Here is a 72,089-nt window from a genome sequence, read left to right as displayed (position 1 = left end):
GTGTGGATGCCTTATTAGAGTCTAGTGTTGATGAGGATCATGCTTATGATGGTCTTGAGAGTTGTACCTTGGACACGTGGTCAAATTATACATGTGGTGATGGTTATGCACATGATGATTTGACATGCATTAATCACAATGTTGTGCATTACAGTGATGCCTTATACACACCTATTGGGAGATTCTTCTTGTTTCCGTGATGTGTATGGTGACTCTCCTTGTACATGGGACATTGATAGGTGCTACGCTCATTTCATAGATGATGATATAGAGAGAGTCATACCTATGGACGGTTTGTCATATTATCATTGTACTACCACCTATCATGAGGATGGGAATGACTATGATGATGCATTGTTCCACGAGAACACTCACGGGAACACGGATTATGGAAGGAGGCCGGAAGAAGCAATTAATGTGAGAGAGCGGGATTGTAGCCATGGGAACATAAAGACGCACATAATTTTTCCATATTTTTGTGCCGAAGTGCAATGTAAATCGTTTTAGGCCAATGTGGGTTCTAAATGAGAGTTCTAAGTGTATTAAGCAAGGCTCACTTATGGGGTTGTTCGCCCATGTGTGAAAGAGGCCTAGGGTTAGGGTTAGTGACATCTCTATAAAAGAGATGTTAGCTAAAGAAAGAGGATGTTTTTGGCCATTCTCATAAGCTATTGAGTGAAGCTCTTGAGCTCTCAAGCTATGGCAACTCTCTAACTCTCTCTCTATTATACTCTAATGAGCATTAAGCTCCAATGAGTATAGCTCCACTTCTTTCTCTTAATCTGTTTAGCATCATTGAAGTAGATTAATCTATGATTAGTTGAATGCTTCTTTCTTTCTCTTGTGTATGCATGCTTGTAGTGTGTGTGCGTGTAGTCTCCATTGATGCAAGCTCTTGCCCACTTCATTGTTGGCAATGAGTTATTCATGGATAGACTCTCTCTATGAGCTGGTGGGTTTGTGAATGTTACATTCTATGCTTGCTTAAGCTTGTGGGTTAGTAGATGCATGCTTATGGGTTTGCTGGCATTAGGGAAAGCTAAGATTTAATCAATGTTTGAATGGGATTAAGAGATTGCCATGCATTGCTTGTTCTCTTGATTAGTGTACTGGATTTAAGGGATTGAGAGATTGATTGAGGTGTTGAATGGTTGAATCGTCAAGTGGTGGTTCGTGTATGTGAGCTCTCCCTCAAGGGATAAGCCTTCAAGCACTAATCGGGTCGAGTCCTCGGATTGACATTGTGTTTTTTAACACATTTGTTGATCGGTAGTACTCTATGAGCACTATATTGCACGGTAGAGAGAACCGCTCTACATGCATGCTCTATGCTGATGGTGGAGTATGTGATGATAGTTTTGATGATGGAAATAGCCACTATGATGATGTTTGCTCTATGCGTGATGGTTGAGATTTTTGTATGTACATTAAGCATGCATTTCTGGATGATCACACCTATGCCCATATGGATGTTAGCTATAAGGTGCGTATCTTTGGACCTTGTGGATGCCGACATGAGGTGATGGTTTATGTAGTCGGGGCATTCACTTTTGGATGTACTTTGTGCCATTTGAAATGTAATTTTGATGGAGAGCACATGACTATCTTTTTCATAGACAATGGTCCTCTACATTTTTCGCCTTATGTATCAAGGTAACTTTATTATAACATAAGACTAGTATCACATACCAACATCTTCTCAAGAATTCTGAGGTTAGCATGCTTAGCCTCACCACCGATGGTGATTTTTGACATTGGCAATTTGACCCAGGGGGTTACATGGTAGTTTCTATCTCTTGCGTACATTTGGTGGATCAAATGAGGATGCATGACAATGAATTTGCTTGCTTAAAATTTTTTATAATTCACTATTTAGAGGCCAATATGATGCTCAAATGGGATGTTATTGACATATACACTTCATGGGGAATGTATACTATATGGTGCTATGTTTTGGCGGTTGTTCAGGGAGCATCACATGAGATTTTGAAGCTCCTAAGCATGGCTATGCTCTCTTGGACAGTTTTGGGGCAGTTTTGTTACATGGTACATTTACATGTATATTGTGGCTTGATTGTCTTTGTTGGGCATCCTCATACCAATGAAGTGAAAGCATGTTTCAAGGGTGGGGATGGTTTGTAATGTAGTGGAGGCCATGGGCTCATGGTGGACATGTTCATATGTTGGGCTTTGGGGCCTAGGCTTATGGGCATGGACATAATAAGTGGGTGTGAAATGGGCCAAAGTATATAAGATAATGGCTCATAGTTGTAAAGGGATCTTTTGACAATCTTTGATAACTTGACTCTTATGTCAAATACAACTACCTTGATGCCTATGGTGCACGCTTCCATGGTGAGTTTCTCCCTTCATGAGATTCAAGGATGCTGACCAACACCCATGTTATCTACTCTATGTAATGAGTGGGCCTTCTTCTTGCACTATATTACATGTATAAAAATTCATGGTACAAAAAGTACTATACTATATTTAAAAATATAAATTAAATAAGATATAATGATTTATATTAAATTCTAGTGCTCACTATTTTTATCATACAATAACAAATATCATTACCTATTAAAAATAATAGAATACCTTTATATTCCAAGTATTTTAATACATTTAAATACATATTACAAAAATAGATCCATAAAACATGTCATTTAAAATTTGTAATATATTTAGCATCTTAATATACAAATATGATATTTTTATAATACACTAAGATTAGAAAATGATATCAAAATAATATAATAAATAATATTTTCTATATGTTATTTATCATTTCATTGATATACACCCCCCTTCTCATTTAGAGAATTAAAGGCCTATAGTGAATATTCCATCACTAATTCTCTAGTCTAACACCATTATCCCATAACCCAATTAACTAATTGCAAAATACAAGTTTCAAAATGCCATTGGTAAACATTCTCATGCTTTGTTTTATAAGGAAAGGTTTGGCCCAACCGAATTATTGCTGCATACATGTATGTATGTATGTATATATGTGTGTGTGTGTGTGTGTGTGTGTGTGTTGGTGTGTGTTTGTGTGTGTGTGTGTGTGTGTGTGTGTGTTGGTGTTGGTGTGTGTGTGTGTGTGTGTTTGTGTTGGTGTACATGTACGTACATACATACATACATATATATATAATATCTATTTAGCTATATATATAATATTCTATATATATATATATATATAGCTAAATAGATTTTATATATATATATATAATATCTATAACACCATATTAGTGAATTTGAGAATTTCCCAATTTTCATTTTTGAATACTTAAAAAAGGAGGACACGGATAACATGTTTGTAAGTTTCTCAAAACCCTATTATATGACCTATCGTTGGAAAGCGCTTGAAAAATGGAATCTAAAGAGCTATAAAGCGCTCATTTTGGATTAGTGGTGTTCAAGTTATGGTTAATCCAAACTTTTGACCACATGTCCCAAACTTGTGGGAAATTTCCATATTCCCCAATATGGTGTTCTATTTACTTTCTCATGCTTTCTTATAAAGAAAGGTTTGGCAGCCTAATTATTGTTGCATACATACATACATACATATACATACACATACATTTAAATAGATGTATATTAAATAAATAGATATATGTTAGGTATATATATATATTTATCTGTATGTATATATACAGATAAATAAATAGATATATGTTAGGTATATATATATATTTATCTGTATGTATATATACAGATAAATATATATACATATATAACGCAAATAGATATTATATGTATATGTATATGTATATGTATATATACATACAAACATACATACATATATATGTATACATATAGACATGCATACACATGCATATACATATAGACATACATACATATATATGTATGCATACAAACATATGTATATACATAAATAGATACATACATATGTATGTATGTATGTATACCGCTTAACATATATAAGTGGGATACACACACACTGCATTTTGTCCCAAAATTTATCCGGAGCAAGCTATCTCTACACTGTAGAGTGCCCGGGCTGTAAGTAAATGAGAGAGCCAGTGTGCAATGTGCATTCAAGGATATCTGCCGCAACATGCAGTCGAGGGTTGACCCGTCATGTCATTGTCTTGGCATTAGCAACCGGCTCAGCATGAATTAGCGGCTGGCGATGGTGCGAAGCTCTAGGAAAAGATAACGTCAAAGCCGGCAGCACAAGACGTGGAGCCTGTGAGGGCACTTCCATCATGCACGTTGTTAGAGATACCTTATCTTACTCTTCTTTATTTTCCCCGTTCAAGAGCCAAGCAAATAATAATAATAATTTACCTTTCTAACGCATGAGACTCGAGAGAGTGACAAGAAATTCGTGCATGGTGTGGTGTCAATAAGAAGAATAATAATAAGGCTAAGAAATTCGTGCATGGTGTGGTGTCAATAAGAAGAATGATAATAAGGCTAAGAAAGAGACTTCGTGTGTTGAGTCAAGCCACTAAAGAGGTGTATTAAGAAATAAGGCTGATTGCAATTATCACCCTCACCCGCATAGGTAGGGGTTGGCTTTAGCCAGGAGTTCCCCTACCTCTCAAATTAGTGGAGGCAGTAATTTGAGAGGTAGGCGCTTCCTCCAGCCTAGGAGCGCCCCTACCTCTCAAATCAGTGAGGTAGAGGCTGCCTCCAGCATCCAATGCAACCCTGCCTCGTAGGCATTGCCTGTTAGAAAATAAAGATCCAAGAGAGAGAGTGTGTGTATTGAGTGTATGTGTGCATTCCATGAGAGTGCAATAGTATATGTGAGTTTGAATGGTTGGGGTTAGTATGAGAGTGCAATAGTATATGTGAGTTTGAATGGTTTGAGTTAGAATGAGGTGTAAAAGTTTGAGTGGTTTACTGACTAGGTTGATTGGATTGAGTATGACTAGGTTGATTGGATTGAGTATGAAAGGATAGATACGATTGGGTGATAACATGGTTTAGTGAGTGTGACTAGAATAGATAGGATTGGGTGATGTTATGGATTAAAGAGAATGTGGAGTAGAGAGAGAGCTTAAGTTTCTTGCATGCAAACACACACATACACATACAATAGAGAGATAGATAGCTGGATTTTCTTCTATCTTCTTCTTTTCTATACAACCATTAACATAAAGAGATAAGAGTACATACTATAAGGGAACATACTCTCTTACTATAACATACAATGGTCGGTCCATAGTGTGAACCTGACTATATGTGCTAGCACTGTAACTATGCCATACTCTAGTAAATATGACTATCACACCTGTCATTGATTATTGGCTACATATCAACCATAATCTCACCAATCATGCTAGTGGCATAAGTTCGAAAGCTATCACCCAGGCGGGTCATCAATGTCTACAATAGTAGTTAAGATCGATATCTCAACATTGTCCCCTCGAGCTCAACTCCACACACTTCACTCCAAGTAAGCTCCTAAACCCATGGAGCTTCTCTCTGCCAAGTGCCTTCACAGGAAGATGTCAGCTATCTATTCCTTTGTGCTGACATATAACAAATCTACATCACCTACTAGAACCTTCTTCCTCACAAAGTGAAAATGTACCTCAATGCGCTTCATCCTAGCATAGTATACTGGGTTACTAGCCCCAGTTGTATACTACTCATGTTGTCATGATAAATGACAATAGCCCTATCCACGGGCTCATCCATATCACCAAGTAGCTTCTATAAAACCAATCTACCTCACAATCTACCATAGCATTGCCCTTGTACTATGCCTCTATAGTCGATAAGACAACTGTCACTTGTTTCTTGCTAGTCCAACTCACAGCAACTCCCAAAAGAAAACATAAAGTCGCATGTAGATCTCCTATCACACTACCAAGTTAACCCAATCAACACTTGTGTCATGTAGTTTTATCTCTGTGCTAGCCTCATAGAAAAGTCCATAATGAACTATGGACTTTATATACTCCAAAATCCATCTAACCATATCTAAGTGTGGCTTCCTAGGGGCCTGCATAAACTCAAACATCATAGCTTAATTCTGGCTTAGTAATGGTCATATAGGTCAAGCTGCCCACTGTACGCCTAAACATAGTGAGTCCTCGAAAACCTCACATGAATCTACAGAAAGCTTTGTGTTATACCGTTAGAAATCCTAATATGGGATTAGTCATAGTGATAGACACAAGATTAAGGTGGATTAAACCACACAAGAAACTCCATGACTAGAGAGAGAGAGAGAGAGAGAGAGAGATTGCACACTCAACAATAGCTCTATTGCTTCACCATGAACCATATAATGATATAGGCGGCCTTCTAGCCTTATCCCACTTTACACATCATCATGCCATGTGGCAACTCCTTTTCCACATTCTTTTATATGGCTCTCAACACTATTATCTTGCACCTTTAAGGTGCTTTCCCACATACTCAACCAAATAACCCATTCATTTTACATTGCACATTTCAACATCCCTTCTCAGTATAAACTTGGGTGTGTGCATACAATCTCACCAACTCACCTCTCACCCCCAACAATTCGGCATTGCCAATCTCAACACTCCCCCTCAATGAAAATTAGAGTGTTCTCTCCAATCAATGCTGTTAGGATTGCTGTTAGGATTCTCTTGTTCTTCCACTTTCGGATTAACACTAGCTTTCTTTCTGTCTGGTCCAAACTTCTCAAGCTTCACTACGGTTCTGTGCTGGTGTATGATAGTGAAGCCAGCTTTGGCGGCTTGGTCTCTGTCGATTTTGAGTCCAAGACTCTTACTGATGAAGTCTCCCACACTCACTCTTTCTCTGTTAAACAAGTTATTGCTACCTTTCTTTGGTTGCTAGGGACTACCATTTGAAGGCTCTTTTCTATGTAGCTATTAAATCTTTTGCCATCTCTCCTTGTCTTTCATGGTGGGTAACATAGTTACTTTTCTTGTGTTTCTCAACTTGCTGTTGTGCACTGAAGTGCTATGAATGATGATTGTAGACTAGCCTATGCCATTCTTGTTGATTTTGCACAAGTGAGGTTGTTGTTACGTTGCTTCTTTCTCTCATCAATAGCTCTCCACCATAGTTGTTGTCCCTTTATTTACTGGCTTCTACCAAATGTTTTTCAAATAGGAAAAAAGCTCTTCCATGAGCTTCTAAGGTCTTTTGAGACCTTTACAAACCAACCAGTTTCCTTCTTAGGACTTAGCTCAATGAGCTCCCAAGGCTTCTCAAAGCCTTTCATTTTGCTGCAAACTTCTTGATCTTCTCATTAGTTGAGAGTCAAGCTCCAATAGCCTTTGTGTCAAGGCTCTTAAGGTCACTGGCCTTCATATATAACCGATTAGAGAGAGTCCACACTATTTTCATAAGTTTGCTATCCAAGCTTCCAACATGCACCCATTTTGTGCACTCCTTTATGCTTCCTTCCATGAAGCATTCACCATATGCTCACCCCTTTCTAAGCATTAAAAAATAGCAACCAACATTTTGCAGCAACATAGTGCTTCCCATTGAAGCACTCTCCATGTGCCCAACTAAGATGAGCACCAAAGTAGCATTTTCAACAATGAAAATTTTGAAATGAAACTTGCAACCATACCGAAACAATGTATTTGAAACAATTCCTTTGTTGACACCGAAGACTCCATAGCCTTTATACTTGCTGAAAATCCTTATTTCCACTTCTTGATGAGCAGGCTCTCCATGTTGCAAAACTCCCATTTGCAACTCTCTTAGGTGTCTTCTTTGATGTTGATGAAGACTTCATAGTCTTCATATTGCTGAAATGTTCATTTTCAGCTTCCATGGTAGCACCATAATCTCTAAATCTCCATGAGCCACTTCCAAGGCAATCCATAATGATGAGTGTGCATAATTTTCTCATAATAGAAATGCTAAAATAGAAAATATGCTTAATCAAATGAACACAACCAAAAAAACTATACATAAATATTCACGACCAAGAGCCCACCCTAGCTCTAATACCATGTTAACAATCCTAATATAGGATTGATCATGGTGAGAGAGACAAAATTAGGCATAAGATTAAGGTGAGTTAAACCACACAAGAAACTCCATGACTAGAGAGAGTGAGAGAGATTGCACACTCAATAATAGCTCTATTTCTTCATACGATGATATAGGCCTTCTAGGCTTATCCCACTTTACACATCATCATGCCATGTGGCAACTCCTTTTCCGCATTCTTTTATGTAGCTCTCAACATTCACACCACACAATATTATCTTGCACCTCTAAGGTGATTTCTCACATACTTAACCAAATACCCCATTCATTTTACATTTTACATTTCAACATATACTCCAATGGTACTGAAATAGGCTTACATCCTGCCATACCATACTTGGATAATATGTCTAAGCTATACCACCTCTCTAATGATAAGATGCCATGAGGTGATCTCAGCACCTCTCTAATGATAAGATGCCATGAGGTGATCTCACCACCTCTATGCCTAAGAAATACTATAGCTTATTTAATCCGTTATCTCAAACTTTTGCTTTAAAATCCTCCTAATATTATGTATGTCAGAATCACTATCAAGCCATATAAGGCTTTACGCAACCTGCATTTAAAATCTGGGTATGTATCAGTCTCATATCCCGATGGCTACATTATGTATACTTTTTCTTGCAAATAACCATGCAAGAAATAATTCTTTACATCCATCTGAGGTTTTATGCAACTTGCATTCAGAATCTGGATGTGTATCAGTCTCATAACCTAATGGCTACATTATGTATTATACTTTTTCTTGCAAATCACCATGCAAGAAAGAATTCTTTACATAGACTAACCCTTTGCTGCAATCATAGCACAATGCAACCAAGTGCTGTTATTTGGAATGGGGAGCAAAAAAAGAGAGTCAAAACTCTAGGGAATGGGAACCTTCAGGATCACCAAAATTACTCCACAAGGGTCAATCAGAATCTATTAAGGAAACCATGAGGTCTACACAGAAAAAATCTTGATCATGGTAACCTCTCCAACTGTTTCTTAGAACTGTCACCCTTTAAGCCAATTAACTAGAAAGAAATGGGTTCTCTTGAGAAGCTCTTGAATAAAAAAGGATAATATAAAGAGAATGAACAGGTTTGGATATACCTAAGTAGAAAATAAAGAGATCCCTAGCTCAGAATCAAAACAGTCAACACAGTGGGAAACTGAACGCACAAAAAAGAACCAAAATTACTGGGTAACAAAGGCTATTGTAATAGCACAAGGGTATTACAAGGGAGCCACAAAGATCTAGATATCCAAGAGGGCCTGAGACCCAGACAAAGTGAAGGTAAAAAATACAAGAACACTAGAGGTCAAGAAGCAAAAAAAACAAAGAAATAAAGACTAGCAAAGAAAAGGTGACCTCAAAAAGGACACAGATGGGTGAAAGTACATATAGGTGGCCCTGCAATTAGTGTCAAGGACATTGATTTTTTGGTGCTTAAAAGTGACTACCAATACAATTAAAAGAAAAGGAAATTTAAATTTTAAGTATATCATTATCATTTTAAATTGCCAACAACAACTGACAAACGCTGGTAAGCGTTAATGACCTTTTTCCTCTTGCCCTCCCAATCCCCCCTTCTTTCCTCTCTTTGTGCATTTAGGATTCACTTTTCTCAGATATGCACCTGTGCATGCCTCTCTATGCACACAAGTAAGCACCTTTGTGAAGCTGGTTGTTGTTGCTATCGTCTCACGCATTAGCTTCCCATAAGTTGGTAATTTTTTTGAGTTGTAAGGGCTTTCTTTTGAGTTGTAAGGGCTTTCTTTTGATATTGGGTAAGGTGTTGATTTGTACGTTTTTTATTTGTGCCATTACTGCAATAGAATGGAGTTTATATTATAGATTCCCTATTATCAATAGCTCTACTTTCAGACACCTATTCCTACCTAGGCATGCTTTAGTGGTTCCGATGGGTGAACTCAAACTCTGATCAACTAATTATATTGTGTTACAACGAGGAGTAAGTGTCAATTAATAAATACCATATGAGTAATGTAATGTTTTGGGCTTAGTGATGGCTCTTAGAGATTCACTCAAACTTATAGGAACCAGTAGAGTCTCATGATTGTGGACATGATGTAGAGGAAAGAGGAAATCCAACTCAACACTGAAGAGTGCCATGGAACAATACAAAAGTAAGTGTCTATTTAATTTAGTTCATATTTAGTATGAACTTTGTAGGTATGTTGACCTTACCTTAATTGCATTGTATATTTAGGTGCCTAGATAAATTGGCCAAGGGACTTGAGGTGCTTACACATGATGTATTTGTGGATTACAAAATCAAGTAGATTCAAGTGCCCCTACAACCTGATAGCCACACATGTGGATGGAGGGTTTTATTGAATGCTAAGATACTGGTTCGTAGGCTAGTGGGGCTACCAGGACATGTATGTGTTCTACAAAGTTGCAATATTCCTACATCATTAAGATACTTTTTATGCAGACTTAACTTATGCCTTGTTGATTCTGTGTAGATTCCAAACCTAGAGGACTATGAACCAATGGACGTAGCATAGTCCTTGGTTCAAACAATCGAGAGCCCAATCAACAATGTGGCACAATCCCCAACCCCAGCCCCTAGCCCCAACTCTATCACCTCCACCTTCACCCATTGATCTCGATGATCTGTAGAGTTTGTACTATGGACATGTGACTAGGTTTTGATGTAAATTTGTTTTTGGAATTATATATATATATATAACTATTGTTCCCCAAAAAAATTTCTGTTGTTGGTTGAAATGATTGAAATACAATGTAATGTGTCTTTTGTTTTGTGTATCTATGTGCTTACATTGAACTAAAATTTATAATTTTAACAAGTAACTAGGAGATTAATCCCGGACTCATCATGATGTGTGTGTGACTCACTACAAGGCAAGGAGGCATGCCAGCACCAAGGGGACGCATGCTCCTCGCATTGTTGTGAGTCAAGGGTGTGCTTGCATCAACATTGGGTGTGGTTTGTTTATGTGAACCCAAGTGTCTCATCACATTCAGTGGGTGCTATACTCTTGCAAAAGGGAGAGCAAGGGCGTATGCAACTAGTGTATTATGCAAGCCGACAACTCACTGATGTCGAGGAGAGGTATGGTGAAATGGAGAAAGGTGGTTTGTCTCTTGTTTTGGCAGTAAAGAAGTTCAGGTGTCATACTTGTTACCTCGCCTTCTTTTCTTCCTCACATCTCAACCTTCTTTACAATTCTTGGTCCGCAAACCCAATCCTGCAGGAGGGAAGTTTGCATAGTGGATTTGTGAGCTTCAAGAATTCTCTTTCACTTTTATTACAGAAAACACCACTAGGGCCTCTCTTGCAGATTTGCTTACAAAAGGAAGGAAGAGGAAGAAGGAACAGGAACAAAGGAAGAAGTATATGAAGATTTGGAGACACCACCGCTTGCTTTCACTATGCATTTTGATGGAGCCTTTAGCCCTTCTAGGCAATGTGGGGTTGGGGGGATAGTTTTATTTGATCTAGAAGGAAAAGAGGTATGGGCCAAGGGTAGGGAATTTCCAAAGGTTATATCAAATAATGTGGCTGAGTACAATGCATTAATTTGGGGATTAGAAGATCGCATAAAAGATGGAATTAAAGAGGTAGAGGTTAAAGGGGATTCGCAATTGGTCATCCGACAAATGAAAGGAGAATATAAGGCAAGGAGTCCTAATCTCCAAGAATTGTATAAAAGGGAAATGGAGTTAAAAGAAGCTTTTGAGTTTTGTAAATTTGTGCATGTTAACAGGAAGGATAATCAAAAGGCTAATGAATTGGTGTAAGGTCCCTCCCAAGCCATGTATGTATGTGTCTCTTTTAATATAGATTTCAATAAGGAAAGAGAGTGTAATTAGAGAAAAGTGAGACAACAAAGTTAGAAACATTAGGAAAGTGTTAGAATAAAAATATTAGCTCCAAAAATCCTAAAAGAAATAAGAAGATAAGAATAGTTCTATTAAGAGATAAGTATCTCCAAAAATAGAAATTCGAATTTAGGTGATAGGAGATCATATTTAGAGTAATTTTACACATTTAGAGTCCATGCATACTAAAAATGTGAAAAAACAATGCGTTTCTAAAGACGGCGCGTTTGTGGCTATATATAGACGTTTTTGCCTATTCTACCCACGCTGGCTTGTAGACCAGATGCCTTCCCGATCTTTTGACTGGTTATCGACCATATTCTGAGTTTTTATCAGAGAGTTATGGCCGAAACAATTTGCTGTTTCTGTCAGGGTCTCTACACAGAGAAAACTGTGAGAAGACAGCAAGTAGCCTCAAGGTAATCCTAGAGTTTGAGATGTATATATCCCTTCATTCTTATCTAATATCTTAGAAAAGAAGCTTAGATTGCTATGATCTTTTGGAGGAAGAGACCAAAACTCCATAGCTTTTCTTTTAGAGAAAGAATAGTATGCCGCCATAGTCCTCTAAGAGAAGGCTATTTTGCCATAGATCTTAGAAAGAGAGAAGAGTCACAGTACGAGTAAGAGGAGATAAAGCTTGGGGATGATTGGATGATTTCAATCGTAAGACAAGGTATTAGAAGACTCTATTCTCATATATCAAGTTCTAAAGCTCTTGTTAACGAGCAAAGGCAACGATAAACGATAAATTTCTATAAGGTATATACATATTTTGTTTTTCAATTATATATCATTCTTAGGAGTTGAGGTATGGCCAGCATATGCCTTAATAAAGAATGTCTTATCACAATCTCAAGTTGAAATGCTAAAATCTGTGTGAGAAAAGGATTGTTTTCTTAAGAAGGTAACATGGATTCTAGTCCTATGGTTTAGTTGAGTAAATGGATTGTTATCTTGGTTAAATTAAGGTACAGGTACAACTCTCCCTGCCTTGATGCTGCCCCGTTCTTGTGCTTGTATAGCCAGACGACGGAGACATTAGTAAGGCCCGGAGTTTGGCCCATGGTATCCCTCATACCATTGGGAGAATGAGGTTTGCCGATTGAGGCGAGTGATTGTGATGCTGCCTAGTTTTGAGGGCCCAGGCTAGTGCGGTGAATTAGCCCACCCTAGTGCGCAAACATCCCTCTGAGGGGCGGGAGGATCAAGCGATGGAGCCTGAGAGGGCGACAGGCCGGCTTGAGTCCTCGCCCAGCGGCCCCGACGATGGGGTGTATGGATCCGTAGCGTTTAGCCCAGCATGTGGAGGCTGGAAGGCCGAATTCTAGATCATTGGCGGTATAAAGGAAAAGAATAAGAGAACCAGTTTAGCTTGTATGAAATTGATTCATGTATAAACTTTTTTTTATAAATCTTGTCTTGGCATTATTGTATTGTGTAAAAAGGCTGTTTTAACAAACCTTGTGAAAAGGGCCTTAATTAAGGAACATGTTTTTTTTATGTCAAACACTGTGGTAGGATTAATTAAAAAACAAATTGACGCGTGAGTAGGGTGGAAAGTGGGAGGATGGAATGCCCCGACGGCACCATCCTACGGACGGGTGGACCCGATTAGTCGGGTAGCTTTCCAACATATTAAGTGAAAGCCCTACATTAGATAAATAGGTTCTCGAGCAATCCTATTCTAGAAGACTAGGCCAGCGGCCGTGCCTTGCCTGGATGAGGAAAACAATGTTGTCTCTAGGAATCAAGACTAGTAGTGCCCAAATTATGAACAATTACCTTATGGGTGATTTGATTTTTTTGAAGACCACGCTCCCCGTGCGGGATAGAACTAGGTCGTACCTTTGAATCGTATCCTTGAATCTTTGTATGGTCAAGGTGTCGATGAGTAGGAAATTTTCTCTAAGATAAGACTTAGTGGACTATCTTAAGTGTTTCTCCTATTTTTGGAAGGGGGGACCTTACAAGTGGTATCAGAGCCGATCTTAGTTCCTAGGATTTGTTTTTCAAAGGTTAACTATCAAGGGATTAAAACAAGTGATTGTTTATCATATGAGGACAAATCAATCATCTCTACTGGCCATAGAAGTGATTTGAATATCCTCACATGTTAAGACAATCATCCTATGAAATTATGCTTGTATCTTGGGGGTGCACACGCAAGATATTTGTACAATAAATTTGAGAAATAAGATTGGGGAGAAAACCTTTTGTGAGGAAAAATATAGGGTGATTAAATGAAGAAACTAGTGAGAGACTGAATAGAAGGATAGACCAAAACTTTGTTTAGAGAAATTTTCAGGATATCTCATTAATTTGTATATTATAAATTATTAAGATTATAACTCCATTAAGATTTGAATAGTTGACATGTGAATGCCATCCATTGGATGCTTTACACTAGGACGATCATCTAAGATCTTGAACCCATCTCACATAAACATGGGTCTAACTTCAGATGTGTAATTCCTAGAGGATCATGCTATTAGATGTGTTAATCCCAAGATACTAGATGTGTAATTTTCAGAAAACTAATCATCTCATACGTGTTAATCCTAATAATCTTTGGATGTGCCAGATGTGTGATTCTCAAAAGATGATCTCAGATATATTAATTTAGAGTGCCTCTTTAGATGTGGCGCTATGATAAGCATTTGATAGTTTTGAACTTTTCATGGATACAATGAAAGAAGCAAGCTCACCCTTGCTCGTCTAAAAATCGTAAGAAATGCCAAATTAGTTGGAAGCACTGTTGTCAATCTAACCACCCACTGGAGCTAGAATCAGTTATGGGATACCATGAAATTACACCTTTGTGAAAGGTTTTGTCCTCTAGGATTTCGAGAGGATAAAATGAATGAATTTTTGGAGCTAACCCAAGAAAGGAAGACCCTAAAAGAATACCACCAAACTTTTGTTAAACTTCTCCGATTTGCTCTTGAGATGGTTCTCCACCATCAATTCATTTGGAAGCTTAATCTACCTTTGAATAACCTCATCAAGAATGTAAAACCATCCTCTATTTCAGAAGCCATAATTATAGCCAGAGACTATGATAAAGTTTTTTTATTTTTATAGAAAGTGTCGAGAAGGACATGAGTCCTTCCATGTTAATCAAGAAGTGGTCTCCTAATTCAAGAGGAACGTCAAGCCCACCCATGGCTACAAGGAATTATGAGCTAGAGTAAAAATTAGGTCAAGAAATAGGGATAGCAACCGAATTCAACAAGTATTTCTATGAGTAAATAGAAGAGGATTGGTGCAAGATTCATGTGAAGTAATGTGTATGATGAATAGAGGTATTCTACAAGACGATACTAAGATTATGAAATTACTATCATAGGTTAGATTACATAAAGAATTGATTTCTTTACATTTTTCCATAACAATTTGTTAAGTACCATATTACATGGGGGTATAGAATAAGAAATTCTAAGGTTCATATCATATGAGAGGTATATGGATGCATGAACTTAGGATAATAAGGCCAATTAACTTTAGAATAATAGACAGTTTGGAGGCACAACAAAACAAGCCAAACACAGGACTCGGAACAATGTTTAGATAAAAGAAGATTTCTACCTAGTGGGAACACTACTTTGAAAGAGACAGGAGGATTTACTTAGATACTACCCTAGCTCGCGAGATGAGGACATCTCGAATCTTTTAAGTGGGAGAGATTGTAAGGTCCCTCCCAAGCCATGTATGTATGTGTCTCTTTTAATATAGATTTCAATAAGGAAAGAGAGTGTAATTAGAGAAAAGTGAGACAACAAAGTTAGAAACATTAGGAAAGTGTTAGAATAAAAATATTAGCTCCAAAAATCCTAAAAGAAATAAGAAGATAAGAATAGTTCTATTAAGAGATAAGTATCTCCAAAAATAGAAATTCGAATTTAGGTGATAGGAGATCATATTTAGAGTACTTTTACACATTTAGAGTCCATGCATACTAAAAATGTGGAAAAACAATGCGTTTCTAAAGACGGCGCGTTTGTGGCTATATACTGACGTTTTTGCCTATTCTACCCACGCTGGCTTGTAGACTAGATGCCTTCCCGATCTTTTGACTGGTTATCAACCATATTCTGAGTTTTTATCAGAGAGTTATGGCCGAAACAATTTGCTGTTTCTGTCAGGGTCTCTACACAGAGAAAACTGTGAGAAGACAGCAAGTAGCCTCAAGGTAATCCTAGAGTTTGAGATGTATATATCCCTTCATTCTTATCTAATATCTTAGAAAAGAAGCTTAGATTACTATGATCTTTCGGAGGAAGAGACCAAAACTCCATAGCTTTTCTTTTAGAGAAAGAATAGTATGCCATAGTCCTCTAAGAGAAGGCTATTTTGCCATAGATCTTAGAAAGAGAGAAGAGTCACAGTACGAGTAAGAGGACATAAAGCTTGGGGATGATTGGATGATTTCAATCGTAAGACAAGGTATTAGAAGACTCTATTCTCATATATCAAGTTCTAAAGCTCTTGTTAACGAGCAAAGGCAACGATAAACGATAAATTTCTATAAGGTATATACATATTTTGTTTTTCAATTATATATCATTCTTAGGAGTTGAGGTATGGCCAGCATATGCCTTAATAAAGAATGTCTTATCACAATCTCAAGTTGAAATGCTAAAATCTGTGTGAGAAAAGGATTGTTTTCTTAAGAAGGTAACATGGATTCTAGTCCTATGGTTTAGTTGAGTAAATGGATTGTTATCTTGGTTAAATTAAGGTACAGGTACAACTCTCCCTGCCTTGATGCTGCCCCGTTCTTGTGCTTGTATAGCCAGACGACGGAGACATTAGTAAGGCCCGGAGTTTGGCCCATGGTATCCCTCATACCATTGGGAGAATGAGGTTTGCCGATTGAGGCGAGTGATTGTGATGCTGCCTAGTTTTGAGGGCCCAGGCTAGTGCGGTGAATTAGCCCACCCTAGTGCGCAAACATCCCTCTGAGGGGCGGGAGGATCGAGCGATGGAGCCTGAGAGGGCGACAGGCAGGCTTGAGTCCTTGCCCAGCGGCCCCGACGATAAGGTGTGTGGTCCCGTAGGGTTTTTCCCAGCATGTGGAGGCTGGAAGGCCGAATTCTAGATCATCGACGGTATAAAGGAAAAGAATAAGAGAACCAGTTTGGCTTGTATGAAATTGATTCATGTATAAACTTTTTTTTATAAATCTTGTCTTGGCATTATTGTATTGTGTAAAAAGGCTGTTTTAACAAACCTTGTGAAAAGGGCCTTAATTAAGGAACATGTTTTTTTTATGTCAAACACTGTGGTAGGATTAATTAGAAAACAAATTGATGCGTAAGTAGGGTGGAAAGTGGGAGGATGGAATGCCCCGACGGCACCATCCTACGGACGGGTGGACCCAATTAGTCGGGTAGCTTCCCAACATATTAAGTGAAAGCCCTACATTAGATAAATAGGTTCTCGAGCAATCCTATTCTAGAAGACTAGGCCAGCGGCCGTGCCTTGCATGGATGAGGAAAAAAGCGTTGTCTCTAGGAATCAAGACTAGTAGTTGCCCAAATTATGAACAATTACCTTATGGGTGATTTGATTTTTTTGAAGACCACGCTCCCCTTGTGGGATAGAACTAGGTCTTACCTGTGAATCGTATCCTTGAATCTTTGTATGGTCAAGGTGTCGATGAGTAGGAAATTTTCTCTAAGATAAGACTTAGTGGACTATCTTAAGTGTTTCCCCTATTTTTGGAAGGGTAATACCTTACAATTGGCTACTAAAACTTTGGGTTCTTTCGAAGTAGCTATTCTTGCATTAATGGATATAGGTTGGCCTCAACTCTAAGATGTTCAAGATACAGGATACTTCCCTCCTGGATTGAATCCTCAACAAAAGAAATGGCTTACAAGGAAAGCTCATCCTTACACAATTCTAGGGGATGTTCTTTACAAGCAAGGTAAGGATAAGATTCTTAGGAGGGTAGTGAGCATGGAAGAATCTAAAAGGATTATAGAATTATGTCATGAATACTCAGGTCACTTTGCCTTAGCCAGACAACTCAGAGGATCCTTAACACCACAGGTTATTATTCGCCTTGACTCAGCAAAGATGTCCATGAGTGGTGCAAAAGCTGTGAAGTATGCCAGGCATATGGGCATAAGAAATTGGTTCCCGGACCCTTAAACCCTATCCCAGCATATGGTCCATTTAAAAGGTGGGGATTAGATTTTGTGGGCCCACTTCCTTGTTCCTCACGTGGGAAGTATTACATGTTGGTGGCCACAGATTATGCAACAAGGTGGGCAGAAGCAAAGGCCATGGTCAATAATAAAGCAGTGGCCATGGCATCCTTTCTCAGGGAATACATATGTGCCTGATTTGGGTGTCCATTAGAAATCCTTTACGGATGGGGGAAAGTCTTTCAGGAATGACTTGATTGAAGATTTGGTGCAAAAATTAAAAATAAAGCATGCTATGTCAACTCCCTATTATCCCCAATGTAATGGTTTAGTAGAAAAAACTAATGGACTGCTTTGTGGATCTTTGTCTAAGATAGTGGATACTATGAAGAGAAAGTGGGATGTGCATTTGCCAGAGGTCCTATGGGCCTATAGGACAACTCACAAACTCTCTCTTGGTCTCACACCTTTTCAGTTAGTTTATGGAATGGAGGCTATTTTTCCAATAGAATTGGAAATCACAAGCCTTCATCACTGCATGCTTGAATAATGAAGAAGAAACACATGCCCAACGCCTAGTACAACTGGGGACCTTGGATGAGAGGCGACTTCAGGCACTTCAAAATTTGGAGGCTGCACAACAACGGCACAAGGCAAGGCATGGCACTCTCATGAAGAAGAAGAAGAAGCCAGAACTCAAGCAAGGAAGCTTAGTCATGATGTTTTCAACTGATCAACTGTTTTTGGCACATATATAACCACCAACACATGAGGACTTGTAGAGGTAGGCAAAGTATAGATCACATATCCTGAAAACCAGAGGTTTCAAGTCTGTTGATATGTTTTGCTTGTTTGTTTCACCTTGGATAACTGCTTTGTCATTGAAGGGGACAAGTGGAGGAAGAGAAAGGACAGATCTATGTAGCAATTGAGCATTAGGGGAATAACCGTCAATTCTCAGTCCTCCAGACTCCAGCAGAGTACGAGGGTAAGAAATTCAAGTTTTTGATTGATTTAGGCAGTACTCATTCTTTTATTTCCCCAGGATGTCTACGTAAATTAGTCCTAAATCAAAAATCAGGGAAACCTATGCAAGTGGAATTAGCCAGTGGGAAGATTCTTTTCACTCACCTTGAGACTGACCTTATTCAGTTTAGCTTAGATGGGAACGTAACAGAGTGCCAGTTCAGAGTCCTACCCCTGGGAATATATGACGCAATCCCTAGAATGGATTGGCTCCAAAAGAATCAGGCTGACATTCATTGTCCATTAGGACCTCAATGGAGTCTTCTTGGGCCCTTTTATTTGGCAGTTTAAGGGAGTCAAACTTTTTCTCTTAAGAAGAAACGTTTTCTAATTTGAAGCTTCAAAACGGCTACTTTATTCGAATTTGAATTTTGGGGGAAAAATGAAATTTAAAATCTAGCGAATAAAACCATATCATGTAACATATCTATGGAAAGCTCTTGATGCATAGATCACGGATCTGTAATCTCCGCTCAAATTGGAGCTTGTATGTAGAAGTTATGGAGGTCCGAAAATTGTAAAATTACTCCCCCCCTTTTTGGGGGAAAAAGTGCACCCTTTGACCACTCTTACACCTCTCTTAATCACCAATGGTTTTTGCTTACATGGCGGGCTCCTATTTGTCAAAAAGTTAAACGTTTCCATAACCTCATGGCAAATTAAAGGGCCCAAAAAGACTCCATTGAGTTCCTAATGCACAAAGAAACCATCTCTTTCCTAGACCTTCACGGGAATAAAGTTCAAGGAATTGGAATTTTCGGATCCCCAGTGCTGCAATTAGTTAAGGCTTCCAAATTATTAAAAGGGCTCAGAAAAAGGCAAGCTGTGTATGTCATTAAAATGAATCTGGTAGACATAAAATGCAAGGCTAAAGAACTAGAGTGGTTAAGTGAGTATGCAGATGTATTTCTTGAAGAGGTGACTGAGATGCCTCCGTCTCGTGAAGTAGATCATGAGATTGAATTAACCCCCGGAGCTCAACCGATAGCCCAACATGCATATAAAATGCCAATCCCTGAAGCCATAGAACTTAAGGAGCAATTAAGACAACTGTTAGAGCAAGGATTCATCAGACCCAGTGTCTCACCTTGGGGTGCGCCCATTCTCCTTCAAAAGAAGAAAGATGGAACGTTAAGACTCTATATTGACTACAGAGGACTGAATCAATTAACAATTAAGAATAAGTATCCTATTCCTAGGATTGATGAACTTCTGGATCGGTTAAGTGGTACTCAAATGTTTACAAAGATGGATCTCAAATCCGGGTACTACCAGATCAAAATCAAGGAGCAAGACATCCCAAAGACAGCATTCAATACTTGCTATGGGCATTATGAGTTCACAAGCATGCCGTTTGGATTAACTAATGCCCCGGCGACATTCAATCGTCTTATGCAAGATATTCTTAGAGAATACTTGGATGATTTTGTTCTTGTCTTCTTTGATGATATCTTAATATACTCCAAGAATGCTGTAGACCATGAAGATCATGTGCGCAAAGTCTTGGAAATCCTAAGGAGACACCAACTCTTTGCAAAGAAGAGAAAGTGTTCCTTCTCTGTTGACCAGGTGGAATACTTGGGATTCATAGTGTCAATGGATGGGATTTCTCCTGACCCGCAAAGATCCAAGCAGTAGTTGAATGGGTAGAACCCAAGTCAGTAAAGGAAGTCAGAGGATTTGTAGGATTAACTGGATGGTATAGGATCTTTATTCCTAGGTATGCTCAAATAGCATCCACTTTAAGAAAAGTACACTTTTCAGTGGACTGCAATGTGTCAGAGTGCCTTTGACAAGCTGAAGACAGCCTTAGTAACCAACCCTGTCCTTAAATTGCCAGATTTTACCAAACCCTTTGAGGTAGTTACTGATGCCAGTGGATTTGCCTCAGGCGGTGCTCTAATGCAGGAAGGTCATGCAGTGGCCTATGAATCCAAAAAACTCAGAACACATGAGAGGAATTATGCCGTCCATGACTTGGAGTTACTTTCAGTAGTGTATGCTCCATGACTTGGAGTTACTTTCAGTAGTGTATGCTCTGAAGTTGTGGAGACATTATCTTTTGGGACAAAGATTCACCTTGATGACAAATCAGCAAAGTCTAAAGTGGATCTTCACCCAAAGGGATCTCAACATGCGCCAAAGGAGATGGATGCAGACTGTGCAGGAATTTGATTTTGAAATAAAGTATCCATTGGGGAAAGAAAATGTGGTTGCAGATGCGCTCAGCAAAAAAGCCTCCTTGCTTGCAATTACAATGATGTCAAATCGTTACAGTCTCTACACCATTTTTCGTAGACAAGCTTCAAAGCTGAAAAAAACGAAATGCTTACCTGCAATTCGCTTTGTTGTGTGCGACGGGAGAGAGAGAGAGAGAGAGAGAGAGAGAGAGAGAGAGAGAGAGAGAGAGAGAGAGAGAGAGAGAGAGAGAGAGAGAGTTCTTCCTTTCAATTCTGGTTGCCTCCCTCCACACACTCCATTGTGGAGATAAGGATGAGATTTTGAATGGTTGAAAACCAAAAAGCACTTGCTTAAAAATTGACCTATTTATTTTAAGGCTTGCAAGTTGACATTTCCACACATTAATCATGCTATGCTTGGAAACTCTCCTAAAAGGCAGTGACAACTTTTCTTTATCTTCCCAATTCTATCACCATATCGAATGGCCGATTCCTCAGTCTCCTTCTCCTCCAATTTCTAATCTCGACATTAGACAATGATAATCTTGCTTGCTTGCGCTTCTTGTTTAGCGATTGTGTGATTTGAACCTAAAACATCAACAAAGATTTGAAGCATGCAACAAGGGTAAAAACCATGCAATTGATAAACGATGGCATCATAGCAACAACTCATAATGTACACAAGCTTTCCATGATATCTACGAGTAAGAGGGTACCATGGCTCTACACCCTTAGTGTATTTCCTTTTAATCTGAGCTATCAACCTCCCATATCTATCAGGTAGTTCATTTTAGTCCTCATGATTTGCAGCACAAATGTTTGCACAATTCACTATCTCATCTCGTAATGTTGTCCCAACCAAAGCATGTGTATTCAAACTAGAAACAAAATAAAATTGTCTCCTTGAAGACCAAGACCCAAAAAGTAAAAAACTTGTAAAAGTTTCTTTTTTTTTCTTATCCATATGTTAGGAGACACAAGGAAATGTCCTAGACATATATTCAAAGATAGCCATTTTAGATCGATAGAGTGAACTTCCAAATATTTGTATAGTTCATAAATTAAAAAAGACAACGATATACCAACTAGTTCATCCACCGTTTTTGCAAGCTCAATAGAAGTGAAATCTCACTCACTCTTGTCAGATCTATGATGGTACACAAAACAGGGTGATGCTTTACCCTTGTATTTGAAAATCTCTCTTATATTGTAGCCTTCCAAGCCATTGTACAGTGGTTCCCTTCCTAAACATAAAACATCCTCCCTACAAGAATATATAATTCTAGGATTCTCTCAATATCCTCCTCAAACTCCTTGTTGATGTCTTGCCAAATAGGATCCCAAACTGTCATTATCTCTTCACTAATCATTGTGCTTTCTCTAGCGCATGTCTACACGGACACTATGAAGGCACCCTTTTCCAGCACATACTCCTCCTTACCATGTATTACGCTTATGTATTATGTATATGCATTAATTCTTAAGAGCTTATTGCAGTATGCATTATGCATAGTGCATTAAGCTTATGCTTAATGCATTATGCTTATGTTGAAAACGTTGTCTTCAAACTTGACACATCATCTATCAATCCCCTCACCTTGGCATACGGAATAAGCCTGCATAGTGGAACCATTGGACATAAAAAACAACTGAAATCCTATTTTTTTGCATTATATCTTCTCCCCTATGCATATAAATTTTGTTCTCATCTTTTTTATCATATGAAAGAGGAACAATTTGCATATGTTATTTGGTTTTGTCCTGGGTACCAGGGAAAAGAGTTCCCAAGCCCCCTAGCTGGGTATTCATGCAAACTTAAAACTAGTCACACCACTTACACACCCAATATGAAATTGCCTTTTTTCACAGATTCAGCTGTCTTTAAAACAATCTTTTAATGAAACCATAGTATCACTGATCATAATCCTCAAAAATATCCGATTAAATTGTTATTTTGAATCTTTCCTTCATCGGTGTACCTATGGCATCATTGGTAACTAGATCGCTCACCACCTGTCCACTCAGGGGCCTTTTTGATAGTTCCTAGCTCATAGTACCCAGCAATATATTCACTTATAAAAATCAAAATGGAATCTCTGTTGAAGATCAGCAAGATCAACCAACAGATCCATATAAAAGAGCCATGGACTCATCCGTTGAGACCAGCAAGGTCAATCAACCAGATCCATGCCCGGTTTTAGAAAACAACGCTTATTTCTTGTTCCATATCTTCCACGACACACGTGTGGGTATCTTCGAGATGACCCAGAGCCCGAGCACTGTATGGTCAGCACCCTCTAGGATCCTCGTAGGTCACCTAGCGCTTCATTCATAGGCCGCTTTTCCTTGCTCCCTCATCCACCATACCGGAAGCTTACCATTTAAAACAAACCGAGGCTGGTCAAGACCTCGGTCGATAATACTATGCGAGACATCCTCCGTTGACTCTCCGTCAGCTGTTGCAACTTTATGAAGTAGGTCTCCACGACCTCATTCACAAGACGGTCAAAATGCTTTCCCATCATTCTTGACATAAAACATTCATTTAAAAACAGGTCATAAATAGAGTTTCTATAACAAACTCTCGTCTTTCCACATTGTTCCACATCAATCCTCATTTAATTCATATGTATTCCCATTCTCATCACATCATTTTCCATCTCACCACATCTTTCCTCATTTATCCGTATCAGATCTCATCCACTCGCATCTACCTATATCCACATCTCATCACATCATATTCATTCACATCACATATCATCCATTCACATCTATCCCAATTTACATCACATCATATTCATTCACATCTATCCCAATTTACATCACATTATATTCATTCACATCACATATCATCCATTCACATCTATCCCAATTTACATCACATCACATATCATCCATTCACATCTATCCCAATTTACATCACATCACATCACATTCATTCATATCCATCACATTCATTCATATCCATCACATTCATTTACATCCATCATATCACATTCATTCATATCCATCACATTCTTTCTCATCACATCCCATCACATACATTCTATCCACATTATATCACATCCCATCACATACATTCTATCCACATTATATCACATCACTTCTGTCCATATCATATCTCATTCATACACATCTCATCTCATTCATCCACATCCATCCAACCGTTCACATGTACGACTACCCACATCTATCCATATATTCATATCTATTACTTCACATCCACATATATTCATGTCACATCATACATCCACATCCATTCTTTTACATACTCATCCACATCCATTCTTCATGTACACATCCACATCCATTCTTCACATACACATCCACATCCATTTTCACATACACATTCACATCCATTTTCATCACATATTCATCCACATCCATTTACTTCATATACACATTCACACCATTTACATCACATACACATCCACATCCATTCTTGACATACACATTCACATCCATTTACTTCACATACACATTCACATCCATGTTCATCACATACACATCCACATCCATTCTTCACATACACATTCACATCCATCTGATTCACATGTCATCACATAAAGGTAAAGAGAAAGTGGTTTAGCCCCTTGGTATGCCTGATGTTTCTATAGGGCATTCTCTTGTTGATGGACAGTCTAGTGGCTCGGAGATGAGCTGTGAGACCCCTCTGGTCCTTCCATCATTCTTGTGTAAGATAGTCCTTTAAGAAAACAGGGTTTCCATGCAAGTTTTCAGTTATATTTTCTTTTGAATACAAGAGTATTTCTTGAATAAATATCCCTGAACTTCTTGATCGAAATTCTTAATTTCATACCAGAATTCCTCGAATTCTATAACCTTGATCCATAGATCAATTTGAAGGGTCTCAAACTTAGTTTCAAATTTAGCGAGAATTTTGAGTGTATTTTTCTAAACTGGTCACTCCTTTCCTCGAAACTCCTGAAAGAGTTTCGTCTTGGTCATAGTCTGATTCAAGGTTCGAGTCGAATAAGGATTTTCCTGAACTATCTTTCTCGAAAAGGTTTGGTAATTCAGTTATTATTTTACTGAATTTCTTTCTTTGAATATTCACTTAACTGATTTCTAAATTAGTTACGAATTCCAATGAGAAATAAATTAATCATTTATCTGAATATTTCGATCTTGATAGATTTCTTGAATTTTCTTTTTGCAATACGTGTGAATATAAAACGATAGAAATTTCTTTCTTAGAGTATTTAATTATTCATTTATCAAATACTCATATAATTTAAACATAGAACTTAAGAGAATTCTAATTTTGATATAAAAATTATTTATGCATAAAAATCAACTTCAATGGGAATAACACTTTTATAAAAAAGAATCCTTTTATGCATCTATTTATGGATAAAATCAAATTTAATAGGAATAACACTTTTATTAAAAAAATCCTTTTATGCATCTATTTTTGCATAAAATCAAATTTCTTTATGCATCTATTTATGCATAAAAATCAACTTTTATAAGAATAACGCTTTTATAATAAAAAATTCCTTTATGCATCTTTTTATGCATAAAAATTAAATTTAATAAGAATAACACTTTTGTAAAAAAATTCATTTATGCATCTTTCTATGCATAAAAATCAAATTTAATAAGAATAACACTTTTGAAATAAAAAAAATCCTTTATGCATCTTTCTATGCATAAAAATCAATTTTAATTGAAATTAAAAAAAATTCCTTTATGCGTCTTTCTATGCATAAAAATCAAATTTAATAAGAATAACACTTTTGAAATAAAAAAATTCTTTATGATCTTTCTATGCATAAAAATTAAATTTAATAAGAATAACACTTTTGTAATTAAAAAAATTCCTTTATGCATCTTTCTAGGATTGAGAAAGGTTGGACTGTAAAGAGGAGAAGGGGGTCCCCTTTTTATCAAAGGCATAGCATTTGAATTTAATTCAAAATTTGCAAAACATAAAAATTAAGAAAACCATAGATTTTTCATTAAACAAGTAAGAAAAATAGCTTACATGGAGCTTGTAAGCTCTCCTTTGGCTTACATGGAGCTTGTAAGCTCTCCTTTGGCTTGAGGGACTGAGGGTTCCACTCTTGTTTGAAGCAAGAGTGGCCACTAATTCACTTTGGAGAGGATTAGGCCAAAAAAATTGAATTATTAAAAAAATCAATGTAGATGGCTCAGGACAGGAGCAAAGTAACAGTGCATAAACACCATTAAGCTTTTACAAAGGAGGAGCCTTCTATTTATAGAAAAAAGTGAGCATTCCTATGAATATTTTCACATTCTTATCTTAATTTTCCCAAAATAAAATATGCTCAATATTCCTCTTTTTGAATAAAAGATTTATGCATACATCCTTATGGGATTTACAAAATTAATTATACCCATAATTCCTCTTTCGGCATAAAACATTTATGCACACATACTAATCCATTTTTTTCTAAATGAACTATATTCATAATCCTTTCCATAATTCTCATAAATTGAATGAATCTAGAAAAATTTTTGCATACCTTCTTTATTTTTCTGGTAAATCAATAATGCTCAAAACTCCACTGTAAGATCCATGTCCCCACCGCGCAACAAATTCAGGGGCACTAGCTGCGCGCAGAAATAGCACTTCTTACATGGGGCAGGGTTCCACACTCAGGGCCTCACCCACCACGGATATCCGAACAAGAGACTAATCTATCGGTTCTTCCAAAACCGAACCCGGAAAAACTTCCCTTGCCCGGAAAGCACAGGCGATTCCTCCAGGATAACTTTTCTCCAACATAGTCAAAAGCTTTATCTAACAGAATTGATCTGTCGGAACCCATAAGTCCCATAGTCAGATCAGGAAAAAGACTGCACTTGATCATAGAGACCAACGGTTTTTTCCTCATTGAGAGGCACAGCCGTTGATTCTTTTCCATAGAATAATTTTTGTCTGGGATTTACTTCATCTATCGTACCATAATAGAATTGATTCTCAATTTAGGGATCCATCAGTCTAGCCTAACCCCATCTAGTCCCATGGGTTAGCCAACCACCCAACCACTGTAGTGATGGGATCCAATTAGGAATTTGGTTAGGTTTTGTCTCGGGTACCAGGGAAAAGGGTTCCGAGGCCCCCTAACCGGATATTCGTGCAAACTTAAAACTAGTCACACCACTTACACACCCAATATGAAATTACCTTTTTCACAAAATCAGCTATCTTTAAAAACAATCGTTTAATAAAACCATTGAGTCACTGATCCTAATCCTCAAATTCTTCGATTAAATCCTTATTTTCAATCATTCCTTCATCGGTGAACCTATGGCATCATTGACAACAAATAGAACGCTCACCACCTGTCCACTCAGGGGCCTTTTCGATGGTTCCTAGCTCATAGTAACCGGCAATATATTCACATATCAAAATGAAAACTCCATTGAAGATCAGCAAGATCAACCAACGGATCTATATAAAAGGGCCATGGACTCAACCATTGAGAGGACCAGCAAGGTCAATCAGCCAGATCCATGCTCGAATTCAGAAACAACTCTTACTCCTTGTTCCGATATCTTCCACGATGCACGTGTGGGTATCGTCGACGACCCAGAGCCCGAGCACCGTATGGTGAGCACCCTCTAGGATCCTTCGTAGGTGACCTAGCGCTTCACTCATAGGCCGCTTTCTTGGTCTCTCATCCACCGTATCGAAAGCTCACCATTTCAATCGAACCGAGACTGGTCAAGACCTCGGTCGACCTTGCTGCGCAAGACGTCCTCCATTGACTCTCCGTCAGCTGTTGCAACTTATTAGATTAGGTCTCCACGACCTCATTCACAAGACGGTCAAAATGCTTCCCCAGCATTCTTGACATAAAACATTCATTAAAAAAATAGGTCATAAATACAGTTTCTATAATAACGAACTCTCGTCTTTCCACATTGTTCCACATTAACTACATTTTTTAATTCCACAACCATTTCACAAGTATTCATATTCTCATCCAATCACATCATTTTCATCTCATCACCTCTTTCCTCAATTTATCCTCATCAGATCTCATCCACTTGCATCTACCCATATCCATATCTCATCACATCACATTCATTCACATCTCATCCATTCACACCACATCACATTCACTCACAACTCATCCATTCATTTTACCTCACATCTCATTCTTTCACATCTATCCCAATTCATATCCCATCACATCACATTTATTCGTATCCATCACATTCATTCTCATCTCACCATTATGTCACATCACTTCTATCCATATCATATCTCATTCATACACATCTCATCTCATTCATCCACATCCATCCAATCATTCACATGTACGACTACTCATATCTATCCATACATTCATATCTATCACTTCTCATCCACATATATTCATGTCACATCACATCACATTCTTTCACATACACATCTATATCCGTTCTTTCACATACATCCACATCCATTCTTTCACATCCTCATTCATATCCATTCTTCACATACACATTCACATCTATTCTTCTCATACACATCCTTATCCATTCTTTCACATACTCATTCACATCCATTCCTCACATACACATTCACATTCATTATCATCACATACATTCACTCACATCCCATATCATTTATTTACATTTTGAGTCACATGACATCACATCTCATCCATTCATTCACATTTATCTGATTCACATCGCATCTCATCACATCTATCCACCTCGCATTCTCATCACCTCTATTCACATCACATCCATCCATCCATTCATTCCCATCTATCTAATTCACATCACATCTATCCACATCACATTCTCATCACTTCTATTCATATCACATCCATCCATCCATTCATTCACATCTATTTGGTTTTTAATATGCTTCAGAATGATCCTCCATCTTTGGTACTATCACATACGAGCCATGACTATTTCGGCTACACTTGTACGGAGAGTCATCCAACAACAAAGTGTTGGACTCGTTGAACTGTGGGTATAACTGCCAAAACTACCTGAGGTGCTTAAAAAAGATAGGTTTCCCTATTGGAAATGTGAAATCTAGAATCAAGCAAGTTTCTTGCACCATCCAACAACTAAACAACAAACCTATAGCTCTTGGAAAACATTTTCTCATCGTATGTTCTACATTGGAAAGCATCCCAGTGCTCTAGAAACACATTGGCGTACGTACTTGCTATACAACCAAAAATAACTCTGCATCCTTCCACACACAAAGTGCTTCACCATTCATTCTTCGATAATCTTTACATCATTAATGCTCAAATTTGGAGGATCACACCTCCTAGGGTCAAAAGTCAACATCAAAACATTGCTCATGTCAATGATGAGGGATGGCTTTCCCTTCCAATCATCCTCTATAAACTTCAAAGGCATCACATACTGTGGCAGCACCCTGTCAATCTCTATCTCTTCAATTTCAAAGGCTTGGAATTGTTCTTTTTTTGTGCACCTTAGCCCTATACAAATGTACCATATTAGAAAATACACATGCTTTATTACAAAAAGAACTATATTTCTATTACAAAAAGAGATAGCACAACATGATGCACAAAGACACAAAAAAAATTCATTCCAATAGCTGGGATAACAAAAGTGGGAAGTTCATTGCCTGATACAAGCAGCTAGGGCTACATTAGAGGATCTAGTCCAGTTATATAGCTTTTTACATGCTCTTGGCTAAGGAGGGTGTGCTATAGGTCGTGTGGGTATAGTACTTCAAGACATCTCCTCCCTTCTCAACATTGAAGGATGTATTGCAATTCTACAGTTTTTTACATGTTCTTGGCATAGGAGGGTGTGCTATAGGTGGTGTGGGTGTAGTACTTTCGGGGTCTCTAGACAAGCCATCTTCTCCCTTCTCAGCATGACCAGAACTCCTTGTTCTTGCCTGCGGGTCACCTCCTTGCTCCGTTGCATCCGTGCGTGCTACTTTTGCTTTCTTATGTTGCCCACTTGTATAAAAACAAAAGATCATTAAACTCTATCTTACACATATATTTACAATGTTTCTAGAAAACATGACATGACATACCAGCTTCACTATCGTTTTGCTTTCCTTTGCCTGCTCTCTTCTTTGATAACTTGGCTACCATTTGCTAAAGGGTATCCTCAATGGTGGTAGTGCCATCAGAATGTAGTTTCAAAGCAGCCTCCCTACCGGGTACTGTTGCGTCGTCCAGATGTGCACCCTGCTCCAGATGTGTAGGCACCTCCTCAACAGTCTTCTTTGTCTTCTCTTCTGTCTCGGTAGAACTCTCAATTGCTTTCTCTGCCTTTGTAGTAGTACAAAAAGTAGCCCCTTACACATACTGTGCACTCTGTTCTCGTATATATCAAAGCCAGACTCCCCTACAGCCTTGTCTCCACTAGATTTCCTCATCTAAATCATGTATGAAATGTTGTTTTGTAGTGCTTGCATTATGCCCTACATTCAAAAGCAAGAAACAAATGCGCTTCTAGTAAAGTTATACATATACAAAGTGTAGAGAATAGTACAAACAAGCATACTTATCGAACACAAATGGCTAGGAAAACACCCATTACCTTGTAAGCTCTGGGATTCTTCGACTGCATCCAAGCTTCACACAGGTTGATCTGCCTCTACTTGCATCAGCAAAGCACAGACGGTGGTATTGGTGTATACATGTAAGCATGTATACACCAACCACATCCTCACCCTCCAACGGTAGACCACCAGCAACACATTCCCCATCGACCAAAATGGTGGCAAATCCAAAGAGCTTAGGATCATGGGGTGTGGGGACAATGTTGAATATCTCACCAAGCTTCAATTGTTAAAGAAATGCCTCTATAAATCAGCATTGGCTCTCTGCATGTGCAACTTTAGACATAGCAGCTTCATGTTTTTTCTGCAGGGGCATATTAAATAGAAACCATGATCAGAGAGAAGGAACACTTAAAAGAGAAGATGAGTTTCACTATCTACACACTACAGAGAAGATCAAGCATAGTGTTAATGAGACCTGCAAAGTTCTTTTAAGTGGTTTCAAAGTGGTTTAAAGCACAACAAAGCAAAGTGCTTTGTTGTGCTTTCAAAATTAAAGAAAAAGCACTTTCAAGTGCAATAAAGAAAATTAAAGAAAAGCACTTTCAAGCGACTAGAAGCACATTGGAGTACTTTCAAGTGCTATTAAGTACATTAAAGAAAAATCACTTTCAGGTGCTTCAAAAGCACTTTTACGTGACTAGAAGCACTTTCAAGTGCCTAGAAGCACTTTTAAGTTATCTTTAAGCACTTAAAAGTGCTTTTCCAACACATTGGAGTGCTTTCAACAAGTACATTAAAGAAAAGCACTTTCACGTGCTTGAAAAGCACTTTCAGGTGACTGGAAGCACTTTCAAGTGCCTACAAGCACTTTCAAGTTCTTTTAAGCACTTAAAATTTCTTTTCTAGAACATTGGAGTGCTTTCAAGTGCTATTAAGTAAATTAAAGGAAAAACACTTTCAGGTGCTTCAAAAGTACTTTTAGGTGACTACAAGCACTTTTAAGCACTTAAAAGTGCTTTTTCAGCACATTGGAGTGCTTTTAAGTACATTAAAGAAAAGCACATTAAGGTGCTTGAAAAGCACTTTCAGGTGACTGGAAGCACTTTCAAGTTCTTTTAGCACTTAAAAGGGTTTTTCCAGGACATTGGAGTGCTTTCAAGTGCAATGAAGTTCATTGGAGAAAAAGCTCTTTTAAGTGTTTGAAAGCACTTTCAAGTGTATGAAATCCCATGCATTTTCTTAGAAGCACTTTCAAGTGCTATAAAGTGCTAGAAATCACTTTTAGGTGTGCTTCAAAGCACTTTGAAGTGCTTGAAATCCCATACATTTGAAGGGAAGCACTTTTTAGTGCTATAAAGTGCTGGAAAGCACTTTCAAGTGCTTGAAATCCCATACATTTTCTTGGAAGTACTTTCAAGTGCTGGAAGGACTTTCAAGTGCCTGTAAGCTCTTTCAAGTTCTTTTTGGCGTGATTTCCAACACTTTGGAGTGATTTCCAGTGCTTAAAAGCATATTTTAAAGCAGTCGAAAATACTTTTAATAATAATGCACTTTCAAGTGCTTGAAAAGCACTTTTAGGTGACTGGAAGCACTTTCAAGTGCCTACAAGCACTTTCAAGTTCTTTTAAGCACTTAAAATTTTTTTGTTCCAGCACATTGGAGTGCTTTCAAGTGCGATTAAGTACATTAAAGAAAAAGCACTTTCAAGTGCTTCAAAAACACTTTTCGTTGACTAGAAGCACTTTCAAGTGCCTAGAAGCACTTTCAAGCTCTTTTAAGCGCTTAAAAGTGCTTTTCCAGCACATTGGAGTACTTTCGAGTACATTAAAGAAAAGCAAATTTAGGTGCTTGAAAAGCACTTTCAGGTGACTGGAAGCACTTTCAAGTTCTTTTAGCACTTAAAATTGATTTTCCAGCACATTGGAGTGCTTTCAAGTGCAATGAAGTTCATTGGAGAAAAAGCTCTTTTAAGTGTTTGAAAGCACTTTCAAGTGTATGAAATCCCATGCATTTTCTTAGAAGCACTTTCAAGTGCTAGAAAGCACTTTTAGGTGCTTCAAAGCACTTTGAAGTGCTTGAAATCCCATACATTGGAAGGGAAGCACTTTTTAGTGCTGGAAAGCACTTTCAATTAAGTTTTTTTGGCACTAAGTGTGCTTTCCAACACTTTGGAGTGGTTTCCAGTGCCTAAAAGCATATTTTAAAGCAGACGCCAAAAATACTATTAATAATGCACTTTCAAGTGCTTGAAAAGCACTTTTAGGTGACTCGAAGCACTTTCAAGTTCTTTTAAGCACTTAAAAGTGCTTTTCTAGCACATTGGAGTGCTTTCAAGTGCTATTAAGTACATTAAAGAAAAAGAACTTTCAAGTGACTAGAAGCACTTTCAAGCACACCACTTTCAAGTGCTTTTCTAGCACATTGGAGTGCTTTTAAGTACATTAAAGAAAAGCACTTTTAGGTGGCTGGAAGCACTTTCAAGTTCTTTTAGCACTTAAAAGTGCTTTTCCAGCACATTGGAGTGCTTTCAAGTGCAATGAAGTTCATTGGAGAAAAAGCTCTTTTAAGTGTTTGAAAGCACTTTCAAGTGTATGAAATCCCATACATTTTCTTGGAAACACTTTCAAGTGCTATAAAGTGCTAGAAATCACTTTTAGGTGTGCTTTAAATCACTTTGAAGTGCTTGAAATCCCATACATATGAAGGGAAGCACTTTTTAAGCTATAAAGTGTTGGAAAGCACTTTGAAATACTTGAAATCCCATACATTTTCTTGAATGCACTTTCAAATGGCTGGAAGGACTTTCAAGTGCTGTAAGCTCTTGCAAGTTCTTTTTGGCACTAAGTGTGCTTTCCATGGAGTGATTTCTAGTTCTTAAAAGCATATTTTAAAGTAGTCAAAAATACTTTTAATAATAAGATTTATTGAAATCCTATTGTTGTTACCTCTAATGACTCCAGATTTTCTTTCACTAGCGAGAGGCTCTATAGGTCAACCCTACAAAAGCTCAGACCCTTGTCACACAGTTGGATTTGCACTTCTAGCTTTGTGGACTCCACGAGGGCTGCGGGGCTGCTTGTATTACAACCATCTGTCTTTTCAAACTTTCTAGCTATGACATGAACATTGCAGCTATACTAGAAGCACCTTCCAATAGAAGCAGAGCATATCTCTTACTTTCATTCTCTACGTTTGCTTTCCTCGATACTTCTTCCTTTTCAGCCAACTTGAATTTCACCTTGGCAAGCATGGCCTCTGCTAGCCCTATATGTTTCACAAGAGTTACTTTGAGCTTCTTCTCTTTCACTTCCTCCACAAATGGAGGAGGCTTGCCTTCTTAGACTACTCTAAGATTGAGCTCCTTGAGTAGTGGAATAAGCTCTTAATGGCCCATTGGCTTTCCTGCAATTGTCCAACTTCCTATTTAGACCACCCATTTGGCCCTACACAGTCTTCAACACATTCTCGCCCCCCAAAAAGAGCCCATGCAATTTTGTGGCCCTCTAGATCTTTTTTGGCTGCTTCGTATTTTTTCAAATGCAAAGCACTTTGTAAACTTTATTGTGATTTCATTGTTCTAAGGAATCCCCTAGTATACCTTTTGGTAAAGCAGCTGGCACTCATGCAAAAACTCTAGGTGAACCATGCTCAAGAAAATCTTGCTGCCGTTTGGTGTCTGGCGGCATTGAAGACTGTTAACCACTGACTCTGTGGAATATCCTTGTCACACTGAGATGTATTGGCAGCTTGCCTATCAAGCTAAGTCCATACTCAACGTTCAACTCCTCAACCGTATAGAAAAATCATGTAGTGAGGCAAGGATATTCAAAGTTAGAGGACCGCTTACCACTCTCTACATAGAAAACCATAGAACATGACAAAGAATCATGACTCATTTCCTTAATTAGAATCATGCAGAAACCATGAAAAAATAAGCCATTTAAAATAATATTAATAGAGTCACCTTACCTTGGGAAGGAGCTTTAGATGATGACTTTCTTGTTCCAGTCAACTTTCTTGTTCCATCGTCATCAAGGGGCTGTGGAAGGTTTTTGTTGGTGAACTTTCATGGAGGAGTTTTCATTCTACACAAATAATTAAGGGAAAAGAGGCATGTTACATGGTTAGACCTAGCAGCATACTAGTTCTTTGATGACTTTGCATGAGAGAGAGAGAGAGAGAGAGAGAGAGAGAGAGAGAGAGAGAGAGAGAGAGAGAAAGCACTATCTATTGAGGATGCCACCCATGCTCTTCTGGTCAGGTTTGTACAACTACTTGCAGAGTCTTACTAAGGCTGTTCAAGCAAGGAACCTTTATCTGTCAAAACGACGGGTAGAGAAGGGTGCAAGGGGCTAGGAGGAGTTCAAGGTATAGGGATGGGAATGGGGATAGGCCTCTGCACATCAGTAGCAGTGGCAACCGCCATCGTTGCCGAGAAGGATATCTCTCTTCTTTAAGCTTCCTGAGTAGGCGACGAAGAGAGAGAGAGAGAGAGAGAGAGAGAGAGAGAGAGAGAGAGAGAAGAAGAAGAAGAAGAAGAGTTCAACCACAGTAAAGCACGAGATAGAGTGAGAGAGTGGAGCGGCACGAGACAGTGTGAGAGAGTGGAGTGACATGTGTCCCACCACCACCACAACGTTTAATCATAAAGTTTTCTGAACTAAACATTTTTGCTCCTTTGAAAATGCCTCTTTTACACCCTAAATAACTACTTGTGAAAGCCTTCCAAAAAGGAGAAAAGTGGTACCACCTATGCATGCTTTGGCCCTTCTCATGCATACTTTTGCTTTTGCTAAGAAATAAAGATGTAATTTAGCTCTTGCTAGATCTCAACCCCCAAACAAAAATTTAAAAATTCAAGGTTTATTATTTCAAACTTTTAACTTAATATCTCCTTAGTCATGGCTCATCCCCATCAAAATGAGGCCATCCCCACATAAAGAACAATGATCATGTGCATACACTACTATTCAAAGGAAATGTACAAATTTGTAGCGCTTCATAGAGTATGTGTGGCTTTTCTCATACCTAGCTCGAGGGGCCTATTTCAGCCCATTGCCTTCCAAAGTGTGCATACCTTCTCCTTCTAAACTAGGTACATCAAAAGTCTTGGGGACTGTTCACAATACACTTCCTCCTTGAGATGTCCATTCAAAAAGGTGGACTTCACATCCACATCTGTATTACTCTCATGAGTAGCCAAAGCTAGTACCATCATGTGAATGGTGGGTTAATCTAGCTACTATAGGGGGAAATGTCTCCCATGAAAGTTGAATCCCTCAACATGTGTAAAGTCTTTTTCCACTAGTCGTGCCTTGAATAGTTCCACAATACTCAAGATTGTTCTCTATGACATTGGTATCATGTCTATTGGCTCGACTTTCTTGCTCAAAAGTTGCCATCACACCACAATCAAATGTGTTCCTTTTAGAATCCACACGCTCCGTGTGAAATTGCCTTCCCTCTGACCATATTGCATTATGTAGTTTGTACTAACATTAAACAAAAGCATTGACATTTAGTATATATAGTGCATTAAACAAGGTATATACATGAGATAGAGATGAATAATGTACTTACTTGAGGGTCACATCCTCTTGCATACTCATGCTCTTCTCTTGTGATCATCTCTCTATTTTGCAATGCCATCGATATTACCATACAAAGCCATTCTATATTGATCACATTTGGTAGAGGTTCCAAGCTAGGCAGGAATGGCAAGCGTCTATTTGCTCTTCTGAACGCTCTTCTCTCATCCTTTCGTCTATTGATTGCATCCTTGTATCTCCCAATCCATGTCTCCATGATGGGAATATTTAAAGTGCAGAATATATTCACCTTGTGGCGTAATGCTTCATCCAGTCTTTGCTGCCTTCCTTTTTCTTGAGGCACATTAGTGATTCATTACTCCACAATTGTGACATGGAAGGATCTAAGCGAGATAGATGTTTTGAGATATACACAAGAGACTCTTGCATCAACCATCCCTCTGCTATGCTTGCTCCTAGCCTTGCTCTTTGTCGCACAAAGTCCTTTAAGGTTTTCATGAACCTTTCAAGGAAAAACATCCATCGAACATGAAAAACACCATACAACGCCACTTCATCAACCAAATGCACCACAAGATGCAATTGGCTAGTGAGAATTGTTCTAGGAAAGTTGTCCTTGATCATACACACTGCCTCAATAGTAGCATTGAGACGAGCCATCTCAATGGATGTAGGATCTATCTCCTTTAAGGATATGTACCTACATACATAGCAATTATGTGTACTATTTACCAACACATAACTTGTGAGCGCATGAGAATTCCAAATACAAAATATAACTTAGTGAATTGAAGAGAAGAATCATACCTCACCAAGCTTCCCATTTGGTAAATAGCTTCTCTTACCTTCTTGTCTCCACACAAACAACTATAGCAATTGGAAGAATAAACTATGCATAGAAAAAAATGGAAGTTAGTATATAAACTTACAAATTATGTACCACAAAGAGAAAATAAAAAAGTGAATATTTATATACCTGTAATATCTTGTGCCAATCATGTGTCTTGAGGCCATATAATTGTTCCTCTTCTTTCTTTTTGGTCTTTGTGAAGGCACCCTTCAATGAATGCATTACTCCCATTGGTGAACGAAAAGAGGTGATCATAATTTTCACCTTATTGAGCTCCCTCTTGGTTAATACCCATGGTGCCTTTGGTAGGACTATTTTGCCACTCTCACTTTCAATTGTCCATGCACTTTGAAGGAGTCCAATGTTTTGTAAGTCATCACTTGCACCCTTTGTATCTCTTTTAAATGGTTCCAAATATTTATTGCCACATTCTTGAAGATATACATGGGATCTAAGAGATGATTGATCTTCATGTCACACCAATATGGAAGTTGAAAAAGAAGATTGAGTGTCTAGACATCCCATTTGGTGGTAGATTGGGAGTGCTTCTCCATGCCTCAAACCAATCTCTACCTCTCATCACAAGTGGTGAGACATCATGTGGCACATACTTGGGATGTGAAAGAGGGAGAAATCGTTGATGTTTGTCATACACCACCTTCTTAAGTGTAGAGTGTCTTTCCGAAACAAGTGATGGTCTGCAAATCAGACATGCATGATGTCCGGAGATTGCCAAACCTATTTTAAAATTGAGATGATTAAGATAGAGATATAAACTTAAAGTTTAAAGGCTAAACTCTTATGCATATAAGGTTCAAGTAGGTACCTGAGCACTCTGAGAACCTGGGATAGTCATGCATCGTCCAAAGCAAAACTAAGGATTAGATTTAGGTCAAGAGCCTATAGGCCTATGCATAGCGTATACATAGGTAGTATGCATAAGCCATATGTATAGGCCGTATATGTCATATGCATACGGCCTATGCATAGTCTATACGCATAGGCCGTGTGCATACGGTGTATGCATACAACCTTATGGATAGGGCTTATGCATACAGCATACGGCCTATCCATATGGCCTATGTATATGGCTGTACACATAGGCTATATGCATAGGCCGTATGCATATAACCTATGCATTACGGCTGTATGCATAGGCCGTATGCATAGGCCGTACGCATAGGCCATATGTATGCGGCCTATGCATAGGCTGTACGCATATGGCCTATGTATGCAGCCTATGCATATGGCATATGTATGCAGCCTATGCATATGGCATATGGCCTATGCGTATAGCCTATGCATACGGCCTACGCATAGGCCGTATGCATAGAGCCTATACATACGGCATACAGCCTATGCGTATGTTGTGGTTTATGCATAGAGATATGGGGCATTGTTATATGCCATTTAGAATGCTGCTTATGTCAGGTTAGGAGTGGTTATCCGCGAGTAGGTGGTTATAGTGGAGGGGGAGCCCTCGATCTTCTCACTATCCTTCTCTTGCAAAAGAGGAGTTACCTTTGGCTTTAATAGTGGGGAGCGTGTGGAAAGTCCTCAGAAGCTATCATCCAAAAGGGGCACTATCCACCTTGCTTGCCTAAGCAGTATTGTAGGAGGTCGTAACAATGTCCTAATATCATAGGTTGTATTTTTTGTCTAAGCTTGTGGTGTTGTTTTCTCTTGGGGTTGGCTTGACATTGTCGAGGTAAGTGGTCTTATTCATTCAACCTCATGTTTATTGTACCCTTGGTTACTAGGTTTAGGAAATGGACTTATGCATAGAGATATAGGGCATTGTTACATGCCATCTAGAATGCTGCTTATGTCAAGTTAGGAGTGGTTATCCACGCGAGTAGGTGGTTATAGTGGAGGGGGAGCCCTCGATCTTCTCGCTATCCTTCTCTTGAAGAAGAGCAGTTGCCTTTGGCTTTAATAGTGGGGAGCATGTCCTCAAAAGCTATCATCCGAAAAGGGGCACTATCCACCCTGCCTGTCTAAGCAGTATTGTAGGAGGTCTTAACAATGTTCTAATATCACATGTTGTATTCTTTGTCTAAGCTTTAAGTATGGCGTGGGTTAGAGAAATCATGTTTTATTGCCGATGCATGTATGTAGCAACAATGTCGATTGACCCATTTCACAAGATCCCAATGTGGCCAATCTACTGTCCATTATAAATGAATGATATGAGCAGCAAGATTGGTCGCAGTTTACACAGACACAGGTATGGTTCCATCAAACATTTTCACATATACCAAGTTAATCTTTTATGCATTCTATTTATCTTATATTTTAATCTTATATTCAGGTGGGCTTACAGTTAGGTGAGTCGACGCCATGGGGGCAGACTACCCCACTTGACCAGTCGATGTCATGGTGGGGGAAATCTACTCCACTTGGTTAGTCAGGGCAGACCCCACGCCTTTGATAGGCGCGAGACCGAGTGGTGTAGGCCCATCATGATATGGTTGTGATGAGCCTACACCACCTTCCTCTACTAGACCCACCCCTGCTCCCTCACATCCGTCTTCACCACACCCGACAATGACGTAGTAGGAAGTCTGGGGGTTGATAGACATGCTAGAGGGGGGGAGCACGCTACTTTTGCTTTGGCAAAAGCAGCACTGGGTCTCCCGATGCATCTCCCCAATAGGGGGCTCTTCATCTACACATTATGAGCCAGCCCCTAGGAGACCCATTCCACCATTCGATCCATGCCTCCTACCATACACCATGGATACAGATGGTTCCCTCGTTATGCCCAAGGAAAGCAAGTCATGAATCGTATGCATGTACTTGCAAACCTAGAGTTCGTGAACTCCTTCAAAAAGTGGAAAGCACAAGATGAACTTTCTAAGCAATATGTTATCGATGTGCTTAATTTGAAGTTCCCCGTGCCACATGCGGGTCTTTGCTTCTCCGAGGAGTGGATGAAGCGGTGCATTAACCTTTTGCTCTCTAATAGGAGAGCAAATATTCCCCGTGCCACCACATGCGGGTCTTTGCTTCTCTGAGGAGTGGATGAAGCGGTGCATTAACCTTTTGCTCTCTAATAGGAGAGCAAATATCAAGAGAGAAGCAAAGAATATTTTGGAGAAGCCTAGCATGTGTACGGTCGAGCAGTGGAGGCACGCACGTAGCTTCATGAGAAAGCACCCAGGTGCTTTTCAACAATAAGCAGTGGTGGTGGTGAGTGCTTCCCACTATAGAAGCGAGGGCTTCACACTTTGGTAGGAAATCCTCCATTCTTGCTCATTTCGGTATCATTTCTTCTCTCCTTTCATTTCATTTTGTACTATATTATTTTCTTGAAATAATTATATATTTTATTAATTATTTTTTATAGAGGGAGGTTGTTGGGCGTGACCCATGTGTGAAGAAAATATAATATATGATACACAAATTATCACATCATACCATTTTCAAAAAGAATTTTAAAATACACTATACTGAGACATGTCTTATTACTTGATCATTATGTGGAGCTCCAAGTGTATAATATGAGAGACTGTGTGTGTGTGTGTCAAGAAAATATGATATGCATATGATAAAAATTTTGAAAAGAAGTTTAAAATAATAAAATTACACTATATATGAGACAACATGTGTTATTACTTGATCATTATATGGAGCTCAAAGTGTATAATACATAGCCTATATCAATCTTCGTACCCCATATATACATGTGTATAATCAAATTGATGAGCGTCCAAATTGAGTTAAAACAAAGTTTCACCCAAGGGTAGCACCTCACCTCCATCTATGAAATAAAAAAATTGAGTTAGAATCAATGTTCTATTGGGTATGCACTATATCCAGTTGTTGTCTATGTGTGTATGTGTGTGTCATATATATATATATATATGTATGTATGTATGTATGTATACACATACATTCACACATGTGGGTAGATACCTTAGTGTTGGGAGGGTTTCACCTTATATGTAACGTGCATAATATTTATTGTGGAGGGTTTTTATTATTATTGAGGGACCTTGTAAGATTCCTCCCCAGCCCTCAAGATGTCCAATATCTTTCCCTGTAATCAATCCCCTCTTCAGAGACCTTGTAAGATTCCTCCCCAGCCCTCAAGATGCCCAGTATCTTCCCCTGTAATCAATCCCCTCTTCAGAATAATAAAAGATCTTTTTTCTACCTATTTTGGCTTAGAGAGAGAAAATATTCTAGAGAGAGATTATTCAATTTTTTGATATTTTTGGATGGAAAAATACCTCTTCTTATTAAAATAAATTCCCTCGAAACAGAAGTTTAAAAAGAATTTGAGAAGGTGGATTAAAAATAAATTATAATCTGAGGGTCCAGATTTTTTAAACATTTTAGATTAAGGTTCTGAGGGGCCAATCAAATTAATCCAAATGTAGGTAGAGGAGATAAATTGAAGAAATGAAGAACAACCCCCCAAAAATGAGTAAATACTCACATAAGATGAAGAGTGCACTAAGGACCAAAGGAAATACTAAAAAATAAATTTTTGACACCTCAGAGTGGGGATTCCCCCTCATGAAGGATGCGCCTATTTCACATGTGTGGTGGAGTTTTAAACTCTCAAATAATGAGATATTTCATCTCTCATCTCTCCTAATTCAAGTGTAGTTCCAAAAAGTAAGCTAAACTGACCCAAAATAGTCAAAAATTGACCAAACTGATCTGGAAAATTCTAGAATCAGTTTGCTTGGTTAGAGGCTCATTTTTTCCTCTAAATAGAAGCCTCCCCCTTTGTAGAAGCTTAATAGTGTTTTATGCACTGTTACTCTACTCCTCCCCAGTGCCAAAAACATTGAATTCTTTGATAATCCACTTGTTTTGACTAATTCCTCTACAAAGAATTGGTGGCCACTCTTGATCCAAGCAAGAGTAGAACCCTCAATCCCTCAAGCCAAAGGAAAGCTCACAAAACTCCATGTAAGTTAGAAATTCTACTTTTTTTAATTCTATTCTATGGTTATCTAATTTCTTATTTTTTTAAATGTAAAATTGGATGTTATGCCTTGATGGAAAGGCTTCCCCCTTCTCTTCATTAAGAATTTCAGCCTTTCTTTATCCTAAAATGAGAAACAAACAAAATAAGTTAAACTTTTCCTATTGATTGCTCTTTAGAAGTGAAAATTGATTAGATTAGAGTGTTTTAATTCATCTTGGGGTAAATTCTAAGTAGATTTAGAATGTAAAAATTGAGAAATGGTCAGCCCCATACAAAGGAGGTTATGGCAAAATTTTCTTAAATTTTTTGAAAATAAGTTTTATCTTTATGCTATTCAAAAAGAGTAATCCCCTCCGTTTGTGTATTCTTAAAGTGTTATTTTCATTCTATGCATAGAAAGATACATATTGGAAATATTTTTATTATAAAAACATTATTTTCATTAGAATTAATTTCTATGCATACAAAGATGTATATTGGAAATATTTTTTTATAAAAGTGTTACTTTCACCAATATTGATTTTTATGCATAAATTTTATGCATAAAGTGATGCATAAAAGAATTTTTTTTATTATAAAAGAGTAACTTTCATCAAAATTGATTTTTATGTATAAAAGATTTTTTTAATTATAAAAGTGTTACTTTCGTCAAAATTGATTTTTATGCATAAAAATTTTTTTTAATTATAAAAGTGTTACTTTCATCAAAATTTATTTTTATGCATAAAAGATTTTTTTTATATTATAAAAGTGTTACTTTCACCAAAATTGATTTTTATGCATAAAGTGTTGCATAAAAGATTTTTTTAATTATAAAAGTGTCACTTTCATCAAATTTGATTTTTATGCATAAAAGAGTTTTTTATTTTATTCTTCATAGGAATTTGTGATTAGTTTAGAAATCAGTTAAGCAAATATTCAATGAATGAAATTTAGAAAAATATTAATTGAAATATCACCCCTTTTGAGAAAGATAGTTCAGGAAGAACCTTACCAGACTCAAATCCTAAATCAGGGTATGACTAAGACCAAACTCCTTCGTCAGTTTTTCAAGGAAAGACGATGTGACCAGTTCAAGAAAAATACACTCAAATCACCCACACCGAATCTGAAACTAAGTTGAGACCCTTTGATTTTGATCTGAGGATCAAGGTTACAAAATTCGAGGAATTCTGTTTACAATTTAGACCTGCGATCTAGAAGTCTTGGATACGGATCCAAGATATACTCATTGTATTTAAAAGAAAATCAAAATTGAAAACTTTCATAGATACCCTGTTTTCTTAAAGGACTATCTTACACCAGAATGCTGGAGGGAGCATTTGGTATATGTGTTTTTCTAAGGGAAGTTCGATTGCAACAACTGGTGGAGAGTGTTCAAAGGACAACTCACGCGCGAGCAAAACTTGCCCAGGTCTTGAGTAGCCTCGGTATGGTTAAAATGGTGCGCTTCTGGTACAATGGACGAGGGCCGACGAAGCGGTCCTTGAGTGACCAATGTTTATTGTATTCTATCACTGGATCTTGCTGACTAGCTGGTCTCAACAGAGAGTCTAGAGTGATACTGTTTAAGTTGAGAAACAAAGATTGGAAGGAAATTTTGAGTTATGACATCTGTAACTAATAATTGTTTGTCAGTGGATTATTTTATAAAGTTTTAAAGAGGAGTGTGTGTGTATCTGTATTCTAAAGCAAAAGTTAAGAAAGGCATTCAATTATGGGTGGGTGGTACTTGTTTGGTTCTACCAATTCCAATGGTTGGACGGTGGCTAATCCATGGGCCAGATGGGGTTAGGTTGGAATCAGTAGAGTTTTAATAATAAAATCGATTAATAGGAATACACTTAGAATTCGAGTAGTTAAATAAAGGCATGAAGACTTCTCAAATGAATAGGCCAACGGCTGTGCCTGATTCAATTAGGAAAAAAGCGTTGATTTCTTCAAGTTAAGTCTGTAATAGTTTTCCTTCTATCTGGTTAAATCAGATGAAGGTTAGTTTAGTCTCTTGGCCCCGTTAAAAAAATTCGTTAAGAAATTCAAAAAGGTGGAATCGTCACCGTTTTTCACGCAAGGAAAATTTTTTCGGTTTCAATTTCGGAATGATCACCAGATTAGTCTCGTGCCCGGACATTCGAGGGCGAGGCCCCGAGTGGAAAACCCTACCCCGTGCAAGAGGAAGCTACTTCCATTGTTATCAACCGGGAATCCGATGCACAGAGGGGGCAGTGGGATCCCACAGACCTACTTAGCATATACATGTAGGAGGGGATTAAATAAATAGTTATTAAATGTAATTTATGTATGTAAATTTACATGGGGAGGTTTTAAATTCAAAAGCTAATCATGAATACATACAAGAGGGAGGTAAACAATTGTGGTAAAATATAAAAAATTAAAAATATGGGTATTTTAAATACATGTTGACTTACACATGGTTATATGGGTTTTTGAAGAATGACCTCCTCGCTTGGGGAGTTCACTATAAGTAAACCCTATGTATCACGTGCGTTCAAGGCCTATTTTAAAAATTCCTTATTTGTGATTTTTTCATGGATAAAACATACCCTTTTTCTATTCAATATGTGAATACCCCCTTTAAATGGTACCCTTCTGTATGTAAAAAATGTGTAAAAAAGGGATTTTAAAAATTCCTTCTGTTGAACCCACATGCTACGCTTACATATTTATTAGTGGCCCCCTTGAGCCTCCCTGTTGTGACTTGCATGTGGTTATATGGGGTTCTGAAGAATGACCTCCCCAAGGTACACACACACACATCTATATGTATCTATCCAAATATATATGTGTGTATCTATACCTAGATACGGTTTAGGATTTAAGTTTAGGGATGTAGAGTTTAGGATATAGGATTTAGGGTTTAGGGTTTAAGCTTTAGGTTTTACAGTATGGGCTTTGGGGTTTATGATTTAGAGCTTTGGGCTTCAAGGTTTAAGGTTTAAACTTTAGGGTTAGAAGTGTGTAAGTTAGGGTTTAGGATTTGTGCATTAGGGTTTGGGCTTAGGGTTTGGATTTAGGATTTAGGCCTTAGGGTTTGGGCTTTAGGGTTTTGAGTTTAGGATTAAGGGACTAGGAATTAGGGTTTAGGATTTTGGGCTCTAGGATCTATGATTTATGGTTTATTGTTCAAGGTTTATGGTTTGGACTTTAGAGATTAGGATGGGGCTTTCGGGTCTAGGGTTTAGAATCCATGATTTAAGATTTATGGCTTGTGGTTTATGGTTTATGTTTTAGGGTTTAAAGTTTAGGATTTTGGTTTTAGGGTTTAGGGTTTAGTGTTTCAAATTTAGGGTTAAAGGTTTATGGTTTAGAATTTTGGCTTTAAGGTTTAGGGTTTAAAGCTTAGGATTTAGGGTCTATGGTTTGGGGTTTATGATTTTTGGTTTTGGGTTTTGGGTTTTGGGTTTATGATTAGGGTTTTTGGTTTTTGTATCTAGGATTAGGGTTTGGGTTTAGGACTTGGGCCTTAGGGCTTGGGCTTTAGGGTTTTGAGTTTGGGATTAAGGGGGTTTTGAGTTTGGGATTAAGGGATTAGGGATGAGGGTTTAGAATTTGGGCTCTAGGATCTATGATTTATGATTTATTGTTTAAAATTTATGTTTTGGACTTTAGAGATTAGGGTGGGGCTTTAAGGTCTAGGGTTTAGAATTTGGGCTCTAGGATCTATGATTTATGATTTATTGTTTAAGATTTATGTTTTGGACTTTAGAGATTAGGGTGGGGCTTTAAGGTCTAGGGTTTAGGATTTAGGGTTTGGAATTCATGATTTAAGGTTTATGGCTTATGGTTTATGGTTTAGGATTTCAGCTTTAGGGTTTAGGGTTTATGGTTTAGTGAGGGTTAAAGGTTTACATTTTAGAATTTTGGATTTCAGGTTTAGGGTATAGAGTTTAGTGAGGGCTGAAGGTTTACGATTCATAATTTTGGCTTTTAGGTTTAGGGTTTAGAGCTTAGGATTTCGGGTCTATGGTTTGGGGTTTAGGATTTTTGGTTTTGGGTTTTTGGTTTTAGGGTTTACGATTTAAATTATAGAGTTTAGGGTATAAGGTTTTGGATTTAGGGTTAGGGTTTGTGATCGTTAAGAAGAACATAAAATTGAAAGAAGAGCACTGCAAGCAATAATTGATAGTTTGTTAATGACAGTAGTTGATCTCAAGTAATGGTTGAATGGCCTCAATTGACACATTGATCACATCAAGTGATTATTAATTACTAATTAACCTAACGAATGGTCAATTGAATTTATTGATATTAATTAATTATCAATTAGCATTAATTGATAATAGTTGATCTTAATTTTACATTAAGCCAAGTTAATTAAGCCAAGTTAATTATTAGATTAGCAAAGTAAAGAAGTATGAGAGTTAATTGAGAATTATTGATGCTAGTTGATGTCACTTGATAGCATTAATTAATAATAGTTGATCTTAATTTGCATTAAGCTAAGCTAATTATTAGGTTAGTGAAGTAAAGAAGTAGTTTGAGATTTAATTGAGAATTATTGATGTGGTCAATTGATCTTACATATTTATGTGGGTCTTATGAGACCAAAAACTTTATAAGCTTTTCATAGAAAAATGAGTATGTCTCTCTCTTGATAATAATTGATCTTATGTATATATGTGTGCTATTTGAGACTGAAATTTTTAAAAGCTATCATAGAAACAAGTCTCTCTCTCTCTCTCTCTCTCTCTCTCTCTCTCTCTCTCTCTCTCTCTCTCTCTCTCTCTCACACACACACACACACACACACACACACACACACACACACAAATAGTAGCAAATGATGGTTAGTTGACATCAAGTAGCTACTACTGATCTACATTAGAGAAATAGTATGAGAGTTGATTGATAATCATTGATGGTCAATTGATCTTATCTCTCTCTCTCTATATGTGTGTGTGTGTGGATTTTATGAGACCAAAGTTTTTAAAGCTTTTTATAGAAATAAGAGAATCTCTCTCTCTCTCTCTCTCTCTCTCTCTCTCTCTCTCTCTCTCTCTCAATTAATGGTTGATTGACTTTAAACAACACCAATTAAAACCGATTGATAGTCAATTGATATCAATTAACATTTATTTATGTCAAATGATAATCACATGACATTAGTAGTTGATGGGACTTTTGCACCAAGTAACATCAAATAAATAATCATAAGCATCAATTAACACCAATTTACATCAATTGATGGTTGATTAAAATCAATTAACGCCCATTGATTCGGTACCAACTAATATTAATTGATGATCGATTTATGTTAATTAAAATACCATTTGGTGGTGTTAATCGATACTTACCCACCATTAACCTCACTCGATAGTCATTAAGATGACTTGATGGTACTTAGTGGCATTAACCAATTTTAATTATTTAACACGAACTGATGGTGAATCGACACCAATTAATGTGGACTCTTCTTCTATCTTGTTTTGTTTTGGATAACCATCATGGATGCTACATAGATGAAGTTATAAATGTATCTTAAATGCATATTAAGAAACGTTGATGTATCTTTTACATAAAGAAATCGGCCCACTTGGGATCTTTCATATTAAGAAACTCCATCCTCCTCATTTTGAAAAGGAACTCCAAAAACATTACAATTATTTAGAGTGCAGAGGTTCTCGGTGAAGTTAAAACTTCAAAGCTTGAAAAATGTATTTTGGGATTGTGGTGTAAGCTTGAAAGATAGGTTCGCTTTATCCTAGAGTCTCTGCTCAAATTTGAAAATATCGAACTTGAAATGATGTGAGAAGGAAAAATTCATAATCAAATCCCTTATAAATTGGGTGTATCCATGTATAAAATTTTAAAGAAAATGCTTTTGCCAAGGACAACCATCTACTTTTCAACCCTTCATGAATTTCTTTTCCCCTTATTCCCAAGTTCCAACTTCCAACAATCTGGTCACTAGTGTAATGAATGCACTTAAAGTAATGAAGAAAAGTAAGATGGTCAAGGTCCAACAATGGTGTGGTCACACTGGTATAATGAATGTAAAAAGTAATGAAGAAAGTTAAGATGGTCAAGGTACATATGAATACCCAAGACCAAAAAGGAAGTGTAATAATAATACTAGGGGTTAAATTTTAAAGGCATCTTGTTCAAACACATTAAATATTATGTTGGTGCTTTATTTATCAGATTCTTAAGGCTGATTAAAGGGCATCGATGGCATTGGGCAACATCATGGGCACGTTCATATGGGCTAACTAACAACCTTGGGGAATTCGAGGGTTGGTTTCCACTAAATTTGCAAGTGGTTTTGCCAGTTTGGGGGATATTTAAATAGAAGAAGACAAAGTTATGTGGGCTTGTTTGTGGTTGTGAACAGATAGGATTTTGAAAGGTTGAACTCATGTGACTGGGTGAGGGGGCCCGACCTGGTGGGGGGGTTTAACAAGTTACAACTATCTGCAGTGCGGCTCCGCCATTTGAGGCGTGGGTAGAGTTCGAGAAATACATTTGATTGAGCCGGAATTAAAACCTTCTCATTGTAAGGTGATGAGGAAATTGACCAATTTGAGAAGGAATTGCTCTATAAATTTTGCAAAATATAACTTCTTCTTCAAATTTTTGAAGAGGACCATTTTCGTTCTCCCACAAATTAGTTCTAGGCGAAGTCGAACCTATCTTTTCTCTAGGATATGAGTGACTCAGCTGCCAGCTAGGGCCGCCGCCGCGGCCGGACGACGATCCGGAGGGTCATGCGCGGCGTGTGTGAATGCTTCCTGAGTAACAGCAGGTGTTTTAAGGGGGTTAAGGCTTAATTAGGGCCTCTAAAAACGAGTAACATCAGGTGTTTAAGGGGGTTAAGCCTTAATTAGGTCCTCTAAAAACGAGAGGGCATCAAGACGGACTCTATTGCACCTCCCGCCCACGACTGCCCACCACCAGGCCCAAAACGACGACAAGATTTCGGCAGCTAGCTTCTTTCTCATCAGAAGCTACCTCATCACTGAGTCATCAGATCAGAAGAGAGACTCAGAGTCTCTAGACTCTACAGGTAGGCAAATTGGACAAACAAAATCATACACTCTTCGATTATGGAAAAAGATCACATGAATAATCAAACTATTCTGTGGTCTGTGATTAATGAGCAGTGAGAGCACTAAAAGAAACCCTAAATTACCTTACCTAGGGGCCAGGGCTAACAGTCCTCCTAGGTGGCTGTGCCTGCAAGTGAAGCAGCTTGCACGGTAATGTGATTTTGTCCTTGTCCCCAAAGTACTCTAAGCTTTGGGGGATCACCCATCCACCTGCAATTCTTAATTTCTTGCGCCCGAATCATTTGATTAACAGAGCGGCAAAAGCAGTTTAGGAATCATCATGTATATCTCGCTTTCCATGTTCAAGGTTTGATATTCCACAGTGGTGGTGGGTCTGTCTAGATTTTTTTCCAAGGTCCAGGACCGTGGGTACCATACATGCTTTGGATTTGTGGCCCTCAGGCTGCACCGTGCAGAATTGATTCCTCCTCTCAGTGCCCTGGGTCTCTCTCACTTACTCCTTAAGAGTCTTGTCACTCCTGTGTTTCCATGTAGTGGGTGTTTCCCTGTACTGGGTCTGTCTACTTTATGTGGGTTGTGCCTCACCTTGTACAATCCCCATCTGGCTTCTCACGAACTGAACAAGTTCTGTGCTTTTTCTCGCAGTCTCTTGATTCCACCTGTGCCTTTACCCTCCGCTCGAGTCTATGTTCTCCTTTAGCTGGGTGATTTCATGTCTCCATTGCTCCATCTTGGTCTTCAGCTACTTCATATCTGTCTTTTTTCAGTATAGCGGGCCTGCTTGATCTTGCGGTCTCCTTCATGCTGATGGGGGGGAGGGGAGGGGGGGCACTCGCCAACATGCAAAAACCTCCTCGTTCCCTTTGTCCAAGCTCTCTACTACAAGCACTACAACCCTTGTGTAGCTGCACCAACTCTGATGTGTGTTCTGTTGATTTTTGATCTACAAGCCTCCTTCTGAGGATTTTTGCAGAAGGGGCACCATTTTGTAAGGGCTAGCCTTTCACTGGTGACAGCAGGGCTTGTTACTTTGTTCAGATGATCTCCATGGAGCCAGGGCAGTCAAGAGCTGCCATCTTAATGCATGCTGCAAGAAGGAACCATTTTGTTGCAAAAATAGAGAAGTATGAAGCTAAGGTCAGACAGGAACAGAAATCAAGGGCATTGCAGAGGGAGAAGCAGAGGATGGCCCTGGCGTTGATGGAGCAACATCCTACCAACCTGCAAAAGCAGCAACCTTCCTATCCCAAGGGGGTTTCCTTTACAGAGGAAGTCGCTGTTTGGCCTGCACAGCATCGTGAAAGAGAGGACTTGCCAGAGCAGAAAACCATCTCAGAGCATAAGGATGTAGTTGGGGAGAGGCTTACAACCCATAGCAATTTACAGAGAACTTCATGCTCTGGTTTAAAGACTGTGCCAACGGGTACGGAAGCATTGCATCTTACAAGCTCTGCTCCAGCAGGTAAGGTTGTTCATCTCCAAACAAAGCCTTCCCCGCAGGCTAGTGTATACATTGAATTGAAGCCTTCTCCAACAATAGAGATGAACATAACTGCCATAGCAGCAGCTCTTAAAGTCAGGATTAAGGCAGCAGATATGGGTGCACCCATGCAAGGGCATGCCTTTCAATGTGCAAGGGGGTGCCTGGATATTACAGATAAGCCCCACTGCAAGCGCATTGCGCACACATTGAAGAAGGTTAGTGACTTGCCTCTAGTTTTCAACTCTTTGCTCTATGTGATTGAGTTTGTAGGCTCACCCAAACTCAGTTTGCCATTCATTGATTTCGGATGTGGCAGGAGTTTGACAAAGTCTATGGACCTGCCTGGCATTGCATTGTGGGTACAAGTTTTGGGTCTTATGTGACCCATTCCTTAGGTGGATTTGTCTATTTTTCTTTGGAGAAGGTTTCGGTGTTGCTGTTCAAGACAACGGTTGAGCCTGTTGAGCATTGATGACCAGCATCTCCTAAGGAAGCTTTGTAGAGGTCACTAGACTCTAATATGACCTTGCCTGTAAATTCTAGGATTGTTGTGTGCTAGGAGTTTGGAAGAGGCTTTTGCAGCTAAACAAGTTTAGCCATGAATGCTCCAGTTTGATTGTGTCTTGAGTAAGTTCAAGAGTACAAGGGCTGTTCAGAGAACGGCCTCTAGCACTTTCAGTTTGTTCTGCTTCCTTTCCTTAAAGTTGCATTGAGGCAATGTGTTTTCGTCTCTTTGACATGTAGGAACATTGGATCTCAATCTCATTAGCAACTGAGCTCTAGATTCCTAATTCTGAATGCTGCAGCTATCAGGTTTTTGTGTTTGTAATCTGGAATCTACTGCTAATGTTAGTGGTGCAACATTGCCTTGGTGATAAACTTTGAGTAGTTGTATATTGCCATGTCTTGCTAACTTAGACGACACACTCTCGATTGCTTCCGCATGGAAGCGAGCTTAAGGTGAATCATTTGTTTTCCCTTTCTGCCCTATTGCTCCCAAAACATGGCAAGTCTAAGGTGAACCCAAAACATGGCAAGCCGCAGGTGAACCGTCCAATTATCTGTCCATTCAAGAACCTGGTGTTATGTCCTCCTACTCTGCTCCATTAATACTTCATGTGCTGAGATGTTTGATGGACTTTTACTTATGTCTTCCTTGTAAGCTGTGCGTGGTGTGTGCATGGTTTCCAGGTATTTTTTGTTGTTTCTTCTTGCATTGATAAACCATGTGGAACACCAGAATCATGGTGCAAAGAGAGGCCTAGAGCTCTGTGGTAACCTGATTCAGATGCCAATATACAAAACTACTTCTCTCTTGAAATACGTACACTATTCTGCTGTTGTTCAAAGGTGAAAGAGGCTTAGAGTCTTTGATTTACAGGTTGCCCTAAATGTTTGAATTGATTTCCCAGACGTGCATGCGTGCGCATGAGAATCACACTTGCATCCTCATGTTCATTTAGTGAGAATCACGTGATCTTCTATGAGGTTACACTGCTAAATCTAGGTTGATCTTATCCAAAGGAACTAATATCCACCATCACGTGAAATTCATTTTACGGTGTGCTTTTGAATTGTGCCAAGGGGTTCTTGGATTTCAACAAGAGTCTGACTACAAAGCTTAATCAGCTTATTATGGTTGAGCAATGAGCATTGGAAGAAAGACACACGGGCTGATCGAGTGTTGACAGTGTCTGTGCAAGGGCATGCCCTTGCTTATGTCTCGATAAAACAACCATACCAAGAATTAGGAGAGACGATACTAGTGCTCTCAAGACTAGTACTGTGTTCTTCCCTATTATGAAAGAGATGAAGCTGGAAGAGAAAATTAAAGAGGCTCATATACAAATGCTAATGCTTGAGCATAAGAAGCAGAGGTTGGATTTGAGACAAGCAATTAGTGGAGGAGGGATGTGGAAACTCTATATTCTCCAGGCTGTTGTTGAACGGAGGGATGTGAAAACCCTAAGGTGGAAACATATGCAAAAGCCTAGGCTCAAGCATTGGATTTCAGATAAGCTATTGTTGGTAGGAGGGATGTGGAAACTTTGTAATCCATAGAAACTATTGATCGGATTCAACTTGTTGACCCCAAGGTAGACACACTAGCACAAACCTAGATTCAAGCTTTGGCTTAAGCATTGGAAGAAGGAATGTCACCTCAATTCAAGAAGGAATGCCACTCTCGGAACAAGTTTAAGAAGACTCAAAGAGGGAGGGAGGCGGAGGGAGCGGTGGACTCGGCTACGCAGACAAACATTATGGAATCTTGTCCTAATGAATCTAAGAAAGCCATGTAACAACTATATACCCGATTAGATCGTTGATTGTTCATAAGTTCACTTGAGATTTGCGTCTAGAGTTGATTAGGTTTTGTGGAAAACGGAATAGAATCAACATCTTAGCATGCTAGAAAGCAAGAAAGGGATGGGGAAATATGTTACATGAGTGGGTTTTTTCCGAGCGAAGGGAGAAGCCGATCAAATCTTGTCAAACAAGCTCTAGATAGAAAAGGACTGCATCACATTCCAAACGAGCGACTAGCACAAAATTGCATTTTGATTAAAAACAATAGCGTAAGGACTCCTCCCATCACAAGACAAGGGAATGTAAAAGATGGTATTTTCTTACAAAATGCGTCCAACTTTAACACATGGGGATGCATGATGAGGTGTGTTCACTCTTAAATAAGTGTATCTTATAAACAATGTCTTTTGTCGTCTCTTTTGCATACATATGTATGTGATTGTGTGTGCACATACACACGTATGTGTGATTGTGTAATGTCTTCACGCATGCATGTGTTGTGCAAGTGTCTTGATTGTGTGTATGTGTTAGTGTGTATTTGTTGTGTGTGTGTACATGGTGTGTATGTTTTTATATATGTGTATCTGTGTGTGTGAGTGTGTGCATGTCCATGTGTGTGTACATGTGCTTGTGTATGTGAGTGTATTTATGTGCTTGTGTACATGTATACACGTGTGTATGTGCAAGCTTGAGTATATGTGCAAGTGTGCATCTCTATATGTTGCATGTGTGTCCATGCGTGCGAGTGTGTGTGTGTGTGTTTGTATGCGTGTGTGCACGTATCATGTACTTGTGTCTGTGTGTTATGTGTGTGTGTGTGTGTGTGTGTGCATGAACATACATGTGTGTGCATTGACATACATATAAATCTATTTATATATACATGCTTACATACCTATAGATACACATGCATACATAATATATATACGTGTGTGTGTATGTATATTCTCTCTCTTACACATGCACATAATATATATGTTTGTGTGTGTATGTGTAAGCTTGAGTATGTGTGCAAGTGCACATATCTCTATATGTTGCATGTGTGTCCATGCGTGCGTGTGTGTATGTGTGTTTGTATGCGTGTGTGCACGTATCATGTGCTGGTGTCTGTGTGTTGTGTGTGTGTGCATGAACATACATGTGTGTGCGTCGACATACATATAAATCTATTTATATATACATGCTTATATACCTATAGATACACATACATACATAATATATATACGTGTGTGTATCTATAAGTATGTAAGCATGTATACAAAGATTTCATTGAAAGATGTGAGATGAGATCTTCTTAGATTCAAATTCAAAATTGCATTGATTGCATTGGAAGATGTGAGATTTGGCTCCTCCTCACGCTTGCAGGAGGACTATGTACAAGTGTGCATCTCTATATGTTGCATGTGTGTGTGTCCATGCGTGCGAGTGTGTGTATGTGTGTTTGTATGCGTGTGTCCACGTATCATGTGCTTGTGTCTGTGTGTTGTGTGTGTGTGTGTGTGTGTGTGTGTGTGTGTGTGTGTATGAACATACATGTGTGTGCATCGACATACATATAAATCTATTTATATATACATGCTTACATACCTATATATACACATACATACATAATATATATGTGTGTGTGTGTGTGTATGTATATTCTCTCTCTTACACATGCACATAATATATATGTTTGTGTGTGTATGTGTAAGCTTGAGTATGTGTGCAAGTGTGCATATCTCTATATGTTGCACGTGTCCATGCGTGAGTGTGTGTATGTGTGTGTGCACTTATCATTTGCTGGTGTCTGTGTGTTGTGTGTGTATGTGTGTGTGCATGAACATACATGTGTGTGCGTCGACATACATATAAATCTATTTATATATACATGCTTACATACCTATAGATACACATACATACATAATATATATACGTGTGTGTATCTATAAGTATGTAAGCATGTATACAAAGATTTCATTTAAAAGATGTGAGATTAGATCTTCTTAGATTCAAATTCAAAATTGCATTGATTGCATTGGAAGATGTGAGATTTGGCTCCTCCTCACGCTTGTTGCAGGAGGAGTGGTTATTTTAAATTATCCCCACCTCCTTTGCCCACGTGGAGGGAGGTGGGGTTGTGGTTAATCTTGTATATAGATAATGGGGTGGCCAACAAAGGGTTGGTGTGAATCTCACCATGGTTGGTGTGAATCTCACCATTTGTCTTTATTGGCAAGAATTTTTTAGGGAAACCTAGGTTTCTACATTTGTCTGTATTGGCAAGAATTTTTTAATGGAAACCCAGGTTTCTACATTATTGATGGGAAAGGCACCTCCACCACAGGTGATTATTACGTTTCCATCATCACAAAAAAATATACGGGAGAGGATACAAATGATAAAGGAAAGTTAATCCCCCCCCCCCCCCCCCCCCGCCAAAAAAAAAAAGCGAAGCCCCCAAATGTCATTCATCATGAGTAGCCAAAACAATTTTATTGCGATCCACAACACTACGCAAATCCAAGCCACCATGACCTTTGCCCAGGTGCTTTCTTTCCATGTTCGCTTTCTATGTACTTCTTACATCTTGTCCTCCAATGAAAACCGCTGAGCCGACATGGCCTTTACATGGGTCAATCTAGGTGTAGCTCATTTAAATTACACATCCGCTACGTTTAAATCACAAACTTTTTCATTTTTTTTTCAAGATTTGTTGCTCGTTTATTTTCAAGAACTATTGCGTGTTTATTTTCAAGATTTGCTGCGTGTTTTTCCCAATATCAGTTGTGCAATTTTTGCAAGATTTTTCTTGGGTTTTTTTTATAAAAGTTTTTGATTGGCATTTTTTTTCCATAAAACATGTTTTAGATACATGTCAAAGACATGGCCATGCAACAATACCATCGCAAACAATTGAAACTTTGTATCAAAGGTATGCCATGAGCTCCAACTAAAAAAATATGGCTATAAGAGCCACGCGAAATCATTACCTTAGTCATTAGAGGTAGGATGATCTTCGATTTAGTATCATAGAACATTTCAAGAGCACATCAAAGGTGGTAAATTTCGTAGTGGTTAGGCATTTCATCTTCCATATAACGATTTGGGTTCTAGACATAGTAGTGATACATCTCTCATTCCAAGGCAATCATGTAATATCTATTCCAATGACCTAGGCTTTAGCTTAGTCGTCTTAGATTCAACTCCCAAAAGAGAAATATTGAGGATATCAATTCCAACAACACACCCCACCCCCTGCCTTTTTTTTAAAACAAGGGATGATTCTTCACATGTTGTGGTGCATGTCTCGTGCAAGTGGAGATGATGGTGGCCATAAACCACACATTAGACTTTAGCAATGCTTTATTCAACCACATTCAAGCTCTAGATTTAGCAATGCTTTATTTAACCACACACAAGACTTAGTCATTGTAGGTAGGATGATCGTGCACATTTTAATTAGAGGTGGAGAGAATTCGGGGGAAGAAGGCACCTAGCTCCAATGGACCTATCAATACTATCATGGACATTGGAGCTAGGTGCCTTCTTCCCCCAAAATCTCTCCACGTCCCTAGATACTCATGGATTATAAATACTCCCAAATTCTCTACACCTCCCTAAATACTCATGATGAGAACTTATCTAAGATAGGCGACAGTGGGTGACATACAACCAGTGAAACAAGAAAGTAATGCAATAAGAATGCCAACCAATACAAATGGAACAGGCAGCCAACACCTGAACTGTTTCAAGATCTTGACTCCAAGACTCTTGAGTTAAGATTATGGTTCTTGTATGGATTGCACACATATTTTTTAATTTGGGATCAAATTAAGGAGTTTCAAGTGTTAATGCTCTAATATGTATTTATGTTTGTGTTTAATGCTGTAAGATTGGAATGCTTTGATGTACATTTACGTGATATGTATCCCATGTTACATTCCAATTTCAAATTTGAATCTATTCATAACATTTGAATTGTTTCTATCATCCAGGGGAGGTGGAGGCAAGCATGGGAAAGGCAAGAGGGGAAAGGAATACATACCATGATCATCTACCCTCAGAGAGTTTGGAGAAGATTAGTAGAGTGATTGAGAAAGATTTCCAGGAAGTACAAGATGTAGGTGAAGAGGTTGAAAGCCATACTATTGATGGTTTGGTTGTGCAGGTAGCAGTCGAGATGGACGATGAGCTGGCACCAAAAGAGACTAACATATGCAAATTGTTCCTCTTTCATATGATAAAAAAGATGAGAACAAAATTTATATGCATAGGGGAGAAGATATAATGCAAAAAACTAGGATTTTCAGTTGTTTTTTTATGTCCAATGGTTCCACTATGCAGGCTTATTCCGTATGCGAAGGTGAGGGGATTGATAGATGATGTGTCAAGTTTGAAGACAACTTTTGGTAAGGAGGGGTATGTGCTGGAAAAGGGTGCCTTCATAGTGTCCGTGTAGACATGCGCTAGAGAGAGCACAATGATTAGTGAAGAGATAATGACAGTTTGGGATCCTATTTGGCAAGACATCAACAAGGAGTTTGAGGAGGATATTGAGAGAATCCCAAAATTATATATTCTTGTAGGGAGGATGTTTTATGTTTAGGAAGGGAACCACTGTACAATGGCTTGGAAGGCTACAATATAAGAGAGATTTTCAAATACAAGGGTAAAGCATCACCCTGTTTCGTGTACCATCATAGATCTGACAAGAGTGAGTGAGATTTCACTTCTATTGAGCTTGCAACGGTGGATGAACTAGTTGGTATATCTTTGTCTTTTTTAATTTATGAAGTATACAAATATTTGGAAGTTCACTCTATCGATCTGAAATGGCTATCTTTGAATATATGTCTAGGACATTTCCTTGTGTCTCCTAACATATGGATAAGAAAAAAAAAGAAACATTTACAAATTTTTTACTTTTTGGGTCTTGGTCTTCAATGAGACAATTTTATTTTGTTTCTAGTTTGAATACACATGCTTTGGTTGGGACAACATTACGAGATGAGATAGTGAATTGTGCAAACATTTGTGCTGCAAATCATGAGGACTAAAATGAACTACCTGATAGAGATGGGAGGTTGATAGCTCAGATTAAAAGGAAATACACTAAGGGTGTAGAGCCATGGTACCCTCTTACTCGCAGATATCATGGAAAGCTTGTGTACATTGTGAGTTGTTGCTATGATGCCATCGTTTATCAATTGCATGGTTTTTACCCTTGTTGCATGCTTCAAATCTTTGTTGATGTTTTAGGTTCAAATCACACAATTGCTAAACAAGAAGCGCAAGCAAGTAAGATTGTCATTGTCTGATGTCAAGATTAGAAATTGGAGGAGAAGGAGACTAAGGAATCGGCCATTCGATATGGTGATAGAATTGGGAAGATAAAGAAAAGTTGTCACTGCCTTTTAGGAGAGTTTCCAAGCATAGCATGATTAATGTGTGGAAATGTCAACTTGCACGCCTTAAAATAAATAGGTCAATTTTTGAGCAAGTGCTTTTGTTTTTCGTGTATCTATGTACCATTTTTTTTTTGGTTTTAGATTCTCAATATAATTGACCCTAAGCATGGTGATGATTGGCATTCCAAAGTATGGCCTCTGAAATTGGAAGTAGATAGCTATGCAACATTGGAGAAGTTAAACCTGCTTACCTTGTGTGATGTTCCCATCCAATCTAAAATCTATTGGTTGTCTTTGCTTGGTGGTGAACAAGACCACTAAATCTATGTTCGACCTTGCTTGAGGAGATCACATATACAGACATTAAGTTATAGCCTTCTATTGCACTTTGTCTTGGCTCATGGCACACTTTTGTATTGGACTCTTGCATTTGCTATTCACGCATTCTCGTTTTAAGATGTGGGTTGTTAATATTTTTTTGTTGTTGTGTAGGTGGCTTCGAAGAGAAGTGACTCTGCAAAAAATATTGTAGAGAGCTTAAGATCTATTGAGAGATTTTTAGGAAGCTCCTAGTGGTGTTGTGGTCCCCAAAGATTGTTTGTTGTGAAACTACTCTGAAGAGGTGAAGATTGAGAAGAGAAAACACTTATTTCCTTTAGAGAATTGTGGAGAGAAAAAGGACACAAAGGGTGATGCGACAACACTGAAGAAGCTTGATTTGATCTAGATGACGGCATAGAGATTAGTCTACAGGTAACAACTTGTGTGAATATCTTCTTTATAAGGAGTATAATGGAATCTCATCTAGTTCTTAGTTTATTGCTACAAGTAAAAGAAACCTAATGTTATTTGTGTGCATGTAAATACATATAGATACTTTGTTTTCTCTTGAAAGATAAGGGTCATTTGCACACTATGCCAGTTAGAGCAAAGCAGTCGTTGATGATTGAAAATGCGGTCACTCTAGTATGTACCCTCCACCCATCCATGGATGCTTGAAGTGGGAGATCAAAAATTATCCATGAGGGATAGACCTTGAGAAGCGTCACGTGTTGGAGAGGGAGAAGGAGCTCCATGCACAAGTTTTGAAAGAGCAGCCCCAGGGTTGTGGAGAAGGCTACTGAATCACTCATGGAGGTAAGACAAGCATGCTTAACTTTTATGCATACTTTGTGAGCATTTCTTGTGAGCTACCTGTAACTTAGTGGTCCAAAGGTCGTGGTGGTGGAAAGGGAATGCGAATGCATCCAGATACACTCTATGAGGATGATGATGCTGGGGTGTCTGCAAATACAACATTTAGACATGGTGAGTGTCATTTATGGTCTTTCACCTCTAGTTGAATCTATTCTACATACATCTCTTATTTGAAATATTTCTTTTGGGTTTAGGTGTCAAGTCCATTTAAAACAAACAACCACTTACGTATATCAATTAGACCATACACTTGGAGAGGATTTATTTATTGGGGATGATCTCGAGTGTTTGGCTATAGTTGGTGACTACAATGCTATTGTTGTTGGCAGGGATTTTTTGGGAGGAATGAAAAATCCAACGTACATGAATATTCATGAGCATATGCAGAGGTGCCTACCTTACATGGTCGAGAGTTTCCTAGGAAGGGGAGTTCCATGTCTTGGGTATCATATTTTGTGTTTCTAAACCTCCCCTTCAGAGGTGTTCTACATGATGCCATGTCTAAGCCTCCTTGGGACACTATCATACCATGTGCGATATGGAGTTTCATTGGCTCCATCGACACTCTCTGATTCAGGGTTTGCTGATTATGGCATCCATGGAGGTATTCCATGAACATTCTACCTATCTACTTCCTTTGAACTTTTTTATTTGGCAAAAGGGTTTTAATGCAATGATTGTTTTTGTATTGGATTGTAGGGGAGACTATTGGTTGGGTAGATCAGTACTACCATATATCAGATTTGGAGGTATGGCGGTATATTGTTGTCATGCATCACTCCCCATATGGTCACCATGAGAGTGGTGGGACTCCAGACATAGGTACAATTGTTTGTTTTGCTTGCAACTCTGTGCTTCATGCACAAATGAGGCATTGTCTTTGGTTTGAGCATTCATCTTTCTTGATTAGCGGTATGCTTCCTCTATGCTCTTTGTGGATGAGGGATGATGCCCCCTTTGTTTTTCTTGGAGGGTTCACCGCTCTTTAAAGCCTTACATATGTGGCCTTTGGATTCACTGTCTTACCACCATTCGCCCAAGGTTTCACGCAGTAGAGAGCCTACCGAGAGGATATTCGTGGAGCCTTGGAGAGGAGCGTTACATTTATGTCTTGCTTTCTTGAGTTATTATTCCATCATGGTGGTATTTTCCTTGTGTTGGGATGTGGTATTGCCCCTATTCTCAAGGCATGTTTGAAGATAGGCCGTGTGTGTGCCTCGATGGACAGAGATGAGAGACTTATTACATCATATGTGTAGCCCCTACTTCTTGCTAGGAAATGGGGAAGACATGGAGAGGCTAGTAGTTCACAAGCTACTGACAATGAGATTGACATGCATGCTAGGGATAATCCGTGTAGTACGACTAGTGAGCATCTACACCTTCTTCTTAGTTTCAGTGGGGTGATTGTTTGTTTGTGTTTTTTGGATTCATACTTGTCTTTTGAGGCTTTTACTTGCTGTGGATTTCACATTAGGTTTACATTGTGGTTTCCTATGATTTTGGATGTTACAATTTTGGTTGTGGATTCCAATGATTATTGTCTCACTTAATGGTCAACATAGTTGTGTTGTTATAGCGTTATTAATGATGCTAGGTTTCTAGTCAAATTTGTGTATGTGGTGATAGTGAATTGGCCGTACCTCTAATAAGGTGTGGTTGACGTAACTTGATGGTGTGGTTGTGTGAGATAGGGATTGGAATGTTCAAGCTTGTTTGTGATGCCTCAAACATGAGCATCATCTCCCTTGAAATTAGCACCCACTTGGTATCCTTTCCAACTTCTTATGTAAGGTTCCTCCTCTACCCCTAGAGATGTATAAGTTCTCCTTTCAGTCCCTTGTGATCATCCCCTTTTTCAGAATGTAAGAAGGCATGTAAGAAGGCATTGTTTTTCTTTGTTTTTGGCCTAAAGAGAAAATATTCTAGAGAGAGGAAAAAATTAAAATATTTTTGGATAAGTATTTTCTTCCAGCCAATAGGTAGTGATCCCCTGAAATAGAATTTCAATAAAAAATTTCTAAGTTGCATTAGATTTGGACAATGGGTGAGGCAAGGAGTCTCCTAGTTCAAAGTTCTAAGCCTTATTAATTCTTTTGAATTTAAAAATGTGATATTCTTATCCATTAAGGTTGGAAAATAAAAATTAAAGAAAAATGAGAAAATTTGGAATTATCCACAAAAAAATAATAAAGAAAGGCTCACATAAGGTGAAGGTTCCATAATCATGAGTTTCAGATATTTAAAGGAGACTTTGGGAGACCTTGTGACACCTCAGGGGGGAGGAAAGAGACCATAAAGGAGGCGCCTAGAATCCTCATCAATTTCCCACTTTTTAATTCAAAAAAATGAGATATTTTATCTCTCCTCTCTCCTCTTCCAAACTAGATCAGAAAAATGGGTTTAACTAGTCCAAAACTTGTCCAAATTGGATCAAACTGAAGCTGGAAGCCTCTAGATCCCAGTTGGATGGCCTCCCTCACCTATAAATAGAACCCCGTTCCTTTGTATTTTCATCTTAGTGTATTTATATGCTAGTGTAATTTTCATTTTAGTGTAATTCCATTATCCCTCTACCTTGCCTCTCCATTGTGAAGCTTTGGTGCTTCACTAAACCTCTTCTCTTGGAGATTACCCTCTTTTCTTGTTGGTGGCCAAGCCTCTTCCTTGAGGGCTACACATCTCCTTAAAGAATCAAGCCAAAACCAAGGGTAAGCCTAAAACAATGATGTTTTACTCTCTTCTTGGATGGTAATCTTCTTCCCAACCTCTCTACATTCTTGGGAAGCATTCTAATTCATCGTTTCTTCTTAACCATGCCCTTATTGATTTATGTTGTTTAAATGAATTAATGTTAATCTCTTATACTTAAATGTATTATTTTTGAATTGTAATCTCTCTTTTTGAAAGAATACTCACTTTTATGGTTAAATCCTTCTTGGAAGGACAGTCCTTAATTCTAATCTCATTTTCTTACCCAAAACTCTAAGCCTAACAAGCTAGAGATGGAGATTAAATATTTTTATGATTTTTAACCTACTTAGAATGAGGTTAATTCATTTAAGTTTGTTTTTATGATAAGAAATTTCATATTTATTCATTTTATGATGAAAGAGAGCTTAGGATAATCTTCATATATTTATTTTCATATGGAAGTTATATTTGGATATTTTTTAAATTAAACAAGATGCTTAGATGCAATTATGCTTATATTTATGCTTAGTTTTATGCATAAATAATTTCTATATTAAAAGAGGAAGTCCCACTTATTTTTATGTTATTATGTTTATGCATAAATTTAATCATGCTAAAGGAGGAATTTTCATGATATTCTATGCATAAACATTTTGAATGCTAAAAGAAGGATTTTTGTTACATTTTTGAATATACATTTATAGTATGTATGCATAAATGTCTAAATGTTAAAAAGAGAAATTTTTGTTATATTTTACATATGTATATTCATGGTATGTATATACATGAATATTTTTATTTATCAAAAGAGAAATTTCCATCATATCTTTAAATAGGAATATGCATAATTAGTTTTGGTATCAAAAAAAGAATGTTTCATCATATTTCTATGTAGATAATTATGGCATGTTGATGCCTAGGTTCAAATGGAGAAGAGAATATTTAGAAAAAGAAATATCCTTGTTGAATTCCATTATTCATGAGAGTAGAATTATTTATAGTTCCTTTATATCCAAAGTAGAATGAATTTTCATATTATTGGATGTTTACCCTTACGATTAGAAATCACAATTATTTTATGAGATAAATGGAGAAATATTTTTAGGAAATAAATCTAGGAATAAATTCAAGTAATTCGGTGCTAGATCATGACCACTTGAGAAAGGTGGGTCAGTAAGATGCCTGCCCATCTCTTGAATCGTAAATTAAGCCAAACTTGTGACCATTCCCATTTCATCAGTGTACGAAGAAGGGATAACTGTCTGATTTAGAGAATTTTCCCTAAGACTCGAAATCGTCTAGAAATAAGATAGAAATTTGTTTGTAATTGATGGATGGATCACCCGAGATACAAGATTCGTGATTTTCATTAAGGTAGTCTGGGTTTTGAAAAAAGGGCCTTGTGGAACCAGTACTAGAGATGTTTTCTCGTGAAATGGCTTTTCGTGAGATGAAAACAAACTCAATGGAAAAATCCTACTTGCATAGAAACTTTGTTTTTATAAAGGACTGTATTATGCCAGAATGCTGGAGGAATCATTTGGTTTATTGTTTAATCTAAGGAGAGTTTACGTTGCAACACTCGACCGGGGAGTCATTGAAGGACGTCTCTCACGGCGACAAAGCCTGCCAAGGTCTTGACCAACCTTGGTGTATGGTTAAAAATGGTGAGCGTCTAGTACGATGGGCGAGGGCCGACGAAGCGGTCCCTGAGTGAAGTGCTGGAACACCTAAGGAGGATCCTAGAGGGTTCCGACCAGGCGATGCTTGGGCTTACGGTTGCGAGGACACCCATGCGTATGTCGAGGGAGATTGAGTCATGGATTGGCGAGAAATTTATTTAAGTAAACTCGAAACTATGAAATTGGATCTTGTTAGTTGACTAGCTGGTCTTCAACGGAGAGTCTAGATGACACTTGATTGGAAAACAATGGAACTGGAATCTTGAGGATTACGATGGAAACACTGTAGTTTTATTGTAGTTCTATCTTGAAAATAGTTGAATCTGAGAAAAGGCAATTTCATATTGGGTGCGTAAGTGGTGTGTCTATTTAATATATTTGCATGAGTGCCGGCTAGGGAGCCTGGGAACTCTTTTCCCTGGTACCCGAGACAAACACAACCAAATTTTTTTAGAGGGATCCCACCAATACAATGGTTGGGCGGTTGGCTAACCCATGGGCCGGTTGGGGTTAGGCTGGATTGGTGGATTTATACAATAAATTTTAGTTATGTTCAAGTTACGATAGTTGAAGTAAGTCACAGGGTAATTGTTGTTCTATGGGGAAAAGAATCAACGGATGTGCCTCGCTTGAGGGAAAAAAAGCGATGATGTCTATGAACCAATTTCTCTATGAACCAAGTGCAAGCCCCTCATTTAATTCGGCCATGTGACCTACGGGTTCGATTGAAATGTAAAGGATAGTTAAGGCTCGTGACCCCGTTAGATAAATTCCCGTTAGAAGATTTTCCTAGAGGAATCGCCTGTGCTTTCTGGGCGAGGAAAGTTTTTCCGGTCTCAGTTTTGGTAGACTGCTAGACTAGTCCCTTGCCTGGACATTCATGGGGGCGAGGCCCTGAGTGGGAAGCTCTGCCTTGCACAAGAGGTTGCTACTTCCGCTGCTAACACCCCAGAGTTCGATGCACAGAGAGGGTAGCGGTCTCATAGCTGGTGTATCAGAGCTTTGTTGCAAGCTTAAGAACCGAAGATAAATTTTGTCATGAATTTATAATTAAATCTTAGAAAGGTGCATTCATATGTTGTATGTTTATTCAGATTAAGCTTCATATAGATGGATATTTTAATAAATTGGATTGTATAGATAGACGCCTCGTACTTATCTGGTATCCCCGTACTTACCCAAAATCAGGATATGACTGCCTTTGCTTTTGAGCAGATCCTCTCCTCCATCGCCAGAACTCGATCGAGCAGAGCGAATCTCGCTAATCATTTCAAGGAGTTATATTTTTCAGACCCAGTGGAGAGATGACAGCATATGTGGTTCTCAGGGCAATATATCCACACCTGTTATACAATCAGTGAGCGACAGAGGCTGAGATAGGACATCTCTTTAGCTTTGGTTTTGATGAGACTAGGGGTGGTTCGTGGTGTTATACTTTATCACCCCAGACCTCGAGATTTTAGGGTCACCTGTCATATTTTCAGGCTTCTCAGCCATTTTATCCCGAGGAATAGGATTGTAGCACCAATAGCGGTGAGGGCACACTTGCATCGCGGCATGTCCACATCGCAGTATTGCCATTTCATGCGTATGCAATTGAGGCATTGACTTTTTGGAGCCATGTTGCTCTATGTATATATTATACACCTTATGTAAATAAAGAAAGTTTTGTAAAAATTCCAATTGTCTAAGTGATTGTGAGCACCAGATAAATATTGAGTTTGAAGGAATAATTTTTGTTTTCTCAGGACATATGTCATGGATCTATAGTAGAACGATTACCTTGTTTGAAGGAATTAATTTTGAACTTCTTAAGTCTTAGAATCTCGAAACAAAGTCGAATAGAAAATTTAACGATGTATCATTTTGGCAGAATCATGAGACGTGTGAATTGTGGTAGACAGTTAGATCCTCACACAGATGAGGATGAGCTTGACCCTGATGTTCGTAAATCTCTACACAGATCTCAGCCAGGTCCCTTCAAGGGCGAAGGAGAACACGTAGGTGAGGCCATAGAAAAGTGGATTGAAGCTATGAAGAGGAGTACTTTGATGTCACAGGTTACAACGAAAAAAAGTAAGGTGGCTCTTACCAGGCTGAAGGTCGTAGAAACAGCCAAAGTAGCGTGGAGAAACCACTGCGAGATAAACCTCTTAGATCGGAACACCCAGACGTGGGATGATTTCAAAGCATACCTCAAAAAAAGAGACTCTGTCCTCCAGGCTTCTTGGAAACAAAGATGAACGAGTTTCTAGAACTAACCCAAGGAAGCCGAACCACGAAGGAATATCACCAGCAGGCATTCGCTTTCCTCCTCAAATACTCACCACCGCTGGATGAAGAATAGCTGATGGTGGCTAGGTTAATTTTGGGAATGAACAAACCTTTGGATACCTTGGTGAAGAATGTTAAGCTAGTTTCTATGGTGGCCGAAGCAGTGTGGATGGCGAAGGATTTTGCCAAGGCCTTTGTCAAGGTCCCGCTGAAGCCAGCACCCTCGTCCTTCAAAAGGTTCCAAACCTCAGGAAGTACTTCCAACTTTCCACCTCTCCTAAGAGACAGCAAGGTCCTAATCAAACCAAGGAGACAATAAATTTTAGAATGGAAGGAAGGCCTTTTCCTCAGAGCACATTTTTTAGAACTTCGGCTCTTTCTAGGATGTAGAAGGAAGAGCTTCAAAGTGAGAACATATGTTTTGGCTGTCAAGGTTTTGGGCACCAGCTCAAGGATTGCCCAACTCCTTCTATGTCAATGGGCCAAGGAAGCCAAGGTCCTAGAGTGCCGAGACCGACCCCTTCATATCAATGTGATCAAGGTCCCTCTTGCCAAAATTAGGGCAACCCTAGAAGAATGCCAACTCAGACTCCTGTAGCCTCAATGCAGAGTAGTCTCAGATCCCCCTCCCAAAATTGGGGAAACAAGAGAGAGAGAGAGTTCCACCCTAGATAGCAACAGCCAGAGCCGCCACAATAGCTAATGTAGTGGAGGAAGAAAGAGGATAGATTTATGCCGCCATTGAACATCAAGGGCAGAATCGTCAGTTCTCGGTCATTCACACCCTAGCAAAGCACAAGGGTAAGCACTTTAAGTTTTTAATCGATTCAAGCAGTACACATTCTTTTATTTCCCCAGAATGTTTGCGTAAGTTAGTCCTAGATCAGAAAACAGGGAAACCTATGCAAGGAGAATTGGCCAGTAGGAAGATTCTTTTTACACACCATGAGACAGACCGTATTCAGTTTAATTTAGATGGGAATGTAAAAGATTGCCAGTTAAGAGTTGTAAGATTCCTCCCTCCAGCTTTTGAGGTGTAAAGGTGTAAGAACCTCCCCTTCTGTTCTTGTAATTATTCCCCTCTCTAAAATAGAAGAAAGATCTTGTTTTACCCTGTTTTGGCCTAGAGAGAGAAAACATCTAGAGAGAGATAATCCAAAATTAAGATATCTTTGGATATAAAAATCCTCCTAGTGTCTAAAATGGATTCCCTTGAAACAAAAGTTCAAAATGAAATTTATAATGTGCATTAGGAATTAATTGAAAATGGTATAAGGTACCTTAGCCTAAGAGTCTACATTTTCAGAAATTTTTGGATTATGATCCAAGTAAGGTTCCAATGGGCCAATTGGATTAATCCAAGTGTTGGGATGAGATAAATCCAAAAGAATAAAAAAAAATCCAAAAATGAGTAAATGCTCACATAGATGAAGAGTGACTGAGTACAAGGTTTATTAGTTAAAAATTATGAGATATTACTAAAAAAAATGAGATATTTTAGAATAATGATGCATTTTTGACACCTTGGTAAGGAAAGGGGGACTCTTGAGGTAGGTGCCTCTTTCACATGTGTGGAAGGGTTTTTAATTCAAAAACATTGTGATATTTTTATCTCTCCTCTCTCCTAGATCAAACCAAATAAAAAAGGGAGCCAAACTGGTCGAAATCTTGTCCCAATTGAGTCAAACTAAACCTGGAAAATTCTAGAACCCAATTGGACTTGGTTAGTCGCCTCTCTCACCTATAAATAGATCCTCAGTCATTTGTAATTGAATATTGGAGCTATACCATGCTAGTATTATATTAAAATAATCATATTTTCTATTATCCTTTAAATTTTCCTCTCTCTTGGGAGCTTGGAGCTCTCTCTCTCTACAACAACTCTTGGAGTTTCTCTTCTCCTCTTGGTGGACCAATTGATTCGTTGGGGGCTTCACTATACAATTAGAGAATCAAGCCAAACTTAGAGGTAAAATTAAAATTTATGGTTATTTTTTCAATTTTCTCAATAACTTTCTTCTTCTCAACCCCTCTCAAGCTTGAGAAAATTTCTAAATGATTGTTTTAATTCAAATCAAGCTTTCCCTTAAAGTCTTAATGCTTAATTAAGAGAAAGTTAATCTTTATGCTTATTTGTAATGCTTTCTTTAAGTAAATATCTCTCTCTAAAAGAATAGCCATATTTATGGCTAAATCCCTTGAAAAAGGATACTTCTCAATGATAGTCTCTTAATTCAAAGCTAAACTCTAGGCTTGATAAGCTAGAGATCAAGAAAATGGTATTTTTATGATTTTGTGTTAAACAAAATAATGGTAATTTCTTTTAGATTATTTATAAGTAGTTAAAAACTACTTTGATTGATTCTAAATGAGAAATAGATTATCCTATCAATTTGGAAAAAGAGAAATAATGAAATTAGCTTAATCTAGTGAGATAATCATAATTAAGTCTATGATTATGGTTAAAATTATGATTTAAATTCATAGTTTGATTTTAAGTATAAAAGAGGAACTACTATCATATTTTTATTACAAGCTTTTATTATTTAGAAAGAAATTTGAGAATTATCAGTAATAGCAGAGCGAAGCTATGGTAAAATTTTTAAAAAATAATACCTATCTTATTTTTATGCATAATGCTAAAAGAGGACTTCCTACCATATTCTAGGATTGGACATCCTATGCAAAAAGAATGATTTTCATCATACTCATGAGAACTTTTTTTTAATAATTATACATAATTAATGGATTATGAGAAAAGTGTAAATTTTGGTAAATTTATTTTTATACAAAAAGAGGAATTCCCATGATATTTGGGATCCAAGTAATTAAATGGTAAAAGAGAAATTTTTGGTAAATTTATTTTTATGCAAAAAGAGGAATTCCCATGATAATTGAGATCCAAGTAATTAAATGGTAAAAGAGAAATTTTTGGCATAATTCAAATTATGAGTATTTATCCAAAGTGGAATTTGAGCATTATTAATTTTATTGGGAAATATGGGTAGAATTGATTTTTGTAAATCCCATGAATCTTTTACTCAAAAAGAAGAATATTGAATATATTTCACTTGAGAAATTTGAGAAAGAATATGAAAATATCCATGGAGAAAAAGTACCTTTAACTAGGCCAAGCAATTGGCAGAAACTTAGAAAAGTCTATCGGTGTATCGAAAGTAGAAAATAGTACTAAAAGTGAATGTGATGAGATGTGATGCGATGTAAATGGATGTGGATGGGATGTGATGTGATGTAAATGGATGTGGATGTGAATGTGATGAGATATGGATAAGATGTGATGTGATGTAAATGGATGTGGATGTGATGTGATGTAAATGGATGTGGATGTGGATGTGGATGAGATGTGATGTGATGTAATGGATGTGGCTGTGAATGTGATGAGATGTAAATGGATATGGATGTGAATGTGATGAGATGTCGTTGAGATGTAAATGGATGTGGATGTGGATGTGATGAGATATGGATGGGATGCGATGTGATGTAAATGGATGTGGATGTGAATGTGATGTGATGTAAATGGATGTGGATGTGGATGTGATGAGATGTGGATGGGATGTGATGTGGTGTAAATGGATGTGGATATGAATGTGAACGAGATGTGATAAGATGAGGATGGATGTGACGAGATTTGAATGAATGTGGGATGTGAATGGGTGTGATGGATGTGGTGAGATGTGAATGTGATGTAATGAGATGTGATGTGATGTGGACTTGGGTAGATGTGAATGGATATGAAGTGATGTAAATAAATGTGAACGTGATGTGATGATATGTGGATGTGATGTGGATCTAAATGAATGTAGATGGATGTGATGTGAGATGAATGGATGAGATGTGATGTGGATATGTTGTGATGTGATGTGATGTGATGAGGATAGATGTGACATGATGTGATGAGGATAGATGTGGATAGATGTGATGAGATGTAATACAATGTGATTCGATGAGAATGGATAAAGGACGATTGGAATACATATGACTGGATGCGGAATAAGCAATGTCAATTGATGTAGACGAATGTGGAATAACGAGAAATGATGTGGAACAATGTGGAAAGATGAGAGTTCCTTAGAAACTTTATTTATGAAACCTATTTTTAAATGACTGTTTTATGTCAAGAATGCTGGGAAAGCCTTTTGACCATCTTGTGAATGAGATCGTGGAGACCTAAGTAATAAAGTTGCAACAACTGACGGAGAGTAAATGGAGGACGTCTCGCGTAGCAAGGTCGGCCGAGGTCTTGACTAGCCTCGGTTCGATTTAAATGGTGAGCTTCCGGTACGGTGGATGAGGGACCAAGGAAGCGGCCTATGAGTGAAGCGCTAGGTGACCTGTGCAAGACCTCGAGAGTGCTAACCATACGGTGCTCGGGGGCTCTGGGTAACCGAAGATACCTACACGTGCATCGGGGAAGAAAATGGAATAAGGAGTTAGAGTTGTTTTCTGAACTCGGGTATGGATCCGGTTGATCGAGCTTGCTAGTCCTCAAACGGACGAGTCCATGACTCTTTTATATGGATATGTTGGTTGATCTTGCTGATCTTGAATGGAGAGTCCATCTGGATTTTTTTAATGTGATTATATTTTTGGATACTATGAGCTAGGAACTATTGAAAACGCCCCTGAGTGGATAGGTGGTGAGCGTTCTGGTTTACTAACAATGATGCCATACGTACACCAATGGAATGATTGCAAATTAGAACTCAAGCTAGATATTTTGGAGGATTATGATCAGTGATACTATGGTTTCATTAAAAGATTGTTTTAAAAACATCTGAATCTGTGAAACAAGCAATTTCATATTGGGTGTGTAAGTGGTGTGACTATCTTGAAGTTTGCTTGAAGCGTCGGCTAGGGAGCCTAGGAACTCTTTTCCCTGGTAACCAGGGCAAAACATAACCTAATTCCTAAATGGATACTATCACTATAGTGGTTGCTAACCCATGGGATTGGATGGGGTTAGGCTAGACTGATGGATCCCTAAAATGAGACTCAATTCTGTAATGTTACGATAAATAAAGTAAATCCTGGATAGCCCTTGTTCTATGGAAAAGAATCAACGACTGTGCCTCTTGCAGCAAATCACTATGAGATTAGTGGATTGTGCTAACAAATTATTGCTATTTGACCTTTGACCCAGTGGATCTGAGAACCTGCATAACTGAAATTCCTGTGGAGGAATGTTCACATGGAATTTTCGGTTTGATGGACCATTATTGTGATAAGAATATGAATGAATTATTCTCTGGTAATGAGTTCTGTATGTTCTTCTTGTAGAAGGGATCTTTATCCCGGGATTCTGTGGGGGGCCTGACCAAACTATAAAGAATCCCAGAATTAGCTGGATTTAAAGTCGGTTTTGAATTATAAATAAAGTGGTCTTTTCACCTGAGCGGCTTGGTTAATATGGAAAAAAAGGGGACTTAACAAGAATTCTCGTATTGATAGGATCATGGATCAAGGTCGTGGTAGGAATGTTAAGCCCCAACTTGATGAGGAAGAGCTCTACCTGGATGTTCATAAAACTCTTCATAGATCGTAGCTTGGACATTTCAAGGGTGAAGGGAAAAACTTGGGCGAGGCTGTGGAGAAGTGGATCAAAAGCAATGGAAGAATACTTCGATGTCACCGGGTACAACGAGAAGAGTAAAATGCCTCTTGCAAGGCTGAAGATAGTGGAAATAGCTAGAGTGGCATGGAGAAACCACTGCGAGACAAACCATCTGGATCGAAACATCCAGACATGGGAAGATCTCAAGATTTACCTAAGGAAGAGATTCTATCCTCCCGGCTTTTTAAAAACCAAGATGAATGAATTCTTAGAGTTAACCCAGGGGAGCGGAACTATTGAAGTGTATCACCAAGCATTTGCTCTCCTCCTCAAGTACTCGCCACCATACTAGATGAAGAACAGCTGATGGCCAGGTTCATTCGAGGACTGAACGAACCTTTGAA

At 38.2% G+C, this 72,089-nt stretch overlaps 1 protein-coding gene across 1 annotated transcript; it reads left to right on the top strand.

The window, feature by feature from the left end:
* The first annotated feature begins 48,786 nt into the window (after positions 1-48,786).
* Positions 48,787-51,466, top strand: LOC147628931 (uncharacterized). Its single transcript, XM_086812095.1, has 2 exons — positions 48,787-50,784; positions 50,886-51,466. Exons 1-2 carry the CDS (start codon positions 50,125-50,127, stop codon positions 51,039-51,041), a joined length of 816 nt encoding a protein of 271 aa, XP_086668221.1. The 5' UTR covers positions 48,787-50,124; the 3' UTR covers positions 51,042-51,466.
* Positions 51,467-72,089: the final 20,623 nt, after the last annotated feature.

The sequence above is a fragment of the Cibotium barometz genome, chromosome 18, assembly GCF_041138505.1.
Source record: "Cibotium barometz isolate CiBa-2024 chromosome 18, ASM4113850v1, whole genome shotgun sequence".
In the NCBI taxonomy this organism is placed as follows: Eukaryota; Viridiplantae; Streptophyta; class Polypodiopsida; order Cyatheales; family Cibotiaceae; genus Cibotium; species Cibotium barometz.
The sequence above is the reverse complement of the archived record's forward strand: the minus strand, read 5'-3'. Positions and strand labels throughout refer to the sequence as shown.

What these genes read in the sequence shown, in the direction of transcription:
- LOC147628931 (XM_086812095.1), top strand. Translation starts at nt 50,125, where the DNA reads ATGATCTCCATGGAGCCAGGGCAGTCAAGAGCTGCCATCTTAATGCAT. An exon ending in TTGCGCACACATTGAAGAAG is followed by an intron (nt 50,785 to 50,885) that starts GTTAGTGACTTG and finishes CGGATGTGGCAG; the next exon opens with GAGTTTGACAAAGTCTATGG.